Source organism: Apium graveolens, chromosome 10 (assembly GCF_009905375.1).
Source record: "Apium graveolens cultivar Ventura chromosome 10, ASM990537v1, whole genome shotgun sequence".
NCBI classification, from domain to species: domain Eukaryota; kingdom Viridiplantae; phylum Streptophyta; class Magnoliopsida; order Apiales; family Apiaceae; genus Apium; species Apium graveolens.
The window spans coordinates 220,695,275-220,767,363 of NC_133656.1; the positions used below are offsets into that span (position 1 = coordinate 220,695,275).

General features: G+C 33.3%; 3 protein-coding genes and 1 pseudogene across 4 annotated transcripts; all 4 read right to left on the reverse strand.

Moving 5' to 3' along the window:
• Window positions 1–9,435: 9,435 nt before the first annotated feature.
• On the reverse strand, window positions 9,436–15,428 carry LOC141689453 (nudix hydrolase 16, mitochondrial-like). Its single transcript, XM_074493741.1, has 4 exons — window positions 14,899–15,428; window positions 13,656–13,770; window positions 11,591–11,674; window positions 9,436–10,197 (listed from the first exon to the last, which is right to left on the reverse strand). Exons 1-4 carry the CDS (start codon window positions 14,967–14,969, stop codon window positions 9,943–9,945), a joined length of 525 nt encoding a protein of 174 aa, XP_074349842.1. The 5' UTR covers window positions 14,970–15,428; the 3' UTR covers window positions 9,436–9,942.
• Window positions 15,429–16,154: 726 nt separating this feature from the next.
• LOC141693304 (amino acid transporter AVT1A) lies at window positions 16,155–20,660 on the reverse strand. 2 transcript variants are annotated; one of them, XM_074498363.1, is made up of 12 exons: window positions 20,343–20,654; window positions 19,336–19,619; window positions 18,825–19,039; window positions 18,480–18,503; window positions 18,213–18,393; window positions 17,891–18,110; window positions 17,659–17,794; window positions 17,515–17,534; window positions 17,274–17,419; window positions 16,779–16,822; window positions 16,592–16,654; window positions 16,155–16,488 (listed from the first exon to the last, which is right to left on the reverse strand). In XM_074498363.1, the coding sequence occupies exons 1-12, from the start codon at window positions 20,540–20,542 to the stop codon at window positions 16,396–16,398; spliced, it is 1,626 nt and encodes a 541-aa protein (XP_074354464.1). In that variant the 5' UTR covers window positions 20,543–20,654; the 3' UTR covers window positions 16,155–16,395. The 2 variants fall into 2 exon arrangements, 1 of the variants encoding a protein (XP_074354464.1); XR_012563068.1 differs by lacking the exon at window positions 16,155–16,488 and having other exon boundaries at window positions 17,274–17,411; window positions 20,343–20,660.
• Window positions 20,661–40,837: 20,177 nt separating this feature from the next.
• LOC141691864 (protein FAR1-RELATED SEQUENCE 3-like) lies at window positions 40,838–41,647 on the reverse strand. Its single transcript, XM_074496616.1, has one exon. It carries the CDS (start codon window positions 41,645–41,647, stop codon window positions 40,838–40,840), a length of 810 nt encoding a protein of 269 aa, XP_074352717.1.
• A 7,402-nt stretch (window positions 41,648–49,049) lies between these two features.
• LOC141693372 (amino acid transporter AVT1A-like) lies at window positions 49,050–53,565 on the reverse strand (annotated as a pseudogene).
• Window positions 53,566–72,089: the final 18,524 nt, after the last annotated feature.

A 72,089-nucleotide genomic window follows, 5' to 3' on the forward strand; every position in this document is an offset into this window, starting at 1 on the left:
GAACATTTTATAGTTCAAGAAAAAGTTTACTAGAATTACATTCAACCCCCCTTCTGTAATTCTTGCTACATTGTTAGGGACTAACAATTGGTATCAGAGCAAGCTCTTGAAGCACAAAGAGTTTAAAGATCACAACAAACAGCAAGATGAACAAGAAGGATGTTGGAGTGAAGATTCCTTTTTTGGACAAAGATAATTACCATCACTGGAAGGTAAAGATGCATCTTCATTTACTTTCTCAAGATGAGGCCTATGTGGATTGCATAGAGAGAGGTCCTCATGTACCAAAGAGAGCTGTAACTGGAAATGAGCCATCAGTTCCCAATCCAAGGCATGAATGGTCATATCCTGATATTGAACAAGTCAGGAAAGACAAGAAGGCCATGAATATTCTGTTCAATGGAGTTGATGGTGACATATTTAATAACATCATTAACTGCAAGACAGCCAAGGAAGTTTGGGATACCATTCAAATAATATGTGATGGCACTGAACAAGTTAGAGAAAACAAGATGTAGTTACTAATTCAGCAATATGAGCATTTCCACTGTGAAGAAGGTGAAACTCTCACTGATATCTTTAGTAGATTTCAAAAGATACTAAATGCTGTGAAGCTGCATGGAAGAGTCTACCAAACCAAAGATTCTAACCTCAAATATCTGAGATCCCTTCCAAAAGAATGGAAACCAATGACAGTCTCCTTGAGAAATTCACAAGAATACAAGAAATTTACACTAGAGAGACTGTATGGCATTCTAAAGACTTATGAGCTTGAAATAGAGCAAGATGAAAGAATGGAGAAAGGGAGGAAGAAAGGAGGGTCCATTACACTGGTTGCTGAGTTAGAGAAAGAGAAGGAGATGAAGATAGAAGCTGTTGAGTCTACTTCAAAGGTCTGTGAAAACAAGGGCAAGGGGCTGGTAGCAGAAAATGAAGATTCTTTGAGCCAAGATGATATGGATGATATTGATGAACATCTTGCATTTCTTTCCAGAAGATTTGCCAAGCTCAAGTTCAAGAAGAACTTTGGAGCAGCTAAGCCAAATAGAAACATGGTGGATAAATCAAAATTCAAGTATTGAATCTTGGCAGGGCACTTTGCCAGTGAGTGTAGAAAGTCATATTCCAGCAAGAAGAAGTTTGAGCCTGTGGATTATAAACAGAAGTATTTTGATTTGCTCAAACAAAAGGAAAGGGATTTTATTACACAAAAAAATGATTGGGCAGTAGATGGTCTGGATGAGGATGAAGATGTCAGCTATGTCAATCTAGCCCTAATGGCCAAGTCTGATGAAACAGAGACAAGTTCTGCAAGTAATCAGGTAATCACCACTAACCTTGCATATTTATCCAAAGCTGGGTGTAATGATGCAATAAATGACATGTCTACAGAATTATATCATTTACGTGTTACACTTAACTCCCTCACTAAGGAAAATGATAAAATCAAAGAAAATAATTTATTTTTAAGTGAGAGGAATAATGTGCTAGAGTCTCAGTTTATTGAATTTGAAAAATTGAGAATAGAATGTAAGATTGCTAAGGATGAATTAACCGAGTCCTTGAAGAAAGAAGAGATTTTGAAGAAGCAGCTTGAACGAGAACATGAGGTGATTAAGGCATGGAAATCATCTAGAGATCACTAGTACTGAAGACACTTTAGGAGTCGCACCTATAGTGTCGGTTAAATAGAGAACTGACACTCTTTACTGCATAATGCGTCGGTTAAATAGAGAACCGACACATTTTTCTATTTTTCAAAGCTAAGGGCGTCGATCGTTTCAATTAACCGGCGCTGTAGAGTTAGAATAGCTTCGGTCAAGTTGAATGTCGTCGCTAGTTTGGTCTTCTGTGTCGGTTGGTCAAACGACCGACGCTGTTGGTGTTGCTATTGTGTCAGTTTTTTTTTAGCCGACGCTATTAAGATAATATACAGTGTCGGTTTTCTTTTTGACCAACATAAGAAGAAATAATTTAAAAAAATATTAAAAACAAATTAATGCGGGTTAACATACGCAGGTGACTAAAATTTTCATCTCCTGCTACTATTCTACTTTAAACCTTTCATCTCATGTTAGTCGAGCCTCCCTCTCAGGCTGTGCTTTTCTTCTAGAGCGTTCTTGCCAGCTGGAAAGCATTCTGAGAACTACTAGCGATAATATACGCCCAGTGTCGTCGGGCAATTATGTCCTATTACGCTCTCATTATAACTGCAATTTCAATCTCAACTGCGATTTCATCTCAACTGCGATTTCATCTCTACTGGTTGTACTGCGTGAATTGAATCTATTGCGTGAATCTATTGTGACTCTGCGATGGCTTTGAAAAAGAGGGCCATCGATTTCTAGGGTTCGATTGTTGGCTCTGAGAAAGGGGAATCGATTGGGTTTATTCGATTGTGGGGTTTTGGCTGCTGCTGCTTAAACAATCGAAGAAGGTGCTGCTTCAAATAGGGGAATCGAAGATGGTGCTGCTTCAAAGAGGGGAATCGATTGGGTTTTGACTGTTAGTTTTGTACTTTTTGATCTGGGTTTTTAATTTTGAAGCTTGCCTTTTTATGATTGTTATTCTTGTTTACAAATGGGTGATTTCTGTTAAGTTCTGCATATTAGTTTTCTTGATTGTTGTGTAATTAAAGTCAAGATTTTGATTGTTTTGTTTGTTGCTTAGAACCCTAGATCACTTTACTGTTAAAAATAGTGTTTTTATGCTTATACTATTTGATTCTTGAAATTATGATCTTCTTTTGTAATTGATGTTGGATGTTTGAGATTTTGAATGGATTTATGTTTGTTTGTTTTTTTCTGAAAAAGCCGCGAAAATTGAGAACATGTCTGTGTTGTCTTGTTTGTATGAGTTTCTCTGAAGAATTCTCGGATATTAGACCGCAGTTTGTGATCTTTAATGCTTTATTGATTGATATGTTTATGTTGGTTTGAACTTGGAAGCAGGAGTTTTGTATGTCATCCAAGCATGAAATTTGATTATTGCATTATTTGCAATTTTTGCACTTTTTTATTGTTGTATTGTTCGTTGCTTGTTTTAAATGAGAAATGGCCAAAATTGTAAGTTTTCTTGTAAGTATTTGCAAAGATTGTTAGCTGAAAACGGTAATTTGTTTGTTTCGGGAGTATTTATGTTTGGCTTCTAATCATGGAACTGCATTATTCCCAATTTGTAATCTTTAATGAATTGCCTAGCTTGCCAAAGACAAAATGAAATATGAGCACTAGACTAATCCCTGCTTCTGAAGTTTATTAATTATAATTTACATATTTCCAATAATCCTAGTTGACATTATAATTGATATTTGTTTCCATACTGTTTTCTTGTTAACAATATGATCTTCTGACATATTTGTGTGGAAAATCTACTGTTCGTTAATTTAAATGGATGTATTCGTATTTATTGTGAAGTTTGAGACTTCTTCCTTTTTTTTCCTTCTAATTGGGGTTCTGTGCTGTTATGATTGGGTTATTGTTATCTGTTATTTGTTTCTAATTGAGGTTTGAGACTTCTTCCTTTTTTTCCCACAGTTCTGTTACTAAGTGTCTTGAATGCAAATTTGCATACTTCAGGCAGCTTTCTATTCGCTGGAGGGGGACCAAGTCCACGATCACTGAAATGCTCTGCTTCCGGCCCGTGTGATCCCTGCAAAGCATACATAAGCAAAACACAAGTACGTAACTTAACTGTTAATTAGTTCATAAATTGTTAATCCGCAGTTAACTAAATTATGAAATGTGATTACCTGTATTTGTCTATAATGCTACTAGAACTTACTGATAACAAAGCTGTGGAATTTTAATTGCTTATCCGGTATCCACGGTTTTATGTGATATGTTCTCGTTTAATAGTATCATCATAACAGTATCAGCCTTTGACAACTTATCACGACAAACCCCTTAAAAGTATCTAGTTCTCTGTTCAGACAACATTTTGAGAGGGTGGGAAAATTCCAGTAGATTCCTCCTGAGATACACGTAAGCACTAAAGCAATCAAAACAACGGCATGTGATTGATCCTTTTAAAGAGTCAAATACAAATGCATCAGAACTTCAATTTTGCAACAAAACGGTACTAAATTGTCATTGGTAATAGCAAAACTTAATCAACTAAAACATCAAATGATATGCAGTCAGCAAATCAAGGCTCCCCTTACACTGAATATGTCCCAACTGAATTCCTAGATTAAGAGCTTCTCAATGGCATCCTGCGGACACAAGGATAAAAATTAAACCTAATATGATTAAAAAATTCACGTTAATGCCTCTGCAAAGTGCAAACTACGAATATATAAATGAATAAACCTTAAGTTGTTGTATTTGAGATTTTAGCTGGCTTCCCACGTTGCTCGTCACGGAACATGAAATTACAGGTCTCGTGACTCCACAAGCTCGCCCAAGTGCTTGCTTTGACGGGACAAATACATAGGGCACATTATGCAATAATGTTATGATAGCATCAATACGCTGCTGTAATTATACCACAGTAAAGAAGTTGTTATTAATCACATTGTACCAAGCAATCTACAAAAAATCCTAATCATGATTCTATAATAACTAAAATTATAGTGCCTAATTATAAGGATTTACATATAATGCAGCTCTGTCTTCTGTTGGCTTACACTGGTTAAATAATGAGAACTAATAACAAGCATCAGTAAAGAGGATGGTAAGGTCGGATAGCAGATTTATAGAAAGATTCATTAAAGTTCCAAGAAATATGGAGAAGTAGGAGGTATTCTGCCCAAATTTTTGACGTTACACTAAATTTTATACTACTGACATACCAAGCAGAATAAATAATAACCTTTGTCCTATTAAGATAACCTTCTGTAGAAGAGGTATTAATAATATTATCAAGAGTTACAAAATCATTTTGAGTTACCCATGTAAATTAGGTTACTTTTATCACTAAGTTCAAAATTAATTTAATATAATCTGACCTTCTTCCATACATTTTTGATAGAAAAAGAACATGGATCGTCTCACGTGGATGTATAAAATACCACAGGTCTCGCATGCCTATGTTAATGGTGTTAATGAGTTCATTGCATGTGCGGTAGAAAATCTAAAGAAGAAACAGATCGAACATGGAAAAGAAGACAGGATCACATGTCCATGTCGTGATTGTTATAATCTGAAAAAGTATCCTAATATTGACACTGTTCATGAGCATTTATTTCGCCGTGGTTTCACGGAACATTGTCATGCTTTCTCAAAAAAATGCCAACATGAATTGGAAAGTGATAAGGAAACTAAAACATCGTAAATATTGATTTACAATTTTTAAAATCAAGTACTAATATTTGAAGTATGTTAAATTTTTGGTAGGGTCTTGGTTCTAGAAGCTATGGTAGAAAGGAAATTAGCGAGATACGAGAGATTTGGGCTCAATTTTTTACTCTTGAATGTCTATAATCAGGTAATTTTTTTCAGTACATGTCATTAAATCATGTTCACAATAAATATTGCCATTATTTCATGTTTTGTCGAATAATTTATTCCATATATAATTTTATGTACGAATATAAACTTCTTTTTTCAGGGCATGGTACTTGGAGATACAAGAAGAGAGTGCAGAACAATTACAAGGAGTCTAGATATCATCAAGAATCGAGTTAGTGTGAGGGATTTGTCATGAAACATTAGTTTTGGATGAATTTTTGTAATTATTGGGTTGTAAACTAAAATTATGAACAATTCCAAATTTATTTTAATATAATTTGTGAACCTTTTTTAATTTTTGGGTGTACCTCTGTTTTTAATATGTGTAGTAAACAGGTTAAAAATGATCAGGAAAAAAAAATTGATCAGGCAAAAAAAATGCAATTATAGACCTAAGGCGTCGGCATTTTAGGACCCAACACATTTGCTCTACAACTTTTAGCGTCGGCATTTTAGTGAGACCGACACAGTTGATAAGCACAATAGCGTCGGCTTTTTAAGAAGACCGACGTAATTGATAAGCACAATAGCGTCGGCATTTTAAGAAGACCGACACAACAGGTCTAAGATTTAGCGTCAGTTGTTTAATTGACCGACACTGTTTGTAAACCTATAGCGTCGGTTGTTTAATTGACCGACGCTGTTTGTAAACCTATAGCGTCGGTTTTCTTGCCTTCTGCGTGTGTCATCTAACCGACGCTAAACAGTTTTTTGCGTCGACCATTTAACCGACGTTGTAGGCATGTACCTACAGCGTCCCCTGCATTTACTACGCTAAAAAACCGACGCCTTAGGCCTTTTTTGACCGACGCCTTAGGTCTTTTCTGTACTAGTGGATGTCCATGCTCAAATCACCAAAGTTCAAGGTATTAAGTCCTTCTGTGATGCTGCCTGGAAAAAGAGTAAAGAGAAGCCCAATTTGGTTGAAGGATTGCTAACAGATGTAGACTCGACGGATGATGAGAGTCATCTGTCGGATAATCAAAAAGCTTATCCGTCGAGTGACATAAATCCTCATCTGTCGGCTGTGAGCAAACCTGTGAGTAAATTTAAACTTGCCAAGTTAAATGAAAAATATGGATCAGTTTCCAAAAATTTTATTTCAGGAGAATCTATAGTTTGAGTTAGAACATTTGTTAGAACAAATCAAAACACTTATATATATATATAGTTTGAGTTAGAACATTTAATAGTTCAAGAAAAAGTTTACTAGAATTACATTCAACCCCCCTTCTGTAATTCTTGCTGCATTGTTAGGGACTAACATCCACAATTACTAGGCAATATCTTTTCTTTGAGATGGACAACACATTGACTGGTCCAAATAAATCCATGTGCATTAATTGTAAAGGTTCTTCAATTATTGACTCAAGCTTCTTCTTGAAAACAAATTGTGGCCCTACTATCTCTTGGAAGTTTACAAAACAGACTATGTCAGCAACTTTATCAAATCACGCAAAATTACTTGCAATTCATGAAACAAGTAGGGAATGCATTTAGATAAGAAAAATGGCGATATTGATGTACAACAAGTGTGCTCATGTGATAATCTTGCTGATTTACTTACAAAGTCAATACCCATATTAACATTTGAAAAGTTACGGAATAATATTGGCATGCAGAGATTGAGAAACTTGCTACAACAAGATGTCCAAGTGTGAGATCTTACATTCATGGGGAGACTGTACTCTTTTTCTTTCAAGATTTTTATCCCGGTGGTTTTTTCCTTGCAAGGTTTTAACGAGGCAGTTAATCTCTGTAGTAAACTCGCATTTGACAATCAAGGGGGAGTGTTATAATAATGATTGTCAAAACTTAATCAAGAAGACTCATAAAACTTATTGAGGAAGTCTCTCAAAACTTATCGAGTTAAATTTGCGCATCTTGTTAGAGAAGAAACTTAGTAAGGAAGAATTGTAAATTTTATTAAGGAAGACTTACGAAACTTACTAGTGAAAAACTACGTTACTTATCAAAAAATACTTAGATAGGTTCCTTAGTAAAATTTGTCAACCAACTTTTATAAATAAGACATTCAGTCATTGAAATCAGATATACTAAAATATATTGAAATATAATTATCTCTTTAACTTTTATTTTCTCTATATGTGTAATTATTAAGTTATTCATAATTAAGTAATTCAAGATTTACAACTCGTTATTTACAACAAAAATAAAATAATTTTAAAGTAGAATAATGGTTAGAGATAACCTAACAACTAACTTATAACTAACTTTTGTATTTCATATAAGGAGTGACTAACTTTGTACTCATGCAATGCACGGTGAGCATTTATATTATTTTTAAATTTTTTAATTATAATTATCTATACATAAATTAATTGTAAAAATTGTAAAATAATATCTATATATAGTTTTTAATATTAATTTTTTAAATATTTTCATAAAATTTTAAATTTTCTAAATTTAAAATCTTCAAATTTCCTATATTTTATTTTAGTCGCACTAACGGTATAATATTACATGTAAAAGAATATATTTGAATCCTATTTACAAATTTTGCTAAATAATTTCCGAAATAATAACATTTTTCAACTTCTTTTTTATGCAATTATAAAGAATAATTGATAATTATACTTTAAAAGGGCGATCAAAATATAACACAGCAAATCTTTTATAACAATTGTAAAATAATTTATTTGAATCCAGTTTAATTTCGCAAAGTGATTTTTTTAATTATATCAAATAAAAATAAAAAATATTATTAATTTAAAAATTACTTTGCAAAATAAAATGGGATTCAAGAATAATAAAAATTATTTATACCTTTTAAAAAAACTTTATTACTATTACTTGTTCCTAAATTTTTTAGCTGTCCTAACTAGATAGAATATATGCATCCTTCTGGGGATTATGTGTCTGCTGCATATCATGCTTCCCATGAGTGTATTTTTTTGAAAGTATTAATAACTTCCCCATGATCAAGCCCCCAAAATTCCCTTATTTGATATAATTAAAAAATATAATAATTGTTCATATATTTTAAAAAGATTTTATTAATATTATTTATTTTAAATTATTTGGTTGTCCTAAATAGATAGAATATAATATAAGCATTTTATATTTTTACTACTTTTTTCTTTCTCCAGATTTTATCATAGGTTAATGTGTCTGTTGTCTTGATCTGCACATCAAAATCTCTCGGGAATTTCTTAATTAATGACTTACTCTCGGAACAACCAAATTATACCATCAAAACCCTCTTACTCTATAATTATATACAGGCCTATAACCGGTGCGATGCACGAATTGATTATAATATTTGTAATTTTATTATTTTGTTATTTTGTAAAAGAAAATTATAAAAATAATGGTTATATATTATTGAAATTAATAAAATTAAAATATTTACGTATTATTTTATATGTATTATATATTATTGAAAGATTCAAAATTTCAATAGTTAAAATTTTAAAAAGTCTTTTCTTTTTCTGCAATCTATATGGCGGGTGTAGGGCCTATACGAAAGTGGGAGTCTTGAATATAAGTGTATATGGATGATTTGCTATTATTTTTTAATTTTTTCTTGATTTAATAAATATTTTAATATATTATAATTTGAATTAATAAAATTAATTTTGGAAGTGTTTGATTTCTTATTAAGAAAGAAGTTGAGTGCTCTTCGATATGAAGCTTGATTATAATTAATAGAGTTTGTAGTTATATGAGATACATGATTTATTTATTTTAATTAAAAAATATTTGTTTAAACTTTTTTTGAAAGGTGTTAACATACTTTTTTAGAGGAAGACGTTTAACACCAAATAAAATCATGTTTAGCTTATAATAATATATTATAGATAAGATATAATTTAAAATACTGTTGTTAGAGTTACACAAAGATGGGCGACTGTGCTTGGTAATAACATGCAGAGTACAGTGACATGAAAGAAACGTGCAATAAACTACAATTAGCAAAAAACAAAAAGGTTAATATACAACAATAATAAATGGATATCTAAAATTAACTCACGGCAGCTCTTATATCCAATAATTTAAGTTTACAGACACAACTACAGGCTCTTCATTGTCGAGTTGTACATTTCCCTTACAAAACTCAAGTTCAAACCTGCTGGCATGATGGCCTACATTGAAAGAACTACAACTACTTCTGAAGGCATCATGACACCGGTGTTAGCTTTAGCTGAGAACACAAATGAAGTCCATTTGTATTCGACCATCTTGACATCCCCTCACCATTTGAGAACCTAATAAGTTAGTTGATCGAGTTGATGACAGTCGGTTATAAATTAACTGTGTTCTTACCCTCTATATACCAAAAAGAAAGGATCACAATGAACAGTCCACATAAAATGTTAACTTATATTTAAACAACACCACTAGTTTTATCTTAAACAATGCTCCGCAACATCGATGATAAGATATATAGAAATAAACACAGTTAACCATTTTAAAAGGAGAAAACAACCTTCAAGCCTTATCAAATATAGTGGCAGAGTGAAGATTGTTCCTACATCGTGCTCATCATACCATCAGCAAGCCACCCTGAAAAACCTTCATTTAACGCTTTCTTCATCCAAGAATGCCGACAACATTCATCAGCTTCGGAAACTGTTAGCCAACTTCTCTGGTGAAGATTTTGCTCCGGCCAACAATCAAGCTCCTCCTTCACAAACAACGCATACATGGTGGCTTTACACAAGCCTGCGGAACTAGATTCGTCTTGAAGTGTTTTGCTTGTGAAGTAGTAGTCCCCCAATAAATGCTGGAAAACAACACAACGCAAAACAAAAAAAAACCTTAAAAAGATTCATAAAAACTACACAACGCACGTTTTTGACAACATTGCTACAATCTACCAGACTTCAACTAGCCAAAAAACATGTCAGGCATAATCTAGCAGATACCCCTCACCTCTTGGTAACGCAAAATAAATATCGCTACAAAATAAATATCGCTACAAAACTCCACTCAGCCTTATGAAAGGATCACATATGAGAAATATACTAAATATCTCTTTAAAACAGAAATAAAAACCTTGAGCTAGAACCCACAACAGTGGCCAGTGGGAATATAAGCAGTATTCAATTTTCCTGATAATTTATGGTACATATTAAGCAGCACAAATCTTAAATTCATTTGAAGATGGATCCACACCTACATTCTTATCCCATATCCCTGTCAGTTATCTCTAAATTCATTTTACACTGAAAGTGACATGCTTAAATTGGTATAATAGATTTTGATGAAGCATAAACTTAATACGTTACACTAATCTAATGTAATGATTTTCAGCTGATTGATACCCTTTTTACTAAAAAGGACCTGAACCTTGCAAGAGATTTAGTGTGCGAGATTAGGCAATGTAACAAATTTACCCCTCCTGCACAAGAAACAAGAAGGTACAATAACTATTGCGTGTTTATATTTGAAATGATGAAAAACAAGGTCACAAGGCCTGTATGATTTTTCATTCCACAACTTCCAAGTGAGAATGATTCAAGGCCTCCAACTTCCGGCCTCCTCTGAGTTTTATACAACTGTTAGTTATGATTTCGGACATGTTAAAGTTGCTATTAAACCCGATTGTAAAATTGAACGTGTGTCTCCCACTCTTGTGAAATCATTAAACTTGCAACTTGTAACCATGAAAGAACATTATCACGGTTCATCAATCTTGAATACGTTTTTGAACATTTTTCGCTTGCAAGGCAGTTTTCAAAGAGTTTATATTATGAATAAGTGCAGAAAATTCATTTTGGTGCCATGTTGTCTCTACATGATTGTTAATTTTTACAGAAATTGCGGTCCAGATTTCTCCAAAATGGGGAGAATGATGGGAAATGAAAATAAAGGAACTTCTATTTTTATTAGTAGATAGTTTAATTACTTTTTAGCAGAGTACATTTTACATCCTAAATGAAAGAAATGTGATTGTCATATAAGCACGGGTAAATAAAAAAATCTGGGCTAGAGAACATGAAGACCGAACATTGGAACCACAGTGCCATGCTTAGGCCATGTTGTCCCCTTGGCTATGCCATGACAAGAATGAGGACTAGCATAGTAAATAAACTTCAAATAAAATAAATTCTGTACCAAAACTTTATAGCTGATAACATCCGACATTTATCAGAGATTTGACAATATACACATACCATTAGATCTCCTCGAACTCCAGCCTCTTCTAAAGCTTCGCGTGCCGCTGCTTCTTCAACTGTTTCATCAGTTTCCCACCCACCCTATAAGGAAAATGGGAAAAAATGTAGTTGACCACATGGAGATATTTATAAATATACAACGAATTCCAAAACCAAATCTGCATATAATTGAATGCATATCTAGGGAACATTTTTAAAACTGACACATACTAATAGGCTCAATTAAGCATCCTACTTCTTAAGATAGAAGAATATAGACAAATAGGGGAAGGGAGAGTGGAATACCAACATGGAATTATATGTTACATGGGAAGAAATAAAGAGGAGGGAGAGCAATGCATGTCTGTGACCACTAAATATGACAATAACAATCGACCAATATTTTTTGTCAGGAACAGTCAACCAATATTAATCATTATATATACATACATATCATTTCAGTTACTTGCCAGTTTCAAAATGAATAACGAATTGTGAAAGCAACAAACCATTAGATCTAAAAAACAATTCCACTTATATTTGATAAGAACTGTACAAAGAACTGTACAAGTTTTTGAAAGAAGAACTTTACAATTAAATAGTATACAACAATATAAATCTAAAAATAATTTTAGATAGCTCATAATAATAATATTATTACAGATGATTAAAGACAAATGGATGAACACTCCAGTTAGCTGGCTTTCTTATTTTCTAAATATTAGCTTCTGTGCATCATTGCTAAATGCTGTTGTTGAAATGTACTGTGAAATTCACAAGTTGAAATATCCTTCTAATTATGATCTCATACAACAGTCAATGACATACAACAAATTTCAGCGATAGGACTTCATTGACTTTTTGAGTAGAAGACTAAAACACCCTTTGACTTGACATGATTTATGCTTACACTTCTCATACGCAGCTTAAGCAAAATATTTTGGGCCTTGTAAACTGGTACATGCGTATAAGAAACCATTTAACACAAGGAAGAGAAAACAAAGACAAGAGAGGCACGGGAATAATACCGACTTCTTAAACTGACTGTATATTTAATGTTTGTGCAATACATATAAATGGGGTCTTTCCCTACAAATTGTACATTGTACAGACATAATTGTAACTTTTATACAACCAATAATTATATGTCTTGTGATTCTCTTACTAAATTAATGGGGCCCATCACGTGTCAAATTAATGGATAAGTTGATAACTTTCAGATGTTACTCCCTTTTAGGAGTAAAGAAAAAGAATAACAATTGTAAAAAAAATTCCATGATAAATATGTTCCGCTGTGATTGGTCAATCTTCCCCAATTAACTGTCCACAGATCTCTATCTCAAATTTCCATAAATCTTAAAAAATAATGTACTTTCTTGTATGCAGGATGACAGCTAGTTTAAATCAATAAAAAAGGTTTAACCATCTCATATAGCACAAGGTAAAATAAAGGATTTTAAGAGGGGAAGAATGGTGCTTGATAAAGGATTCTAAAGGGAAAAGAGCGGTGCTCGAAGGCTAGTAACAGGCAGATGCTATATTTATTCAGCTACAATTTAAAATGCTAAAAAAATATTGTTAACTTTTCTGTATGCAAATAGACAGCTAGTTTAAATCAATACAACATGTTTAACCATCTCATATTGCACAAGGTGAATTAAAGACTTCGAAGGGGGGGAAGAATGGTGCTTGATAAAGGATACTACGGGGAAAAATAATGGTGCTTGAAGGCTAGCAACAAACAGATGCTAAGTTAGTAAGTTTATTCAGCTACAATTTGAAATCTTAAAAAATAATGGTAACTTTTTTGTATGCAGAATGACAGCTAGTTTAAATCAATACAACAGGTTTAACTATCTCATATAGCACAAGGTGAAATAAAGGATTTTAAGGGACAAAAATTGCACTTGAAGGCTACAGTAGCAACAAACAGATGCCATGTTTATTCAGCTACAACTTATGATATCAAAGGCACACATCTTAGATGGAGGGTTAATAAACTACATCGAACTGAAGATATACAGATGGATATGCTGCACAACAGAAAACAGTCCATTATAAAATTAATATCTTAAAATTGTACCTTTGGAAACAGAAGACCAGGCCCGCTATTTGAGGTAACCATTAATACCTCAACAATCTTCTCTGACAATTTGCCACTGCTTTCTTCGGAATATCGATACTTAAAGGGTATGCACCTGAGTGAATGACAAATTTGAAAAAGATGAAGCACAACTGATACGAAGTTTCTCAATTATTAGACAGGAAGGTATATACAAGAACACTCTTAACTTTTTATAACAAGAGCTCCAAAATTTCGATAGAAGTCCACAAATAAACAATCTTGTATGTATATTCCAAATTTGTAAAATAACTGTTCATACATAGTATTATGTTTAATCACTCATATATGGAATACTTGTAAAGGTGTCATTTTTTTTATCAGATTATATATTTTTGGTAAACTAATTCAAGTTGGGGGGCTTCAGATAATCCCACCTTTAAGTCCTCTTAATATATCTTTTCTAGTAAATGCTATTAGCTAATTTAATGCTCTTTTTTATGTTCATTTTATACCTCTGTGTCATTAACATAGCCTGTAGCTGTAAGCCAAAACTTTGAAACAAACTAAACAAGATCGTGCTTAATAAGAAGCTCACAGACTGCATTACTGCAAAATGGTTCCAGTAATTCCATTAGTCCAGGCATTTGACATTCATGATTAGGCATACACGTAATTCTTTCTACTTTTTTTAATTTGAGTACCAAAGAAGCTCTGTATTGATGGATTAAAGTCTTTGCTAAATAATATATACATGGAAAAAACTCAGATACTACATACAATTTAAAAGGATTTGTAAATATGACAAACATATAATCATGCTAAACCCTCTCCCTAACATCATAATATTTAGAAGGAGCTGGTAACGTAATATGATATCATAGCTCTTATAATCAAGTGGTCTTTAGACTCCCATAAACATCAATGTATTCAAAGTCCTAACTCGGACACTATTGGTTAATATTGTAGTTTTGCTTCTTCACTAATTGAGCTTTGGGGCGTATTGACATGTTAACATGATATACACATTTAAGCATTCTACTGAAACCTTATTAGTGTTTTCGTAAAATGCAATTGTGCACATTAATTATTATCACATGCGTGTTCTCGAGCTAAAAAATTTCTCGACTAACCCCAATATAAATACCAGGATACACACTAATTCTTAAAAAAACATCAAGCACAATCTCGCAAGAATAAACAAACATAAATAATAATAATGTGGAAGCAAATTGATGAGAGGGGTTGAGAAAGAAGAAAGTACCCAGCAAGAAGACGATAACCATCCTGATAACGCTGTTGTTGACGACCAGTACGGGCCACCAATACAGACATCCTCGTCCTCGAATATATATAATATAAGCTGGCTTCAACCTTAAATCCACATTGTAATAATCTTAAATCATAATAATATAAAATCTATTTGACATCCAGCCGACTCCAGCCCATTTTGTTTCTCTTAAGACGACAGACAATGCGTGTTATTTGCGTGCCATCATTCTTGGTTTCCTTGTTTATTTCAAAGAGAAAGAGAAAAAAAGAAAGATTTTAAAGAGAGGGAGGGAGGGAGACTTTGGTGGGGGCTGGGAAGGAATCTGAGATTTTAGTTTTTAGGTGATGTAGATTTCATATGCTGATGTAGATTTCAAATGATTTTTCTTTACTAGCTACAATAGAACTAGAACCAGGGAGTATCTACTAGGCATCAGGCAGGTCCAGGCAGGGTTGTGCTTGTAACATGTAACCGGACTACCCTCACCTCAAACGCGTTTCCCAGAGTTTGGCTCCCTCCAAATGTCTCTAACCCAGAGTTTAATGTCTCAAACCCAGATTAAATTTGTATCAAATTCCATTTTTTTCTATTTATGATTTATTAATTAATTAATTACTTTTAACTTTTATGGTTAATTTTGCAAATAAATTAGGCACAATATTTTAAAAAACATACGAGCACAGTTTATTAGACTCCACCAAAGTTTGAGCTCATTTTATATCTTTTTTAATTAATAATTTGAAATCGCATTTGCATTGGATAATATAAAAAGCTAAACTTGAAAAAGAAAATTTACTATACCATAACAAAAAGAAACTATTAATGAAATTTGCACTCTATGTTATGACAGTACTATTTCTGTCTGTATTGTTTTACTTACCGTGAGTCAAGACACTTTGATTATAAATAAAAATAAAAATTCAGCCTTTCATTATTTTAAAAAACTGAAAAAATACATAGTAAACTAGATTAAACATACTTTATAATGATATAATTTTATAAATATTTTCGATAATGTACTTCGTGAAATTTTCGGTAAAAGTTGGTTCAATTTGATCACAAAAAATCTAACTAAAACGATAAAATGGAACTAATATTAAATAAAACACATAATTAGGTTAGAATACTTTATAAACAAATATGATTTAAACATAAACTTAAGTTATGGCGCAAAAAAACATAAACTTGATGCTAGTTTAGCGTTGAAATATAATCTTCTTGCAAAAGATCTTCGTAACAGTGTAAAATGAAGCCCAAAATCTTCCCAAATCCCATTAATTAATAAAATAATCACAGCATTCTATTGGAAGAGTAACTTTATTCTATTGGCCTCAAATGTCATCACAGTCGCCTGATGAAAGAATGATGCATACTTCTGAACACAATGAAGCACATATAAAAAAACAACCAACTGAAACCATGATAAGGATTTACGGCAGATTATATTGCGCCTAATTCATCAGAACAGGCAAGCAGTGTCCCAGCTCTCTAATACTTCTTCACAATCTCCAACAATGAAGAGCCAGTTCCGATGATAGCAGTGACAGCACCCACCACAACAATTGTACTACTCAACACTATCTGGAAGAATACAAACATATGTAAAAGTTAAAACAATAAAAATGCATAGCTATTAAACCTCGTTTTCAAGTTAATGTTGCAAAATATAATTCTGTCATTTTACCTGCATAGTTGTTGCTTTCTTCCCCAAAATTCTCAAGAAACACAATGCTGGCATTATGATTGCCTAGATTACATGTTAACAAAACATATTACAAGCGATGTAGCAATGACGGCACAGATTATAAAGTAAATGCCAGTTTTAAAATAAAAAATATCATGTCAAGCTGAGGGAGGAAGGATGAGCTTACCACAAGAACACTTAAAAGAGAACCAATCAAAGCCATCACAAGACCTGAAACCCCAATAACAAAAGATAGATTGCATCACAAATACAATATTTTCTAGGTAAGTTGCATTTGCAGTTGGTATGCACTCATTACACATGTTCTCCGATTAGAAAATCCAGTGGCAAAGCATTACGCCAATGCATGCCACCATCACCAAAGGAGATGGTATATATAATCAGGACTAATAGGGACCAAATATTTTGATACAAATTCGGAAAGTCATTCTAGTTCTTATTAAGTATATTTAAGTTACATTGCACCTCACAATATGATGAGTATTGTCTGCAATTGCAACAGGGACTTTCTAAAAGAAAGAGGGCTTTCACTTTGTATCAGGTTATATATTCTACTTTTGCACAAGCAATTGAAAGGAATTAAATGGTTCAATTGCAAAGATCTAAACAATTAAAATAAATTAGGTAAAGAAGAAGAATAAAGGTAGTCCGGGACATTTACCAAAGAATGGAAAAAGAAATGCAACGCATACAGAGGAGGCAACAAGTGCTGTCCTAAGAAGAATGAAACACCAAATACTATCGGCAACACCAACAGGCAGCAGCTCTTCTATACTTCGGGCCAGTGGATTCATTAAAAGTGCATACTTGAACAGTGTTAAGGAAGATAATCGGATAAATGACCAATAATTAAAAAAGATATAGCATTTTATTAAATCGTGAATTGACATGAGAAAGGATATTTCGTTAGTGGATTAATAACCTGCACACAAATAGATTATATATTAAAATGGGAGCACAAAGGAACACATCTGCAGTGATGGGCAATACTACTGTAATTTCAGTTTTAACAAAAATAAGAGGGTTAAGAAGAAATTTGAGCTTACTGTTGTCCATAGTGCAACTTTTGAAGCAAAGAAATGGTCTGGCATATTTAAAGTTATTTGAGACAATGTGCCTTGACCAAACATAAGATATCCCATGACTGCAACACTCCCATACAGAAGGGCGCACAATAGAAAACTGTAAAAAAAAAGGGCACCGCCTTTAAGTAAAAAAAATTAATGCATGAATATGATTGCATATGGTAATGGTGCTACAAAATTAAGTTACCACTACCTTATTATGAGAGCCTTGGTAAATTTTGTTTTATCGGCCATTGATTGGTAAATATTGGGAAACACGGCATGTCCAGAATAGCAAAAACCATATACACCAATTGCAAAAGGCATCCCACTAAAGTTAACCACTTGTCCAGTTTCATGAAACCCAATGCCGTTTACTGTACCTAGAAAAACCACACAAATAACAATCACGACTGTTGCCAAGACTCCTCCAGCTGCAAAAATTGATGGGCAACATGCTAGTCAGATTGATGATAATGAAAACCTGAATACTTGATAGCACATTGCACACTTTTAACTTAGAATTAGAATAGCACCTGAAAGGAATGATATTACTCTAAGATCTCTTAACCAAACAGTTGGCAGAACAGCAACAGCAGTGAGTATCCCGAAGAAATGCATAGAATCCAGATTAATAAGACCCCAATTTAAGGATGTTCCAGGGAATAACCTAGTCAGATTATCCCCTTCCAAAGTAATGAATTCCACACAATAAGACTGCAGGTGGTAGAATTAATGCAAGGAAAATGGTGAGAATCAAGTATGAAGATTAAAGCCTCTATAACAAGGATATTGATACTTACATAAAGTTCGGTGTATAAAACAATCTGCATAAAAATCCAAAGAAAAAAATTGTAAGAAACTATATATAGAAACCGATCAGACTAACAGAACAGTGCAGGTAAGAAACAAGCTAGGAAAATGATTACTAGGTCGTCATCTGCACCTTATATTCTGTACAGATGGAAAGGACAAACATCCTACAATTGATTTCAGATGAGATTCAAATTTTACAATTAAAACAGATAATTAGATTAAAGAAACGGAGAAGGTATGTCTTCGAACTGACTAATTGTCCACAAATGACAAGCAATTTGTTTTTCTGTTGACTAGGCTTTTAAAGATGATACTCATTTAATGTAACTCACTGATATGAAAAGCCGACCATATTTTCCAAAAGCAGCTTCTCCAATGTCAGGGTAGGATAAAATTCCTTTTTGGCTTTCAAAGCAGTGTCTCATGAGAGAAGCTGTATAGCAGCATATAACAGCAAAAAGGACTAGCACTCCCAAGCTTGCCCAGCCACCCTCTTTAACTGTGTAAGGGGTAGAAAGAATCCCAACTCCAGCAAGCACATTTACTCCTGCCAAACTACAGCATCAAGTACTTGAATTTATAACAGATAACCGCAAAGCGCAAATTTCAATTTTCCGAGTAAATTTTCTATTTAACACATATGAAATTTTGTTTCTAAAATTATGGAAGAATAACTGGTCTTCATTATTTCCTAATCTTTAATCCACTAGATCTAGATCCTTTACATATTTTAAAGTTTAGAGGTACTAATTTGAGTTGCGTCATCGTGCAATTTAAAGTATCAGATTGAAAACCAAAAAGTATCAAAAATACTTGCAGGAAAATATTTGATTGTTTCTGTACCATTAAAAATAGTCTGAGTGAGGCTACATCCATGACCAATAGGAAGTTCACCAGCAAAATCCTCATTTACTGAAGCCTTCTCGGACCACCATGAAGATCTTGATACCCTGTCCAGCTCTTCATTCTTGTAATTTTTCTCATATTCACCCAACAAAGAGGTCTTGGTAACATCATCTAAACTGGTTCTAGCACTGACATCATAAAATGAATGTCTGAAGGTAGATGAACGTCGAACGAGCCCAAAATTCGGTGATGCAGCAATTGTGTATGAATCTGTTGCTTCCCTGTTAAGAAGATAACGGTGTAAACCTACTAGATTTCATCCTTAACCACTTCTATATACCAAATAATAGCAATTTCAGGCACTTAAATGCGCAAATATTTTCAATTCAATTTCAAGTTGCATTGTCATCACATACTCAAGAAAATATATATCACATGCGTGTCATAAGTAAAATCCAGATAATTAGAAAATACTAGCAATTATAGATGATCAAATATCAATGTAAGGGAAATAGAGCTTGTTTTATTACAAATCCCCCTGAAGGAGATGGACTTATTAGATGATATATTATTAACCCTCTCACTCACTTAAAAGGCTATTGTATTAGATTGAAAAGTGGATCACTAATGAGCCTACTTTTGGGGCAATATCCTAACTTGGTGTCAATTATAATTATAAGAAAAGTGAGCTCAAGGGTTTTATACAGCTCCGATACATATTAAGTTAGTTCCGATACCAAGTTAAGTAACCAATTCTACTGAATAAAGGGATTTTAATCTGGTCATATAACTTTGGCTATTAGCACAGCTATGCAGCATATTAGACTTCCAAACCAAATAGTTTCTCATAGAATCATATACAGAATATTCAGATTCCAGATAAAAAACTGAAATTTAAAACTGAGAGGCCAATTTTACTCGAGTCTTTTATTTTCAAGATTATGATATTTCTTGATTTTCATACCAACAAATCAAATATAAACAAATCAAATCAAATAAAATACCTATAACTGCGAGGCCATTGCTGAGAAGAGAAAGTAGAAGTTGGTGATTTTCTTGAGCCATGGCCATCTTCATTTTCATGCCCATCATCATCATCACTGCCATTAGTACTGCTAATATTGCATTCTATATCATTAACTTGATCATCTTCTTCTTCATTCTCCAGAAAATACTCTGTCTCTCCTCTGTCTTTTTCTGCCATGTTCAGCTTTACTTCAAACACACTTTAGTTTAAACTGGAGTGTGTGTGAAAACCGAAGAGTCTGTATAGTTGAGAGTTCACTAGTTTAAGTAACAGGGGTTGGAGTCAGATTCACTGCATATTTATTTGTATTTATATTATTTTTGGAAATGAAAGACGGTGCAGAGATAAGCAGGACTCCTCCAACCCTGAAAACGTTTTTCATATTTGTGTTATACAAGTTTGTTAGTTCACACTTTTAATTGTTAATATCTTTAATTTTGTATTAGTGTTAAATAAGTTTGTTAGTTCACACTTTTAATTGTTAATATCTTTAATTTTGTATTAGCGTTAAATATAAAAATTTCATTGTATTAAAGTATTCATAAATACGAATTCAACAAAATCACTTATAACTATGTTTGATATTATAGATTAGACATAATTATTAGTCAATTACTTATCATGAACCGTACAAAATTTTAAAAGGGGAATAATATTTTGGGACGGAGGGAGTAGTAGTAAAGTTATTTGGTTATTTCAAGAATGTGAAGCAGCTGGCAAAAGTTGATAGAGGTTAGGAAATGACTCCCTAAATCTGACATTATTTTTTCAGGGTCATGTTTCCCGACAATAATGACACACAAGTAAGTGTTAACTAACACACTGTTTCCTGTTTCCTGTTTCCTGACAGTTGGATTTTCCTCTGACCGTTGGATGAACAATCCAACGGCCGGAATTTAAAAAAAAATTACCCGGTTCATGTTTTTTTTCCACAGAACGCTGCCTTTCCGCGTATATTTTCCGCGGACATGGTAATGACAAAAATGCCCTTAAATTGTTTTCACACTTATTTTACGCGGAAGGCCTGAAGAGACGATTAAACACGAATTTGAACCCGATAGCAGTTACTCTTGTATTTCAACCACAATTACACATGATTCTCAAGTGTAGAGGGGCGATTGGAGACGGATTCGAGAGGAGAAAGTATAAACACGATTCAACACCCATAAAAGGTCTGATTTTTTTATCTATTTCTATGTAGTTTTGACTGATTATTAGGGTTCAATCGGGTTCTATCGGGTTTTTAGGGTTAGGTTTGTTCTTCAACACGATTCGGTGATGATGATCGTTTTTTTGTCGTTGATAATTCGTGTGCTTGTGCTTGAATTTTTATTATATATGTTTTTAATCATGTATTTTTCCGCGGATTTGAATGATATATGTTAGTAATCCGTGTTTGAATTATTGTGTTCAATTTTAAATACTTGTTTGTGTTTTATTATATAGATTTGTTGTGTTTTATGTGTTGACATTGATCTGGATCTGTTAGTCTTGGCAGTATGTATCAGTTGATGTTGATGCTCAAGTTAATTAAATTAAATTGAATTAGACTTGAATTTTGATGTATGTTGCGAATTGTAAATCTAGATTAGAGTAAGCATTGTTTGATATTATTGTGTAATTCGACTTGATGCAGCAATTAAGCATTGAAATCTCAATGATTAGACATTGATTTGATCCGTTGAATATTTATTGTCTTGTGAGTGAAACTACTTGAATTATTAGATTTTGTTAGATTGAATTGAACTGACTTGAATTATCAATTGATGTGTTATTAGAATTGAATTTAGGGAAGTTGGGAGTTTTTTGAATGGATGTGTTAGTGGATTATCAACAGTAAACTAAGATTATTATTATTTTTTAATTCTTGTGAAAGCGGGTTCCATTATATGATTGTTAGTGATTGTGTTATTCTTTCGGGAGATGAATGTTATATGATTGAGAATTGTTGTGTATTGTCGTTGGGATAGCTTATAACATACAAATTTGTGGATTATATGGTTTACGTTTAGCTTATTGAATTGTTTTAATGTTTATTGTTCCAAGATGGATAATATATTGTCGGGTCCCGTTAGTCATGCCATTATCTTTGATAACGAGTATCATGTGAGTTCCGATGTTTAGGAGGGACATGAGCGGGGTCCTTTGGAGTGTTATTGTGGGAACAGGAACATGCGTATGTGGGTTTTGTTTGATGCACAGAAGGACTTGTTGCATAGTATTGGTTTTGGGGTGTTTGCGAATTCGGGTGTGGTTTTGCAGAATGATGCGAGGCTTGTCACGACACTTGTGGAGATGTGGCATCCCGAGACCAACACCTTCTTCATGAGACAACGGGAAATGACAGTGACCTTGGAGGATGTTGGCTATATCTTGGGTTTACCGGTTGCTGGACATCCGTTAGTTGGCGACGGTCTGGATAGTGGCTTGGGGTATTTTGCGAGACATTGGTTTGAGTCGTTGAATGAAGAGGAGGTGAAGGTGGCATGGGCCAGAGCCGGAATAAAATACACATGGTTGTATCAGATATGGGAGGGCTGATCTGGGTCTTGATCCGAGGAGGATTGTTATCCACACACAGGCATACTTGCACATGGTTGTTGGTTCGGTTCTGTTTCCTACCAGTAGTAGGAATGTGGTGCACCCGAAGTACATTGGACACCTCCGCTTTCTTAGGGTGTGCATAGATGGTCCTGGGGTTCTGCGATTCTTTCATATCTATATAGGGGGCTCGAGCATGCTACACAGAAAGGGGCGAAGAGGATTACTTATTGTACGTGGTTGTTGCAGTTGTGGGCATATGAGCGGTTCTTGATTGGGAGACCTATTCCTGTTTCTATCAGGGATTCATATCCAGTTGCTGAGTTGTGGGCTAGGCCAGTTGATGAGGTGGTTGATGAGGAGGAGGAGGAGGCCGAGGAGGAGGCGGAGGATGAGCCCAATGGGAAGAAGGGGAAGGAGGTGAATGAGGTGAAATGGAAGGAGGTGAAAGGGAAGCAGGGGAAGGAGGTTAGGGGGAAGAAGGTGGCGGAGGTGAAGGAGGTTAGGGTTAAGGGTAGGGGAAAGGGAGGGAAGGGTAAGGTGCATGATGATGTTATTCATGATGATCCTATGGATGAGGATGGTCCTGGGACTAGGGATTGTTGTTAATAGGAAACGGGCTATAGGTAGGCGTGATAGTAGATCGGCGCCTCATCATAGTTTGCCACATTATAGAGGCGAGTTTGATGGAGTTGTAGCTGATATTATGGCGTGGACGCCATATGCCCACTTTCACGAGGTGGAGGAGGATTCAGATGGGATCATGACATATCAGCTAAGGACTGGGAGGCTCATTTCTTTGGTCTTGCCAGGGTTCCGGTCATATGCTATGATATTATTAAGTATCAGCATTATGATAGGGTGATGAGATAGTTCGGGTTCAGACAGGGTATCCCACGATCACCTGTTAACATGACCGAGTATAGGAAGCCTATGATTCCGTTTAATCCCTATGACTGGAGGGGTATATGGTTTGCTGAGATTGGTGAGTGGACCTGTTTTAGTCAACACGCGGAGGTTGTAGTGGATCGTCAGCCAGACTCAGTGGATAACACATGCTACATGCAGTGGTACTCAGGCATTGCACGGATGCGTGTTGGGAAGCCACAGCCATTGTTAGAGCCACAGTACAGCACCTGGGAGTTGTTTAATAACTCACGGGCATTTGACCTTGTAAGTTTGTTTTAATTGTTTCCCCCATATTTTTTAGAGTTATTTCCTCCTTTGCATTATAGTAGCATCTGATTATATGTCCCAAATGTATTTTGCAGATACAAAAGAGGTTGGCTTGTCTGCAAGCTATGGATAGCAGCATTCCCCCTGAGTATGAGCAGGAGTTTGGGATGATTGCCCCTATGTTTGTTGAGCCGTACTGTCGATTCATGCAGGATGATAGAGGTCCGGCATATAAGGCTCCGGTGTTCCGGCATGTTCATCTATCTCCCGAGGTAATGAGGCATACAGTTGGAGGGATTCGAGAGCCCGATGTCATTGACATGACACATCCGTCTCAGCAGGTCCCATAGGCCCCTACACAAGCATATATATTTGTATCAGGGTCGTCTTCAAGGGATGAGAAGATGGGTATCCGCCGCCCTGTGGAAGAGAAATGGGAGATAAATAAGAGACTGAAGTGGGAGAGGATTGAGGCTATTAGGAGGGATTGGGGATGGGGAGGTTTTCCTGGGATTGGTCCTGTTAAACATGATCGTATGTGGACCTTGGACACAGATGTTATGAAGAGTTTGCAACCCAAAGGATGGCTAGATGATTGGATCATATATGCTTACGTGGTATAATCTTTGACCTTCTTTCATTTATGTTGTTCCTTTTATTTCATTTTAAATTTTTATATTTTACAATTATTGTGTGATAACCTGTTTCTTGCAGTGGTTGTTGCGTGATCGTGAGAAAGCCATAGCTGCCGCGGGGGTGTATCCGAGGATGCCTTCATACTACTTCATGGATCCTCTTATTATGGAGTTAGCGAATAAAGTGGACTACTCACTTCCCTTTTCTGCGAAGACCATGCATTTTTTTCTTACTTTGGCGAGTTGTGGGGTAGGTCCACCAATTAACCAGGTGGACTACATATTTGTTCCCGCGAGCGTGAATCGAATCATTGGATTGTCATGGTATTTTCTGTGAAGGAATGAGGCGTGATGGTACTTGATCCTATGAACTACAATGCTTAATATCCCGAAGAAGAAGTGTTACGCCCTCCAAACCCGGGTCAGAAGTTTGGGGCTCACAATACACACACACAGTATACAAACCTGTATATAAAGTATTATATGCATTGACCCTTCTTTACACAACCACGAATCGCAACAGGTTAAAGTATGATAACAAGCCACAACCTTAACTTTAATTACCTCGTACAGTTTCTAATGATATCAGTTGTTACAATCTTGCATAACTCATCTACAATAAAAAGCTCATGTTAGCTCGATCCAACTTAACCGGAAACTCTAGCTAGCACACTGGACAGGGAATCCTTGTTACCAACAATTTCCTTTTTAACTGTTGAAAACATAAAAAGATTTGCAAGAGTGAGCTAACTAGCTCAGCAAGTAATAATAGCAACAACGGAGGTTAAACAATAATCAATTGAAGTGATTCAGATGAATCAAGTTTCTGAATAAGCAATGATTAGAATTGGATATTCACTTTTCATTTTAAAAATCAAGGTTAGGCTGCTGATCAGTCACGCACTAACCCCGAGTAAGGCTCCCAACTTTGCTCTATATATTGGATCCAAGGCACGCATTGGCCTATTATGACCACGAATTTGGTCCGACCACGAATCTGGTCCACATTTATAAAACCGTTCAATTTTAAAACAATTCAATATGATAACCAATATAAATCAATAAGCTGAATCATAAACAACATTTATCTTGAAGCGTAGGGTGATTCATAACACCATGAAGGCGTGACAGGGAATTCAAAAAGATTGGCTTTCAATCGAGCAAAGAATCAGATAGTAGAAGACCAAGGGTTCAAGGGTTCTAATAATTGGTCTTCTGTTAAACAAGGAACAAGGGTTGGTATGTTAAGAGATTCAATATCAGAATCAGTATGTGGTAGATATGTGTTTGTGGAGTAGTATCGTAAGTGTATGGCTCGTTCTGGGAATTCAACAATCAATGGTTTATGAAGAATAAGGCTTATGGCTCAAGATCAATAAGAATCAGGGTTCAAGGTTAAATAGTTTAAAGCACTTACAATATAAAACATGAGTTATTTTGAATAATAATGACATGTTATGAAACAGTTCAAAAATATTTGCAATATATCGTGAAGAAGGTTCAGAAGTACTTGCCTTATCACCGACGATTTCCACTTTACTTGTACTCATCTAATAGTTTAACTCATCAACCACTTTCCTTCTCTTTCTATGCCTTACTTCTATTTATCAATCACTTGCCTTTCCTTTTTACGCTTCGATTCTATTTATGGATCACTTGTTTCCATTTCTATGCCTTGCTGACTCTTCTAGGCATCACAAGTATCTATCAATTATTCATACTCATATTATTCTAATCGTCATATAGACGTCATAAGCTTTTATCTACCCTTCGTTTCACCCAAATCCGATTTACGGATTGAAAGTTATGACTAAAACAGTCAAACCACAGCCACATAGGCATATAACGCATCAATCAGTGAGCACGTAGCACATAATGTAACGCCCCCAAATCCGGGGTCAGGGGATTTGGTCGTCACGATGAAACCTCAATCCAAAATAACCTGTTAAATCAAATAATAAATGCCAGCGGAAGATATTTATCATAAATGACCCCAAACTAATCCAAGATCTTTTAAGGTTACAGTTCTAGAAACAAGATATCCAAATTCCACAAATAAATTTTTCTCACTTTCTTTTAAAACTCTTTTCAATAAATTCCAACTCACAATTAAACCCACTAGTATAACTTCGTGAAGTATACTAGGCCCAAATAAAATATACAACTATAATATAATCTAATATAAATAACTTTACCCAATAAAACTTACACTAGTCCGCAAACCCTGGACCAACCACCTTCCAAGAGCTTCTTCTTTGCTTCCTCGAATTTCGCAGCTAAGTAGCGCAAGCTAATCCTCACTGGAGGTTAAATTTAAAAACAGGCAAGTATGAGCGGAAGAAATGCTCAGCAAGATCATTATAGCATATATAGGGTCTTTTGATATAAAACCGATATCTGCATTAGAGCAGAACATTTAAAATCATAATTGCTGAATTATAAACTCTTTTTGATATTTTCAAGCGAAAGGCTTCAGCAATACTTTGAATCTTGACGAGAATAAAACTCGTAAAACAGTGTTTACGGAAATATCGTAAACCACAATAACATGAAACAATGATTATGGATTGAATCATAAATTTTATTCAAAACCGAACTCTTCAAATTAATACTTATTTTGCTGTCATATCAAATTAGATATCAATATGAACTTTGATGCTCACAACATTCCATACTGAAGTCAACATCATTCATCTATACTAATACCACCTTTGATATTTAACAACAACGTGAGTATCGGCATAAATTAGAATCTAAATTAAAACTGCATTTTACCATTATTCCAAAACAGAAATAGTTGATAAATCCTTCCTTATAAGATTATCAAAAGTAATGTAATAATATCGATTGGAACCAAATTATGCACTATGCTGTTCCTGATGATCAGTCATGAAACAACACCGGTATCCCGCAGCCATACCGTTAATATAGGTACTACCCGTATCCCGAAGACATACGGTACCTATAGGGCGCCAGAAAAGGCATAACTAGCCTTGTAAGATATTACACTTCTTTATTGCACTTCCGTATAATAGCTCACGCTGGACCGGTGCCTCGGCCTCTTACGCTACCAGTAACCAACATATCTCAAAACCTTTTATTGAAAAGGGGTCATAATACTCGACACCCGAAATAATTTTATTCCCCCATTAACTTGGGAGGAATATTCACAACCAAATCACTTTTCTCAAAATCCAAAACATTTATAAATCCAGAAATTGGATACGTAAAATCACTTGACTATTTTGAATATAGAATAGCAGATGAGTATTTGCATAAACAGAATTATTTAATTCAGCGATATGTAAAATATTTATCTATTCCGAACAGAGAATAGGGAAAACAATACTTGCATAATATAATTCGAAATAAACGTCACTTGAATGATAAGTGAAGTCAGGGGTAAGGGGTACTTGCCTTTGGGTTTTTTTTAGCAGTTAGTCACACTCGCAAAACCGCATCTATTTTGACATTCTGTCTCAAAATATCACCGTCTTTATTTTCAACATTTTACTGATATGTTGCTCCTGCGATTGCTAGAAGCCAGATACCCGATACCATTCCATCTCATTCTTTATCCAACGTCTTGTCCCGCTCAACTCAAGAGATCCGCATCTATAATTAAAAGATATAGCTTTAATTGTCTAAACGATAATCACTCGACGAACTGCGCGTCAAAAGCCTATCGTCTACCCATACGATAGCCCACACATAAATCTAACAGACAAACACAGGACTCTTGATCCACATATATGCACATAATTCACATAGCACGTAAACACATAACTCACATATCACATAATTCATATCACATATAATTCAGTTCGTCAAAAGGTTCAACTCGATATGTTTAAAACTGAAATCAGGTCAAAAATATGATTTATCGATGAATTAACGACTCATAATCATTCGTAAAATAAACGACCTTTCGAAACAAAGGATCTGGGTCTCGAAAGTATTTTTAATGAAAGCAGAATATTTTTCTGAGTCTGGAGGCGTTCGTTTCGTATTAAACGGACGAACGGTTGATTTATTATGAATTTTTGAACATTTTTCGGAATAAAAACAATCTCCGAATCATTTAATAATTAAATAATAGGGCTTGAACACTCGAAAATAATTTTATAAGAATTATCGAGCCTGGAAAATAATTTAAAATAATATTTTAAAACTCGAAACTATTTTTCAGAATTTTTAAATCAATTTTAAATAATTAAATCTAATTATTAGATCAATTAAAATTAATTAATAACTAATTAAATTAATTAATCAATTAATATTTAAATTAATTGACCAATTAAATAATTAATTACCAACTAAAATTAATTAATTAAATAATTAAGATTTATTTTTGAATTAAAATAAATTTTCAGAATTAAAATAATGATTTTCAAAATAAAAAAATGAATTTTGTAAATAAGAAAAAGAATTTTGAATTAAAAATAAAAAGAAAATATCAGAAACAGGTTTCTGAAATTCGAGTTGGGAAAAAGAGGATCAAAATCGGGTCTTAGCCGGGTTGAAACTCGGGTTAGGGAAGAAGGAACCGGGTCAGCCATGAATCTGAAGAACTCGCCGGCCGTTGCCATTAAAGCCGGCAAGACCAAGCTTTTCCGGCCAAACGCCGATCTCGACGAATCCTTAACCAAATCAGACGAATTAACTCGCAAAACACAGCTCAGGAACTATACAACAAGTTCATATAATCATAAACATCAATCAACCTCCATGTAAACTGAAAAATCGAAATTTAAAACAAATAAAACAATATAAACAAAAACTCGATTTAACCGATTTAGAAATAGAACGAACAGAATAATAGTATAAATCGATTGCACATAACATGGAGAAGCTAATTATCACATCAAAATCATTCAAATATTATTCAATCAAAAACCCCCAAATCGGGGTATAAACCCTAAAATACGACTTTACAAATTATTAATCGTTTGAAAGATTTGATGGCGTAAACAGAAAGAGCATGAAAATCTGAACATTTTGGTTACTCATACTTTGAATTCTGAAGTCTGCATCACTCTCGAATTTAGGTTTGATTCTCAGAAATTTTCAAGAACACCAAGAACACATATTCAAATAACTTTCAGAAAATCAAACTTCAATTTCTACATGATATTGAACTCTATTTTTGAAGTATAATATACCAAATCGACCAGAAAAATATGCTCTACAACATGGAAGCATCAAATCACATCAACAACATCAAGAACAAATTTTCATAATTTAATTATCAAATAATTCGAATATAAATAATTAAATAAGAAAATTACCATGATTTCTGGGCAAAAACTGATGATTGATTCAGAAAGAAGATTTCGAGAGCTTCGTTTTGATATGTTGCACGCCCGAATCGGAGTTCGATAACGCCTTCGTTCTTGTGTTTGATTCTCGGGAACGTATCGGTTTCTCGGATTTTTCTCTGTATTTACGGTATTTTAACTGGTTGCAAATGAATAAACGGAATAAATGAAATAAGAAATAGGCTATTTATATTTATGAAATATTGGATCGTTCTGGATCGTTTTGGATCGTTAAATTAGTTACTTAGCCGCTAAGTAACTATAAAAACGATACAATTCAATACCAGAATTGGATAATTATTAAAATCGGGCTTTTTATAAAACACTATATACGAAAATAACGTAAAAATATCCCGTCTCTCGAGAATACGGGTTTTATTGATTACCGAAATAACTATCGTATCGAAAATCTTGCGCCGGGCCGCGCACAGGTCAAATCGTAATCCAGATTGAAAAAGTCAAAACACGGAAAATGTCCGGAATTACCAGATTAGGTTAGGAAGGAGTTTTCGGAAGAGTTTCGGGTTATAAAAATGCAAAAACGGTTGAGGTTAGACGATTCCCGGCTTTATAAAATAATTTTGGTAATTATTCAGAAAATAATTAATAATTCATAAATCAATATAAAATCATATAACAGTCCAAAAATTACCAGAAAAATATCACAATTATCTATATTTTATTCCGAACATATAAAAATTCAAATATTCAAATAATGTCACATATAAACACCCAAACATCAATTCCAATTATCAGATAATTCACCAAAATTCACATAAAATCACATAAACAAGTCTAGATAATTATAATAATAAGATTTGAAAATATGGGATATTACAATCTACCCCCCTTATAAGGATTCCGTCCTCGGAATCAGCAGAAGAGAGCACTAGGGATCTTCTAGCCAACTTTTCATTTCCAAATAACCTCAATTTTCCATAATCTCAAATAAATCTTGTATTCCTTGTATAATAAAACTTTTATAGGAGCTTCACCGTGCACCACTGTTCCATTCACCTTTTTTTTTTGACCAATTATTCAATAGAATCACTTTTTACTGATCGCGAGAAAGAAGAATAGAAAGAAAGATAGAGAGAAGAAAATAAAGATAGATAAAGAGAGAAATAAAGAAACAGATTGACTTCGGTATATGCCACTCATATTTTAATCGCATTGCAGTCCACTGTCGTCCTTCGTAATTTCATCACATCGCCTTACTTTGACTTGAACAGGATACTCAACTTAACTTGATTGGCATACCTTCGAATGTTTGGGATGACAAAATCATGGAATTTCAAAAAGAAAAGAATTTGATACCATAACGGAACCAAAATCTGAATTTGAGAAAAAGTATTGTTGAAATAAAAGAATAACTGAGAGATCAATATGATCAAACGAACTTGGTATTGCGTGTCCAAATTAAGACACTACTAAAGGTTGTTAACCTTCATGTATTCACAATACACACAAGTGATGGCGTCCCATCCAACTCCTATCACACAGACAGGTATACCTTGTTTCCCCTATAATTAGGGTTGTTCATCTCAGTCAGAATAAAAATATCAATGAATTCAAAATCAAATGAATAAAACTGAAAAGATTTCAAAACTGATATTTCTGAAGGAAATGAAATCCAGAGAACAAAATTCTGGCACCAAAATGAGCAAGTGGTGTCACATCACCAAGAAACTATCCACCAAATAAGAAAAGTGGAAGTTAAATATTCATAACTTAGCAGAGCTATCAAAGCATGAAAAATAGGCTTCATGACAACCTCTGGCACATTTAAAACATAGTTATGATTGAAAATGAGTGGTAGGGAATATATCCTCTAACAGATATCCCTTTTTGAGAGAAACCAAAAGAAATTATAGAAATAGAAGGTATTGCCAAAGTCTTAATATTTATCTTGAATTTGAACTCTTCTGTTGACTCGTCATCCGATTCTAGATACTTCTTCATATTCTAAGGATATCGATAATATCCATCATCGTCGAATCGTAGTCTCGGAAGATTCCACAATAGAAATTTGCAGCTTCCCGGAGTTCCATACAGTTCAGCACAATCATCTCAAACAAATACGCCTTATCTTAACTTATTCGTTGGTACTATATTCAATAGTCCAACAGGAACTCGATATGAGCTCAAACGTCCTCACATAGCTATACACACTCCTACACACTCTCGTTTCTAGTTTACTATAACCTCAGCTCTGATACCAACCTGTAACGCCCCCAAATCCGGGGTCAGGGGATTTGGTCGTCACGATGAAACCTCAATCCAAAATAACCTGTTAAATCAAATAATAAATGCCAGCGGAAGATATTTATCATAAATGACCCTAAACTAATCCAAGATCTTTTAAGGTTACAGTTCTAGAAACAAGATATCCAAATTCCATAAATAATTTTTCTCACTTTCTTTTAAAACTCTTTTCAATAAATTCCAACTCACAATTAAACCCACTAGTATAACTTCGAAATGAAGTATACTAGGCCCAAATAAAATATACAACTATAATATAATCTAATATAAATAACTTTACACAATAAAACTTACACTAGTCCGCAAACCCTGGACCAACCACCTTCCAAGAGCTTCTTCTTTGCTTCCTCGAATTTCGCAGCTAAGTAGCGCAAGCTAATCCTCACTGGAGGTTAAATTTAAAAACAGGCAAGTATGAGCGGAAGAAATGCTCAGCAAGATCATTATAGCATATATAGGGTCTTTTGATATAAAACCGATATCTGCATTAGAGCAGAACATTTAAAATCATAATTGCTGAATTATAAACTCTTTTTGATATTTTCAAGCGAAAGGCTTCAGCAATACTTTGAATCTTGACGAGAATAAAACTCGTAAAACAGTGTTTACGGAAATATCGTAAACCACAATAACATGAAACAATGATTATGGATTGAATCATAAATTTTATTCAAAACCGAACTCTTCAAATTAATACTTATTTTGCTGTCATATCAAATTAGATATCAATATGAACTTTGATGCTCACAACATTCCATACTGAAGTCAACATCATTCATCTATACTAATACCACCTTTGATATTTAACAACAACGTGAGTATCGGCATAAATTAGAATCTAAATTAAAACTGCATTTTACCATTATTCCAAAACAGAAATAGTTGATAAATCCTTCCTTATAAGATTATCAAAAGTAATGTAATAATATCGATTGGAACCAAATTATGCACTATGCTGTTCCTGATGATCAGTCATGAAACAACACCGGTATCCCGCAGCCATACCGTTAATATAGGTACTACCCGTATCCCGAAGACATACGGTACCTATAGGGCGCCAGAAAAGGCATAACTAGCCTTGTAAGATATTACACTTCTTTATTGCACTTCCGTATAATAGCTCACGCTGGACCGGTGCCTCGGCCTCTTACGCTACCAGTAACCAACATATCTCAAAACCTTTTATTGAAAAGGGGTCATAATACTCGACACCCGAAATAATTTTATTCCCCCATTAACTTGGGAGGAATATTCACAACCAAATCACTTTTCTCAAAATCCAAAATATTTATAAATCCAGAAATTGGATAAGTAAAATCACTTGACTATTTTGAATATAGAATAGCAGATGAGTATTTGCATAAACAGAATTATTTAATTCAGCGATATGTAAAATATTTATCTATTCCGAACAGAGAATAGGGAAAACAATACTTGCATAATATAATTCGAAATAAACGTCACTTGAATGATAAGTGAAGTCAGGGGTAAGGGGTACTTGCCTTTGGGTTTTTTTTAGCAGTTAGTCACACTCGCAAAACCGCATCTATTCTGACATTCTGTCTCAAAATATCACCGTCTTTATTTTCAACATTTTACTGATATGCTGCTCCTGCGATTGCTAGAAGCCAGATACCCGATACCATTCCATCTCATTCTTTATCCAACGTCTTGTCCCGCTCAACTCAAGAGATCCGCATCTATAATTAAAAGATATAGCTTTAATTGTCTAAACGATAATCACTCGACGAACTGCGCGTCAAAAGCCTATCGTCTACCCATACGATAGCCCACACATAAATCTAACAGACAAACACAGGACTCTTGATCCACATATATGCACATAATTCACATAGCACGTAAACACATAACTCACGTATCACATAATTCATATCACATATAATTCAGTTCGTCAAAAGGTTCAACTCGATATGTTTAAAACTGAAATCAGGTCAAAAATATGATTTATCGATGAATTAACGACTCAGAATCATTCGTAAAATAAGCGACCTTTCGAAACAAAGGATCTGGGTCTCGAAAGTATTTTTAATGAAAGCAGAATATTTTTCTGAGTCTGGAGGCGTTCGTTTCGTATTAAACGGACGAACGGTTGATTTATTATGAATTTTTGAACATTTTTCGGAATAAAAACAATCTCCGAATCATTTAATAATTAAATAATAGGGCTTGAACACTCGAAAATAATTTTATAAGAATTATCGAGCCTGGAAAATAATTTAAAATAATATTTTAAAACTCGAAACTATTTTTCAGAATTTTTAAATCAATTTTAAATAATTAAATCTAATTATTAGATCAATTAAAATTAATTAATAACTAATTAAATTAATTAATCAATTAATATTTAAATTAATTGACCAATTAAATAATTAATTACCAACTAAAATTAATTAATTAAATAATTAAGATTTATTTTTGAATTAAAATAAATTTTCAGAATTAAAATAATGATTTTCAAAATAAAAAATGAATTTTGTAAATAAGAAAAAGAATTTTGAATTAAAAATAAAAAGAAAATATCAGAAACAGGTTTCTGAAATTCGAGTTGGGAAAAAGAGGATCAAAATCGGGTCTTAGCCGGGTTGAAACTCGGGTTAGGGAAGAAGGAACCGGGTCAGCCATGAATCTGAAGAACTCGCCGGCCGTTGCCATTAAAGCCGGCAAGACCAAGCTTTTCCGGCCAAACGCCGATCTCGACGAATCCTTAACCAAATCAGACGAATTAACTCGCAAAACACAGCTCAGGAACTATACAACAAGTTCATATAATCATAAATATCAATCAACCTCCATGTAAACTGAAAAATCGAAATTTAAAACAAATAAAACAATATAAACAAAAACTCGATTTAACCGATTTAGAAATAGAACGAACAGAATAATAGTATAAATCGATTGCACATAACATGGAGAAGCTAATTATCACATCAAAATCATTCAAATATTATTCAATCAAAAACCCCCAAATCGGGGTATAAACCCTAAAATACGACTTTACAAATTATTAATCGTTTGAAAGATTTGATGGCGTAAACAGAAAGAGCATGAAAATCTGAACATTTTGGTTACTCATACTTTGAATTCTGAAGTCTGCATCACTCTCAAATTTAGGTTTGATTCTCAGAAATTTTCAAGAACACCAAGAACACATATTCAAATAACTTTCAGAAAATCAAACTTCAATTTCTACATGATATTGAACTCTATTTTTGAAGTATAATATACCAAATCGACCAGAAAAATATGCTCTACAACATGGAAGCATCAAATCACATCAACAACATCAAGAACAAATTTTCATAATTTAATTATCAAATAATTCGAATATAAATAATTAAATAAGAAAATTACCATGATTTCTGGGCAAAAACTGATGATTGATTCAGAAAGAAGATTTCGAGAGCTTCGTTTTGATATGTTGCACGCCCGAATCGGAGTTCGATAACGCCTTCGTTCTTGTGTTTGATTCTCAGGAACGTATCGATTTCTCGGGTTTTTCTCTGTATTTACAGTATTTTAACTGGTTGCAAATGAATAAACGGAATAAATGAAATAAGAAATAGGCTATTTATATTTATGAAATATTGGATCGTTCTGGATCGTTTTGGATCGTTAAATTAGTTACTTAGCCGCTAAGTAACTATAAAAACGATACAATTCAATACCAGAATTGGATAATTATTAAAACCGGGCTTTTTATAAAACACTATATACGAAAATAACGTAAAAATATCCCGTCTCTCGAGAATACGGGTTTTATTGATTACCGAAATAACTATCGTATCGAAAATCTTGCGCCGGGCCGCGCACAGGTCAAATCGTAATCCAGATTGAAAAAGTCAAAACACGGAAAATGTCCGGAATTACCAGATTAGGTTAGGAAGGAGTTTTCGGAAGAGTTTCGGGTTATAAAAATGCAAAAACGGTTGAGGTTGGACGATTCCCGGCTTTATAAAATAATTTTGGTAATTATTCAGAAAATAATTAATAATTCATAAATCAATATAAAATCATATAACAGTCCAAAAATTACCAGAAAAATATCACAATTATCTATATTTTATTCCGAACATATAAAAATTCAAATATTCAAATAATGTCACATATAAACACCCAAACATCAATTCCAATTATCAGATAATTCAGCAAAATTCACATAAAATCACATAAACAAGTCTAGATAATTATAATAATAAGATTTGAAAATATGGGATATTACACATAACACGTAAGGTATTCGATCAGAATAATTTTTCAAAGAAGATTCAGGGTCAAAATGATTTTCCATATATTTATTACAAATTTTTGAATATTTTTCAGGAATTAAAATTGGACTTCGAATCATTTTATAATTAAATAATAGGGTTCGAACACCCGAATATGACTTTAAAATAATTTTATAATAATTATCGATCCTTAAAAATAATTTAGAATAATATTTTAAAACTCGAAACTATTTTTCGGAATTTTTAAATCAATTTTAAATTATTAAATCCAATTAAATTATTAATTAAAATCAATTAATAAATAATTAAACTAATTAATCAATTAATATTTAAATTAATTGACTGATTAATTAGTTAATTATTAACTAAAATTAATTAAATAAATAATTTAGATTTATTTTTGAATTAAAAATAATTTTTGGAAATTAAAATAACCATTTTTGGATATTTTTTTAGAATTTAAAAACAATTTTCTGAAAATAATAAAAAAAATACAATTTTTGTAATTATATAAACAACAATCTGATTTTTGGAATTTTTATAAATAGAAATCTGAATTTTATGAATTTTTAAAACCAGAATATCACGTTTGCAAATCAGGGAAAACTTCGGGGTACCAAAGTGTAATTTCCCCGTCGTCTTCCCCGATTTGAACTCCGGTGGCCGGCCGCCATTAACGGCGGCCACCAAGCTTTCCGGCGAACCACGACATTGCCCAGAACGAGCCCAAATTATCAGCGTTTATGCTGCTTGATGCCAGGAATACGATCGTAAGATCAGACTTGATAAACAACGAATCTTTTGGCCGGAAAACCAGCCGACAGTTTACGCCGCCGCCGCTTAACTTTTTCAGGCGACCCGAAATCGAAGGTTAACACATTAACTGTTTACATAAATCGATTGTACAGGAAACGATCTAAAAACTGGTGCCTTCCATTTCAGTCCAGATTCAATGATATTAAAAGCCCCAAATTCGATTTAGAACATTCAAAATATTTAAACCCTAATTTCATAATCCGAAAATCAAACTCAAATTTAACCATGTTATTGAACTCAGTTTTTGACATATAATATACCAAATTGACCAGAAAATTATTATCTACATGATTATGTCATCAATTCACACAAACAACATCAGGAACAAAATTTCATAATTTAATCTTTAATTAATTCGAAATAAAACAACTAAATAAGAAAAATACCTTGATTCTTGCATAAAAACGGATGATTAAATCAGAAAGTAATTTTCGAGAGCTTCGATTTGATATATTGTATGGCCGAATCAGAGTTCGATAACGCCTTCGTTCGTACGTTTGATTCTCAAGAACACGACATAAATTCAGCATTTTCTCTGTATTTTACGGGGTTTTACTGACTGATTGTGATTATACGAATAAAATAAAATGATGAATGGGCTATATATATTTTTGGAATATTGTTCGTGTCGGATCATTTTGGATCGTTAAATTAGTTGATTAGCCGCTAAGTAACTGCAAAAGCGATCCGATTTGATACCCGTATTGGATAATTATCCAAACCGGGCTTCTTATAAAACACTATATACGAGAATAACGTAATAATATTCCGTCTTTCGAGAATACGAGTTTTGTTAATTCACCGAAATGATTATCGTATCGAAAATCTTGCGCCGGGCCGCGCACGGGTCAAACCGTAATCCGGATCCGAAAGGTCAAAATACGAAAAATGTCCGGAATTACCAGATTAAGCTAGAAAGGAGTTTTCGGAAGAGTTTCGGGTTGTAAAAATGTAAAAATGGTTGAAGTCGGACGATTCCTGGCTTTTAAAATAATTTTGTAATTATTCAGAAAATAACTAATAAATTCATAAATTAATATAAAATCATATAACAACCCAAAAATTACCAGAAAAATACCGTAATTATCTATATTTTATTCTGGTCATAATAAAATTACCATACTTATACTTTATCACATATAAGCATTCACATATCCACACCAATCATCAGATAATTCATCAAAAATCACATAATAATCATATAAAAATTATTTATTGATAAAAATAATTACACGCGATATCCCGGATGTTACAAGAAGAGTGCGTGGTAATAGTTCCTCGACGACACCTTATATTGTATTTTTGAAATCTTTCCTTATTTCTTTCGTGAACTGATGTTTTTTGTTCTGTGTTTGGTTGGAGTTATTAGAGGTATGCTTCGTTATGTAGGCAAGAATAGAAATGTCCCAGAGGAAGAGCCTTTAGTTCATATTTGGGATCCAATGCCTAAACAAGATAACTACGCAAATTGCGGTGTATACGTGTGCAAATATATGGACTACACCTTGCAGGGATATGACCTCGCTAAAGTGCGTTGGGATGCCTCGGACGTGGAGATCTTTCGTTATAGGATTGCTAAGGAGCTTCAAAGAGGGATGGCTAAACCCATACCAACACATCGCATGAGGCAAAGGATAGAGAGGGTAGCCGGAAAGAGTAGCAGTTGGGTCATTCAGTCTAGTTTTGTAGTTTAGTTGAACTTGTGTAGTTTAGTTGAACTTGTTTCATTTCATTTGAACATCATCACGTATCTTTTATTCGGTTTAATTACAAATGACACTTGTTTCATTTATATCGGTCATTTATCGACCGTGTCCATTTCCCGTCCCCTTTTTAGCTTTTTTATTTTTGTTTTTATTGATTTGTGTATATAATGGGCCCCTTCAACTTGTGTGCAATTTTTAAGGGTTTGGAGAACCTTCAATTTTTTAGGTTTTGAAAATTTTTGGCGATTTGGGCCATATTTGGAGGGGTGCCTAATTTTGATGATTTTTTTTGGAATTTGACAGGCTTGTTGTTGTTATACTGATGATATAACACTGGATTGTTGTTGGTATCCTTTAAAATAGGTGGGAATGTGCCATTACAAATGGCACATTTCAAAAAAACTTTATGTCTTTTCCGCGGATAATAAACGCGGAAGGGTTAATGCCTTCAGCGGTTATTTTCCGCGGAAAGGACATAAAGTTTTTGAAAAATTTAACACCTTTTTTCTTTGAAATCTGTAAAATATTGATGTATTTCAACAATATGAACTGCATTATGGAATAAAATATTGATTACAATATTGTTACTTATGACATTAAAATTTTAAGCATGAATTTACTATAATGACGAGCTTATGGTCATTTTGCCAACTTTGCATGTAAATTCCCACGCATGCAAGCATAAAAAATTACAAAATAAAAGTGCATTTTACTTCATATCACATAAATAAAGTCGTAGTTCGACATAATAAGTTTTCAAGTAATGGATCAATGATAAAATAGAAATTACATAATTGTCGTAATTCAAATCCAAATAAGTGCATAACTTGTCTAGTTTGACAAAATTACATCAAAATACAACAAAATACATAAACAAAGGGAATTCTCATACAAGCTACCCTAACTAACTAAATATCTCTAAAAAGTTAGAAGAGACACCCGATAGTCGGTGCGTTGAGACCCGGGGGGCGTCGGCCCTCACAATGCATGTAACCCAATAGAGCACAACAACACAACCTTCACGTAGAACACCTTCAGTGACTTCGACATGGGTCTCGTGATCATTCCATATGGTGACGGGAATGGTGCTCGACCCGTCGTAGAGAGTGAATTTGCACCATGTTGCACGCCTCCAAGCCCAAACGGTGGTATCGTCACCACGTAGGTGGGACACCCAGCCCTTGATGTGATCAATGCGTACTTGGTCCCGGGCGGCATCCTCACGAGGCCTCAACTTACGTATGTCCGCGATCCTATCACATTTCACAATTTTACCGTCATCCCATTCAGATAGTCTCCATGGGCCATCGGGTGACTCCTTACCCAAGTTCAAAAAGGGGAGAAAGTAAGGCGGCACATTGCTCCACACTCTTACAAACTTGCAAGGAAGGGTTAACCAATGGAATGCTTCGGCCCAAACCCTTGAATGGTATGCCTCTTCTTCGGGAGGGTGCAACTCCGGGTCTTCTTCCTCCACTTGGGGAGGTCCTTCGTTAAATCGTGCTAGTTCCTCGCCCCATGCACGAGCGATTACATCCAACTCGCTAAATGTTGGTGACATACAATCCTCGAATTCGGAGTCCGAGTCCGAGAATGTGTTGCTAACGTGAGACACCGGCTCGTCATCCGAAGTATTGGTCATTTCACCTACATATAACAAGAAGAAATGCATGTTAGCAAATTGAGGTAGAACTACTAAAATCAATATAAGTGTAAAGCACGATAAAATAATATATATATATATAAGAGTGTTATATAAAAATTTGAATTACAATTTTCCACTTTGACTCTTTTTTAACTCTTCCATTTTCACTAAACATTTTCTAGCATCATGTCCCTCAATGTTGCAATGTCCGCATTTCCTTTTTTTCCCTGCAAGTTCCTCAACGGGACTTTTAATTCGGTGCTCTTTTTTGCGCCCTTTAGTTTTCGAGACAACGGGGTCAAGAATAGTTTCATGCAACTTCTCTCCACTTTCTTGAGTAATTTTGGTATCAAAATCACTTTCAACACCTTCCACCCCATGAACGAGCATTTTCTCAATAATTGCGGTTTCTCGATTAATAACTCTCACGGCATACTCATACCGTTTCTTCGATGCCATGCAACTATGACTAAACCCCACAGTGAGCAAAGTCATGTGATTAAATCTTTTTGTTGGAGTCAAATCATGGGATGAGGCATCATCTCCGGGCATGTGATATGGCAACACACCATCAACTCTATTGGCATCCCTCGTCCACCTCCGTTTCACAAAATGTTCCGGTAATTCGGTCACACACCTCTTTATCAACACGGCTATAATATGATGACACGGCATGCCCGAATGCTCTAACATTCTACATATGCAAGAACCTCGAAATGACAACTTGTTGAAGGTAACAAGATAAGTGGTTCTCTTAGACTCAACCATTAATGGTCGATAACATTTGTAGTACGTATCCTCCACATCTTTTAAGGAACGATCTCTATCCTTTTCCACAAAGTACTTTGCGGCCTCAACCAATTGGTCTTGAAATTTTTTGAACATATCTTTGGTATAAATGGAAGCGACATGGTGCTCCAATGCCGTATTCATTCGCATGCAATGAATTTTGTGATGTGTATTATAATACTCTTACTTCTCACGCATAAATTATCTTTCTAAAGTTTTTTGTGCACCCTCAACAAATTCTTTCAACCCCGTGCAAGACCCTACATACGCATCAAAAAAGGCATTCATTCCTTCGCTTCTTGATGTTGTTTTTTGACCCGCGGAAAAAATGTTACGTGTATTAGTATCGATCCACTTATGCTTCAAATTATACAAGCTTTGCAACCATGTATTATCCTCTAACTTGTATTTCAAGATCAATGATTTCCACCTATCCTCAAAAATTTCTTCGGTCAACGAGTGATATATGCAATTGTTGAAGTCACCTTTAAATTCTTCCTTTGCATAGTAGGTTGAGAGCTTCTCCGGAAATTTGTTACTAATGTGCCACGAACACAACAAATGTGTCGTGTTTGGTAGTTGAGAGATTGAATTGCCCCCGCCATCGCTTGATCTTGATCGGTGATAATAGCCAAATGTGCTTTTCCTTCAACGGCCTCTAACCAAGTACCTAAAACCAACTCAAATGTAGTCTTCAATTCATCACGCATTAATGCAAATCCAAAGAGAACTGATTGATATTGATGATTCACCCCAGTGAACGGCACAAACGGCATAACATAACTATTCATTCGATATGTTGTATCGAATTCAACCACATCGCCAAAATTTTTGTTGGCCAACAATAACTGGGGGTCAACCATTAAAAGGCACTTCAATCTTCCTTATTCATCAATTAGAGTCTGAATAAAAAAAATTCCTCCATTTTCCTCTTCTAACCGATGTAACAAATTCAATCCCACTTGAGCATCATTCACCCCCAAATTATCTTTTCTAAAATCACGCACGACATTTCTCAAGTGTTGGGCATGAAACCCAACTTGCTCCTCTCATCCGTGCATTTTTCCAAATATATTCATTTATTGTCTAGGCGCAATACCCTGAAACATGGAAACTCTTAATTAAATTCTTTTGAGTGGCGGTTATATGTCACTCTCTTTTAATCAAACTCATCTTCGAATGCGACACAACTTCGTGATTGTGATTTAACTCCCACGATGTTATCCCCCAATACCTTGTATTTCGCCTATTAATCACATAAATCCTAAATTTACATCCACTTCTAGGAAGTTTATCTCTACGCCTTTTTTTCTTCTCACTACCTACACTTCCTATCAAAACTTCTTTATCCTCTACAGGTTCTTTATCGCGATTTTCTCCCGCTAAATTACAAACATAAGTACGAGCATATATTATTTTGTCCACACGCCTTTGCATATTTTGGATCTTAATTGCAAACCCATTTTTCAAAGCGTAGGCCCTAATTACATCTTCGGCGGCTACCAAATTAGGGAAATTTTGACTCAAGAAAGGAATTACAATATCTTCTTCCCCAACAACACTCTTATCCCTAGTCTCACTACTATCATGCATAAATTCACTATTTTCATGCAAATCTTCATTTTCAAATCTATGTTCACTAAAAAAAACATCTTCATCACAATCATCAACAAGGTTAACATAATCTACATTATCATTACGTAAGCAACTACCACTAACATCAACAACCTCAATATTTACAACATTATCACTTTTTTCAAAGCTATTCTACCTTCAAACCTAGCAAACATCGTATCCATTATTACAACAAGAAAAAAACAAGAAATTGAGCTTACCAAATGTATTTACTGAGTAAGGATGAACAAAACCAATAATTCCCCCAAATTTGCTTTCCAATTTGACAAAAGTTGCACAAAAAGGAAAGTGTGATCGTTTTAGGGTTACAAACTACAAGTACAGTGCTTCCACGATTATTAATCGCGGAAAGGTTGGACGTTCCGTGGAAAATATACGCGGAAAGGCAGCGTTCCGCGGGAAAAAAGTGCGGACCGGGTAATTTTTTTTTTAAATCCTGGCCGTTGGATCAACAATCCAACGACCAGGAAACAGTGTGTTGGTTAACAGTTTCCTGACACATGATTGTCAGGGAACAATGACCCTTTATTTAAGCAAATAAGGATTTTATTATAAAGAAGAAGTAGAATCACGAGCTAATTATTACTCCATCATCCAGCGGCCCGCATCTAATATTTTACTTCACTAAATCTATTTATATATTAAATACTCCCTCTGTCCCGATTTATCTGTCCTGTTTGATTTTTGATGGTCAAATTGACTCAACGTTGACCATAAATAAAAATTATTTCTTTTATTATTTTGAAAAACTGAATACATATTAAAGTAGATTAAATATACTTTCTAATAATATAATTTTTATAAATATTTTCAAAAATGTATTATGTGAAATTTCCCGTCAAAGTTGAGTCAATTTGACCGTAAAAAGTCAAACATGACAGATAAATTGGGACGGATGGAGTATTAATTATCTCCTTTTACTTATTACTATTTTTAGTACTAATTAATATTTCTTTAACCTCTGTCCAAGTATATCTTTACTGGAGTTGTTAATTCGTTCGTTTCGTGTACTTTCGTATTTCGTGTCATGAATGCCTAAGCCAAACTCAAACTCTTAAAAATTCGTTTCATTATGTTTTGTGTTCGTATACCTTCATTTCGTGTATGTTTCGTGTAATTTAAAATTAATAATAAAAATAAAGATAAATAAAATATATATTTAAATATTAAATTTTTATTAGTCGAGTCTTAAGTCAATAAGTTACATGGACTCAAGTGCAGTGAAATGTTATGAAATTTAAATTTGAATATACTTTGTATCTATTTTCTGTAAATATTATATGTAAAATATTATTGTAAGATATATGTATTTATATAATTTTGATAAATTTATTTAAATATTTATTTATTTCGTGTACTTTCGTTTCGTGTCATGTACCCGAGTGTAAACCCAAAATCGATACTAAATTTATCCGTGTAATTTCGTGTTCGTGTACCAACAATGTCAAACCAACCCCGTTATTTTCGTGTCGTGTACGAAATTTCCGGTTCTAATCTTTACTACTCCCTCCGTCCCGACCAATTCTTTACGTTTGGTTTAGGCACAGAGGTTAAGAAATATGTATAAAGTAATGAAAAAGAGAAAGAAAATGGGTGAATTGGTGGGACAAATTGATTTTTAATGTATAAAAGATAGATAGTTGAGTAAAATTAGTCGAAAAAAGGAGTAAAAGTGAGAAAGTGGTGGGACCCATTAACTATTTTTGGTAGGTTTTGAAACATAAAGAATTGGATGAGATATCTCAAAAAGGAAACTGTAAAAAAATGGTTGGGAGAGTAACTTATTTTGTTTTGTTTGATTCTACTTGGACTGTATCACTCATTTGGAAATATCAACTAATTAAACCTGCAATTATCTTTGTTTTAAATTTTTAAGTTGGGCTAACTTTAGAAATAAGTATGAGCAATTCCAATAAACTTTTATTTATATTTTTAATTAGAATTTAATAAATAATGGTGAAATAAAACAACCTCCATTGATATTCTAAATCACTAAAAGCATCAGTTTAATATTTATTTTCAGAGTGATGTGATGATCGTTATTCTACAGTAAAATATAAATATTACTTATTTATTTCTAAACTACTATTAGGATCTTCCACCAATCAAAACAACCTTTTTGGATCCAAGACTTCAATGAATAAAAACACTTAAGGTTATAAATTTGTGGAACATTGTCATATATAGAATTATAAAAATCATGAAAAAAGTTTCCATGCCCAACATGCATTCTTTTTAGTTAAACTTTTTAACAAATACCTTTGTATTTGTCTAAATATTTGGAATTTATTGAAAGGTGCTGTGAAATATTACATTATGTTCTAAGTAACTTGAAATAATAATAACAAAATATAATTTTATCTTTATTCACTGAACTATGTAATCTTACAAGTTGAGCAAAATTTATATAGTAACAATTTTATATTATTATCAATTATTTTAATTAAAGTTATCAAAAATGCTCAGAGCCAAATAATTGATATGTATCAAGTAATTTTTTTTTGTGTTTTATATAAATTTTGAGTTATCGAGTTAAATGATTTTTTATATTATATATAATTGTGAGTTAAAGTAATGTTGAATCAGGCATAACACTAGAGTCACAAAAGTGTCACATAATGGAAATATTGGATGTTAAAATAATTTCCAAATTTCATGTGATATTTTCAGGAAATAATATAACTTTTTTTAGGATATCTTAGTTATTTTATAAGTTAAAAATTATAAATTCAAAATTTTCAATTCACAGACCCTTAATAAGAGATTCCAAACAACCTCATACATTCAATTAAAATATGCTGTTTGAACCTGCCAAAAAAGTTATCGTTTCAAATTTTAGTAGTTTCGCTTTTTATAAATGCCATAGAAAAAGAGTTGAGCAAAAAATTGTTTGAATTATTTACTTTTCAATTATATTAAAATGTGAAACAATAGTAAATTAAATATTAATCTACTGCGGAGCTAGTACCTCGTGTATGTACACATCATGTATTCGTGTAAATCGAAAAAAACGACTAACATTCTCTGTCCACACGTATCTATTCTATTTGAGGAATATATGTAAGGATAATGTTTCAAATTTCATTATCTTATGGCCACGTTTGTGATTCTAATTTATTTATCTACCCCTCACTCATTAAGAAAGACAATTCCAGATCTTCCATCTTCATGTTCTAAACTCATGTGACTGGACTTTTCTTTTTAAAGAAAATGTCCACCTGCAGCTTCAACAACTAAAGATAGTGAAAAAGTGCTAAGAATTTTGTATTTTTCATGTTAGCTTGGATACCGACTCCATCTCAAATACCAGAAATTTGGAAGAATTCATACGGAATGAAGGCGGCCCGTGAAAATATATCAATTTCTTACTCGTTAAACAGAATGTGCTCCCAGCTGCTACATATTTTAAATAGAAAAACTCAATACCAAAAAGATCAGTTTAGTTATTTGGAAATTAGTTTTAAAATTTAATATACGACTCTATTGATATGAAAAAGTATTATTTTATCGGATATGCAACTGTTAAAAATTACTCCTATATCAGAATAAGAGTCACTTTGACTTTTAGAACGTATTTTAATGTGTAAATAAAAGGTACTTTCGTATGATTTTTTTTCAAAATTTTCTAATATTTAATATTTTACTTTTATTCAGAAAAAAATTGAGAAAAAGTATACATAATTACTTTTTTTAACACCTTAAAATGTATATTATAAATTAAAACGACTCTTATTTTGGGACAAAAAATATAAGAGAAATTCTCGATGGTACCCTCGTAGAATTGATTTTTCCAAATGGTACACAAAATATTTTTGACTTCCAGATGGTACCATTCTAAAATTATGTCATTCTATACGGTACCTCTACCGTTAACCTCCGTTAGTCAAACGTTATATTTTGGATATTAGTTGGAAAAAAGACAATTATAGAATGGTGCCATTATTAATTTCTTTTAAATATTATTATGATTTTTTTAATCCTATTATTCTCTAAATTTAAACATACAAATTCGGCTAAATATCAGTTGTTAAAGTCGGGGTTAGGTTAAAATGTGGGATACATGTTCGAATAATTTGGGGACAATCAAATTGAGTGGATTCAGATATGATATTTTTTCTTTTTCTGATAAGATATTTTCTCTTATTCGGTAACCAAATTATAGTTCAGTTCAGTTATTGAAGTATCGAATACACAGCCCTAGTACATATTCGTGTTCTTTAATCTTTATTCGTTAATCACTAATCATTTATATTATATTAATGACCCAATAATTGGAAGTCATCCTTAACTTATAGTTTCCACTTTAAATTGGTTTATAATGGATTATCACCCTTTATATATATACGCGTACACACATTATATATTAATAAAAGCATGATATTTTCAGAATAATAATATTAAAAAAAATCTGGAACATATTTACGAGAAATTATCAATTGTGCCCTTCTAGTATTGACTTTTTCGAATAATACCAAAACTATAACATTTGACTAATAGAAGTTAACAATACGGGTACAAAATAGAATGACATAACAATAGAATGGTACTATCCAGAATCTAAAACTATTTTGTGTACCATTAAAAAAAGCCAATTCTAAGAGGGTACTATTAAGAATTTCCCAAAAAATAATAATAACGCATTCCAACGTTATTTGGGGTGGTGGTTTTATTTATCACTTTGGGTGTAAATTACGGTCCAAATTGTCATTTTTGAAAAATTAAGACCCTATTTGTCATCTCATAACGGACAATCGTGTAACGTTTTTGTTTTTTTTTTTTCAAAACCTAAAATGTGACTTCGTTGCACATTATCATTGATTTTTTTATTTTTAAAAAGTGGCAAAACGTTACTTAAAGTTGTGTTTTGGTTCCGAACATTACATCATGTAGCGTTTTGACCCCAAAACAGCATTTTATTTAACGTTTTACACATATAATTTTTGTAATAAAAATTATTTTTAACCTAAAATAAAAATTATTAATTTCTAAAATACTAAAAAAAAATATTTAAATTGTTTCTAAAACCCAAAATGGGATTGATAAACCCTAAAATGTTAAAAATTATTAAATTTAAGTTACACTTTTAAATTTAAAATTATTTAATTTAAAATTTACATTATTCGTTCCTAGTGTTTAACCCTAAACCATAAATCAGGTATAATATTTATTAATTTTTTTTAATATTTCTAAAACCCAAAAAGGGATTGCTGAACCCTAAATGTTAAAAATTGTTAAATTTCAGTATAATCTTAAATTTAAAAAATATTAAATAAGAAGAAATATCGAAAACCTAACATTAAGTGATGTTTCCGGACCCCTAAATAATATAACAAAAACAGCTCAAATAAAAAAAAACAAAAAAAAAACATACAAATTTAGATGATCTAACGTTTTACCATTAAAATGTAAAAAAAAAGTAGCAAAACGGTACTTCGTGTACTGTTTTGCCCTTTTTTCAAAACGTTACCCGATACCCCGTTATAAAATTACATTTTGGGCCATAATTCTGAAAAGCTACAATGTGGATATTTTTTACTAAAATAATGATATTTTGGTCCATTTCTCCATTATTTGGAATATTTTTTTGAGAAATTTGTAGGACAATACGAAGTTGATATAAGGTTTAGGCCAGTTTAAGGTCTACAGGGCCCTTTTTTCTTGAAACTATTGGGCCAATTTGCATGCAATAGGAAATCTCCGAATACCACAAGTTGTGATGCCGTTTTTCTAGTTGCGTGAGTACAGCCCAACAAATATTGAGGAGTGAAAATGCTTTAATCCCCCCAGACCAGCGTCCCCGCGTCGTCATATTATAACAATTTAAGTTTCCATTTACGTCACTATTTTTCCATTTTTGAAAGTATTATAATCTGATATACGTCAAAAATCGCTAGATTTAGCAAAACCCCGTCAAATCTAACTGTATAAATCTAATAACTTCATAGTCCATACAATGATATGCTACTATTTTTTTGCTAGCACTTGATTGTGAGAGTGTTTAACTAGGAACAAGAAAATGTACCCCAGGTTAAAAATAATAATCCAAACTTCACATTTGCTTAGAAACTTCCTGTCTCAAGCACCAATTCATCAGAGTATGCAAGCATTGTCCTAATGCCCTTAACACCGCTTCTTCTTTTCCCTTGCAATCTCTGACAACGAAGAACAAGTTCCGAGGACTGCACTAACAATACCCACCGCGACAATTATTGTACTCAAGACTTTCTGGAAGAGTGAAAAATGTTCAATATGAATAGATTAGACGTTGTTCAAAAGTTCTTGTTGCAGGAGAACTTATGCTAAACTAGTAGTACTATATAAAGAGATACTAATAGTTCTACCTGCATCCTTGTTGCTTTCTTCCCTGAAATGCTAAGGAAGCACAAACATGGCATAATCATTGCCTAGAGTACATGCTTAAATTAAATGTCATTTGATACATAAAAGCCAAAGAAGTGAATAAGAATGCGTTGTTATTGGCAGTAGGTCTTACCACAAGAACACTTAGAAGAGACCCTGATTAAAGCCATCACTAGACCTGCAATGTCGAGGTAGATTGGTTATAAACACAAAATTCCTGGTTAAGTTTACTTGTCTATTACTTATGGTCTTACTGAATGATTAATGCTCACCAACTGTAAACCAAGTGGCAGAAGCAGGACACTAATTCAATTTGCGTCGATACAGTGCAAACTGCAAATTATCTTTTTGTTTGTTGTAAAAGATAAACTAATGCATTGCACATGTTTAATCTAAATGGTTTTGTACTTGAGCTAACCTTCTAAAGGCAGTGTCAACTTTTAACAATGCAAAGTATATCTGATCACAAGTGCAATCACAGAAGGTTTCTGTTTCTTGTTAAGCTACCATTCAACGAATATGAATAAGTACATATGTTCATAAGCATACCAAAGAATGGAAGAAGAAATGCAACACAGACAGAAGAGGCAACAAGTGCCGTCCTGAGAAGAATTGAACACCATATAGCATCAGCAACTCCAACAGGCAGCAGCTCCTCTATACTCCGGGCCAGTGGGTTTATTAACAGCACAAACTTGAGCAACGTTGAGGAATATAATTTCCGACAAATAATAAAGCTCATAATCTAATGCAAAATTATGAATACAAATTCCAACTAAATGGTGATGTATTTTTTTTCACAAAAAGGATATTTCGTCAATGGATTAATTACCTGTAAAAATGTACTCTATAACTTCAAAAGAAGCACAAAGGAAACACATGGTGTAAAACCACTGTAAATTTGCCTGCAAAATCAAAGGAAAATAAGGAGTGGAGCTTACTGTTGTCCATAGTGCAACTTTTGAAGCAACTAAATGGCCTGGTAGATTTAAAGTTATCTGAGACAATGTGCCTTGACCAAACATGAGAAACCCCATGAGTGCGACACCACCATACGCAGCAACGCACAATATAAAACTGCAGCAGGAAAGTGAGTAGCATTTCATAAAAAAATTGTTCCAATCCATTAATTGGTGAGAAATAAAGGCACTCTACCTTATAATTATTGCCTTGCTAAACTTTGTTTTATCAGCCATTGATCGGTAAATATTAGGAAACACAGAATGTCCGGTATAGCAAAATCCACATATACCAATTGCCAGAGGAACCCCGCTCAAGTTTACCACTTGGCCTGTTTGATGAAATCCAATACCGTTTACTGTACCAATGAAGAGCACACTAATAATAATCACAATTGTCGCTAGAACTCCTCCAGCTGCAGAAATTTGTAGACAGGTCCTTTGGGTTAACGGAATTTAAGAAAATATATCTGAATGTTATTGTTCACAATGAATTTAGAGGAAAAAAGGCACCTGAAAGGTATGAGATTATTCTAAGGTCTCTCAACCAAACAGTTGGTAAAACAACAATGGCAGCAAGAATGCCAAGGAAATGCATTGAGTCCAGATTAAGACCAGCCCAATTTAAGGACGCTCCGGGAAATAACATTGAAAGATTATCCCCTTCTAAAATGACGATTTCTACACAGCAGGACTGCAAGCATGAGATTATTAGGAGATTCAATTACAAATTATGATTCTAAAACTAGAACAAGTATGTACTTACATATAGTTCTGTGTACAAAACGATCTGCATGAAAAATCCAAAGCATAAAATCATGAGATATTATATACGAGAAATTGATCAAACAAATAGAACAACAGATCAGAAACAAGCTTGATATATGGTCACTATTTTAAATGCATTATGGTAGAAAGCACAAATATCATAAAATTTATCATAGACACAAAAGAAAGAGGGGGAAGATATGGTATAGATAATGACTAATTGTCTTAAGTACATCGGAAATATTCTTCATGGATAGCCTTTAGTTAGTGTTCCAAAGAACATACACGATATAGAGTAACTTACAGATATAAAAAGCCGTCCATATTTTCCAAATGCAGCTTCTCCTATGTCAGGATATGTTGAAATTCCTTTTTTGCTTTCAAAGCAATGTCTCATGAGAGAAGCTGTATAGCAGCATATAACTGCAAAAAGAACTAGTACTCCCAGGCTTGCCCATCCGGCTTGTTTCACTGTATAAGGTGTGGAAAGAAGCCCAACCCCAGCCAACACATTCACTCCTGTCCGAGTAAAGAACAAACACTTGATTTAATCTGAAGATAGAGATACAACAGTTTGCAAATTTAAGTCATTTGCATAGTTTTTCGATTTTAAACATATAAAATTATATGTATGTCATCACACCTTCTGCTCTAGTTTCTTTAAATACTCTAGAAGTCTCTGATATGAATTAACTTCTGCAGTATTTAAGTATCAGAGGACGTAAAAAAACATGCTTACAGCAATTGCAGAATTGCAGGTTAAGACTGTGATCAATACCATTAAAAATAGTTTGTGTAAAGCTACATCCTTGATTGACAGGAGTTTGTTCGGAGGAACCCTCATGCAATGAAGCTTTCTCTAATGAAGAAGATCTTGATATCCTATCCGAGTCTTGTTTCTTGTAAGTATCCACATTTTCACCCAGCAACGGGGCCTTAAAATCATTATCAAAACTAGTTGTAGCACTGATATTGTGAGTTGATTGTCCAAAGAAAGATGAACGTTTAATAAGCCCAAAATTTGGCGAAACAGCAATTGTGTATGAATCTGTTGCCTCCCTGTTAACAAGAAAATGGTGTAACAATATATATATCCACAAATGGCACGGATATAGTACTAGGGGGAACACATATTCTGAAAACTATAGTGATTGCTGCTAGTATACATAATAAGTGCAAGTTGTGAAATTCTTCATTCTATTTTAAAGTTGATTTTTATTACTGAATCATATAGAGACTTTATAGGGATACAGCCCCCTTGATTTGTAATAAGAGTTGTGTTGCATATATGTATACAATCACGGCAATTGAGCTAGATTTCATATGATACACATGTTGCCTCCACCCTCCTATGCACTAACAAGCTCTAATAAAAGATACATACATGGCATCTCTTTGCATTAGTCTATTGCATCTAGTATTATAGACCAGCTAAAAAAAGTACTATAGTACATGTCATCCATACTGTTAAATTTTAACAGAAAACTAAAGCCTACCAACAAATTTTCCTACTATGTGGATATAAGAAACATAACTCATTGATGAAAATGGCAAAGCTAAAATTGGAAATGAGAATAAGTTTAGGCGTATTCGAAAGTTATTGGTTTGAAAAATTTTTAGCTTATTGAACAAAATCAGAGATTTGACCAAATAAAACCTCTAATATTAGTGTTTGTTAATTAACAGAAATCGCGATTTGAACCAAATAAACTAATTTTGAAAAAGTTATTTACAATATTATTTTCTACTAGGTGATTGTCCATGTGTCTAGACTGTCTAGTGAAGATTCAAACAGCTAATTGAAATATTTATTTATCAAACAGTTTCATTCAAAATAGCTAAATTCAATCCGCTATGTTTTAAAACATGCTAATTCAATCCGAAAGAAGAAATTTGAGAATGTTGGTGTTCATGTGATGATGGTTGCCATGTTAAGTTACAGCTCGTTTAGTTGTAGTGTTCAAAATAAACCTGCTGCTTAAATTTAATAAACTATATAGATTAAAAAAAAAACCATAACCAAACACATCTTGATTTTTGCATGGGGGCAGCTATGTCGAACATTTAGTCGTTCCTAATGAATTAGAAATGATGACATATATAATACCTGAAACTGCGAGGCCATTGCTGCGAGAACATAAAAGACGTCGAGGATGATGCTGATTTTGTAGCAACTTGGTTAATTTCGTCGTCGTCATCACTATCAATAATAATATTACCACTAACCATAACATTGTTACATTCTATATCATCATCCTCCAGGAAATGTGGTTCTCCGCCATAATTTAGCTTATTTTTAATTTCTTTGATTCCTCGTACAACGGATCAGAGAGTGCTGGGTTGGGTCATGGGTGTAGTATAAATACAGGTGGAGTCGGGGTATTAATTCGCTATCACTTCAACCGATGTTTTATCTTGCCAAAAGTATATGTATGGGATGGGAAATTGGGATTACTTCAATTATGCTTTGATAAACAATTTTTTATTCCGTAAATAAGATGATATTTAGTTGAAATGCTAGATATCTTTCATATAAAAAATAATCAATTTACAGATTTGCATGTTATTGTACAACTAAAGGTGAATGTAATTATTAAAAAAAGTGAAAGTGAAATCGATCCCCAAAATAAAACTATTTTCTAGTCCAATTATCTTTTAGAAAAAATCAATTCGAAAATAAAACTAGCAAGCGGCCTAATTTTTCTCCTTTTTACTTTTAGAAAAAACTGCGAAAAAATAACTCTAGCTTACTTTTATAATGACTAGTTTTCTATAAGTCGCGTTTCGCAGCGCCTTCTAAAATAATATTCGAGTTTTTTTTATTTTGTGTATTTCTTATTTGATATTTGTCATTATGAAATTATAAAAATAAAAAATAAACGTAATAAATCAAAAACTTTAAAAATTCCTTCTCTTGTTAAACATATGTACTCCAATAAGTCGCTGCCTCATTATTCATAAATATAATATCATAAAATTACATATTTATTAGTCAATAATCAATGTAATATATTTTTTAATTTAAATATATAAATTTGAGAGAATTACCAAAAATATATATGAGACGTTTTCTCCTTTACTATAACACATGTAACACGTAATATAACTATATAACGATTTTAAAAAATATTGAGAAAACATATTTATAGATAATTGTCTTTGTAATATTTTATAGGATAAAAAATAAAAGAATAAATTCAGGAAAATATAATATAATAAGTCGATTTTAAGAAAAAAAGGAGAAATGATATTAAAAAAGAAATTTAGAAAAATATGAAGATGCTAAGTTGATATAAATAGAAAGTAGAAGTTTTAGAAGAATATTATGATGACAAATTTGATTTTAAAAATCATAATGGAAGATGTTGTATAAACTTTAGGAGAATATTACGAATGATGATAAATATCTATAGATATCCGTCTTTATAATATTTCATAGGGTAAAAAAATAGAAAATAGTAAGTTGATTTTAGGAAAAAGAGAAGAAATTGTAGCAAAAACGAAATTTAATGGTAAGTTGATTTAAATAGAACATAGAAGTTTTAGGAGAATATAATGGTAAGTTGATTTCAAAAAATTTAATGAAATATTTTATATAAATTTTAGGAGAATATTACGAACGATGATAATATATTTAGAACAATATAAGCTAATTGTAATTTTTGATAAGTAAAATAAAACTTGCAAGCAACCTAATTTTTCTACTTTTTAATTTTAGAAAAATCTGCAAAAAAATAACTCTAGCATACTTTTATAATGAACTAGTTTTCTAAGACACGTTTCGCAGCGGCCTTCTAAAATAATATTCTAGTTTTTGTTGCAAGTCCAACTAGTGTCCATTTGTTAGTTAAGAACTATTATCAATATCCATTTCTTTTTTAGTATTTTTTTATTTAATAAACATCAGCGTCTACTAGAGATTTTATATATTAGCAAAAATTTGAAATTTATTAGAATTTTATAATGAGTAGTCCCAAATACACTTCACAAATTTTCACTAAATGATATGACATAATATATTACAAATTTTGATTTGGGGGATCTTAAGTACATTTCCCAAATTTTCGTTAACTGATGCAGCATAACATATGACAAAATTTGATTTGGGAGCGCATATATGTAAGATCACATATTATTATTAAGAAAGGTAACATTTATATATTGACATCACAGTATAGACAAATATTTGAAATTTTTTTTTGGGATATGTAAAATATCTCTTTCATCATTTACACTACATCATAGATTGCCTATAATAACTTTAAAAAAGTGTTGCTATATGGCACAAATCCATTGTAATAAGGTCTATGACAACATATTTTGAAAAATTAGGCGTAACGTTTGGTCTCGTTGCCATAAGCGGTTGCCATAAGGGCTTATGGTAACGAATTTGAGACTATATGAGTGAAGAAGTTGCAAATTCAATTTATAGCAACATTTTTACATGTTTAGCAACGAATATAATATTATTGCAATATATGAGGCTTCATAGTGCAACATTTTTTTTATAATAATTGTTGATGTACATGGACTTATGCAACATATTTAGAGTTAATTGTAAAAAAATTATTAACAAATTTGAAATATATGACAACCATTTTACCCTATACTGCAACATAATATTTTTAAAAAATGGGCACGACCTTTAGATTTCATTAATAGCCACCAAATTTAATTGGTATATCATAACACAATCCAACAAGCAGTATAGCCTTATTCCAACATCAACACATAAACCAAGTCTAAGAAGAATACAAAAGTCTTAGCAAAAATAATAAAATTAAAGTTTGCACGCGATCACGATCTTAAGTTAATTATACATTGACCAAAGTATGAAATAGCTAATCATCTTCAAACAAGTCTTCTTGATCTGCTTCTTCCTTGAACTATTTATGTATAAAATGGATCTTCTGGTATTCTTGATGAGTGCTTCTAGTATTCTTGATGAGTGCTCTTTGTCTGTTCCATAACCACGAATATCATCAGCGCGCAACTTTAAGCAAATAACACGAAGTGACAGTATGGTATTTTGGAACACCAACAACTTTGCACCAAGTTGACTCTGAAGCAAAAAGCTTATATACAAGTATGTGAGATAATATGTACCCAAGAGAAAACAATGCGATAAAAAGTTTTTTAAAATTGTTATTAATATAATATTGATTTTATAAATATAAATTCTTTTATAGATTGCATAGAAGTTTAATAGATGCTAACAATCAGCTTTAAGATGCAAACAAGACTTGGACTTATCCAAACAAGACTTTAAGACGCTACTTTAAGTAATGAACCAAATTTGTGTCATGGAGCTTCCCGACAACCAATTCAAACAAGATTTGAAAGTTTCTGCCACCTGCAAATGAATCTACACAAACTAGTCAGTACTCCTCCTCAAAACTCGCAAGTTCAATCAAACCAACATTTTCATAAATTTCAGTTTCATTTTTACAATTTTATTATAGTGAACTAATAAGTAAATTGATGTTTGTTGGAAAATTAAGATATGGTATTGAGGTTAATCACTCTTAAGTTCGGATTATATACATCAGATTTTGTCGAGAATATGTCATCAATCACATACTCAGGTAGTATTTAACCATTGTCAAACATAAGAAAAGAGTACTTTAGCTTTAGGTAAGTAAACAAAAACTTTGTTGCAGTGTTGTAGAAATCATATTGTGTCCCAACAACCCTTATTGTATTTGCTTCAGTTTGGCTTCCTCAAAAGCAACTTGCCATGCTAAAGTCTGAATTTTTTTGATTCATGTCATGATCAAGTAACACATTGCTAGCTTTATGCATCTATGTGAATGATTCTTAGCTTAGAGTCTCGATATAGATACAAAAGTCCCCTGGCAATTCCATTTAAAATATTGCAGAATTTTGGCCAATCCACTAACTTGCTATTTTCTTTATCTACACATTTTCAATAGTATCTATTCAAATTTCGTTATAACTAAATGATGTACAAGATGAAAAAAATAGTATAATAATAAGATTGTAACTCAGGGGTATAATTGTTTATAAAAAAGAATAACTTCTAAAAGAGGGATATACCAAAAATATAAAAATCGAGGCAAAAACTTCTGGAAAAACTCTGACCTTAACACTCACATGTATACACTAATTCTTAGATTTAAGTAATTTCAAAGCAATTACCTTCTCAATGTGTTTAAAAAAAAGCATTCAAAAGAAAATATAAATAGTGTCTTACGCTGAATCAAGTTTTTATAATTCTGATTTCGAATTCGAAATAAACCGAAATACACTGACTATTTATCACCCTTATTTATCTAAATATGCAGTACACATATATATTATTTGTATAAGTATATCTATTTTAACATTAAAAAAATTATTATATGTACTATTTTTTTTATTAAAAAACATATATTAAAAATATACAAGACATACTTCTCAAAGTAAAAATTGTTTAATAAATAAGGTAATAATCCGTCTATATACAATGCTTAACTTTATATCTCAAATTCAATTCTCTAAAACTAACTCTACAAATATTTAAGTAATTATGTTTAAAGTTAAACAAATTATCGTTATTTACAACATTCACATATTATGTGTATGATAAAAAAATCTAACAACGAGGTGTAATGGTAAGAATATGTATACGTCAATGTAAATGCTCATGTTCAATTCCCCCAAACAACATTTTTTATATAAATATTAAGAACATGAGTAAGTTAGTTATTTCACTGAGAATAAAAAATCTCACTAATTTTATACCCTTGTTATCCTATTATATATAGAAGAGATAACATTACTCATATATTAATACAAAATTGAATTTATAGTTGGATTAATGTGAAAGTAGAATAATATTTTGATATCAAGAATGGAGTTCTGAATAACGACTATATGGAGCCAATAATATATTTTATGTGGTCATGGTAAAGGGAAAGGTGATCTTCTTTCTTAAGTTATTATCGTTCATTTTTATGTTGTGTGGTATAGTGAAATGTCATCATCTTTCTTAAGTTATTGCTATTCATTTTTATGCTGTGAGATAGTCTGTGACTGTGAATGAATAATATATAATTTTGTTTCCGGATCTCCAGAACCACATGTTGCTACCAGCTCAAACAGCCTGATAGATAGTTTTTGAAAATTTATTTAAGACATTTGGCTAATAGCAAAAGAGAAAAGAAAAAAAAAAGATGGATCTTTATGAAAAATGATAGTTTTGGTACTTCAGACTTTGTTTAATTTAGAGTATTGGTCTCTTGGACTAGTTAGTCCAATACTAGTCACTGGTTTTACTCTCGTTTTAGGGGTTTTAAACCTTGTTTGAAGATCCGGCAGACTACAGTTTGCTTTGCTATTTACTCTATTGACTACATGTGCAGCAGACTCCAAAAATGTCCGCCATAACTTATATATCTGATGCTAATATTTGGAGTTTGAAGGCAGAATTAGCTTAGCGTACGTAAAACAATATTTAGTAATAACTGTCAAAAATAGCTTTCAGCCTGCATTATTAATCATTATGACAACATTTTGGGCTTTTAGACTTTAATTTAACTTGAAACTTTAAAGATATTTCATAGTAATTTTTTATTAGTTAAAAATGGATTTCTATGACTCTAAAGTGGTATTTTACTGTAGATAATTAGAAAAATAGACCATTACAGATACTTGAATAATATAATTGTAATGATCAGTGCACTAACGAGCAAACCAATCCAAAGGTAAAATATGACCGACTTTTCAAATCGGTCAGAATAACAGAGTAAATACTGACCATAGTCAAACATTAGTCGGTATTCAATTTTTAACGACTGATTATTGCAAACGCAGTCAATCTTGTTTCACTAACTGTTAGGTAATGAATACAACACATGGGGGGGGGTGAATGTGTTTTGGATATTTTTAAGGCTTTTTGAATGTTAATTACTTAGTTAACAAAGCAGATTAGAAATGAAGTAATATTATGTTAGGTGAAATAAAATAGTGCACACAATATTTTAAAACTCACTTAGTTTTGTATTAAAATCAAGCTAGTGTTTTGCTACAAATCCTGGGTTTTTTGTAAGTAAAGAACTCAGCTTCTTCCTTGACAGAGTTACAAGAAAAACTAGATCTATTTGATACTATTTAAAAGCAAAGGACCAGTGTTTACTTTATAGATTAGTAAACATAGGTTTACACAACATGCAATAAGATGTACTAAACCCTACTTTAAGTTATCTCTATAGCTTTCCATTTCTCGCTTAGTGAATCCTTGCATATCCCGTAGATCTGTGACTTTCCTTTATCAGTTAATCTTGGCCTTTGATCTTGTACTCTTCAAGCTGCTTTTGTAGACTTTTTAATCTAACTGATTAGATCGTTTATTGATTGATAATCTTGAATATTTAACTTGTATGCATTCTGTACTGTGAGGTTTATATCGATCGAGATCTCCAGTTTGGTGTATAGAGAGCTGACATCTCGATAAGTATAATGGCTTATCGAGACCTCTTAGTTCTCTACAAGTGTTTTTTCTTGTCGAGGTCTCTGAGTTCTCTATAAGTGAACTTGGCTTGTCGAGGTCTCCAAATTTCTGCATGTAGAAATGACTTGTCGATATCTCTGAGATCTCTATAAGTATTTTGACTTTTCGATATCTCTGAGATCTCTAATGAGAAAATTGACTTGTCGATATCTCCAATCTTCATATCTTCAGTTTGACTTGTCGATATCTCCGAGTTCTCTAATGCATAAATGACTTGTTGATATCTCATAGATCTCTATATATATTTTGACTTGTAGATATCTCTGAGATCTCTAATGATAATTTGACTTGTCGATATCTTAAATCTTCATGTCTTCATTTGGCTTGTCAATATCTCTGAGACTTCTCTGTAAGCTGTTTTGGACTTCTCGATAAGTCATTCTGGAGTTCTCGAATGACTTATCTATATGCCTTGATCTGTGACTTGTAGATATCTTGACTTAGAACATTTTTTCTAAAACAGATTTATTCAACTCCAAGCTTCTTCATAATTTCTCTGAGGCATGATCTTCTTCCAGAGTTTATTCTTAGGCTTGAGACTGTATACAGAAAAATACTCAAGTCTAATATTTGACATGTTTACAGATTAAGTAATATAATATATAATACAAATTTAGATTATCATACAACTAATTCTTAGGGCTGTCAATTTGACTTAGTCTTGTTATGATATAGGCATGCCTTGCACAACAATCTCCCCCAATTTGTGAGAAGACTGCTTATCACAAATTTATGCCTGCTAACAAGACTAACCCCAAGGTACAAATGAACAATAAAAGATTACATAAAATTGACAAAAGTACAAGTTTTATACATTAAGTGATTATATGAGTTTGATAAGTACATTAATTACACAAATTTCTCATAGTTTATTTCTTGTCTAATGAGGTCCTTTAAATCTACAAGTACTTGCAATTCCTTTATAATTTGTGTCACTCTTAGAGCTTCCACAAGATTGAGCCAATCATCTAATGAATAACTATTCAAGTAACCAACTCTGATTCTTGAAAATCTGCCAACTTTAATGTTCAGAAAATGCCCATCCTTAGAAATTCTGCTCATCCCCTTTGCCTTGAGTTCCTTAGACCTTTGCTCAAATATTTCTATTTCTTCAGCATATTTTCTTTCCCTTTCCTCTCTTTCAACCTTTTCTTTCACCCTTCTTTCTTCCCTTACTATCAACCATACACCCAATACAGATCTCCATGTCATTGTACTTGTATCCTTATCCTTCAGTAAGCTAATCACCCTCCTAATATTTGTGGTTGAAAATGTGTCCATTAAATTTCTGCCAAGTAAAGTGTAGGAACCATCCTGATAATAGATTCCAACTTCCCTCAATGATACAACCCAAATTTTGACTATTTCTTCAGATAATTGTTGAAAGTAGTCATCAACTGTGATGCACCAGTTTAGAGGTAGAAAATCATTTTAATTAAAACAGTTCCAGATAGCCCTCTCTGTAACTTGCAGTTTCTTTGGCTTTCTTCTAACAGATTTGTAATGAGTTTTGATTGGTGGTTTGAAAGAAGGTAGGTTTGAGATTTTATTTAGAGAAGTTTGGCTGAAAGTGATTGGTATTTTTAGTACGGTGTTTGCAGTGTGTTTGTACAAAAACTTAGGCTTAGAGGTTGGAGGTTGGAGGTGGTAAAGTGTTTGAGTTTGTTGGTTTAGGGGTTTGAGTTTGTTGGATTTGGATTGGTATGGTGTTTTTCTTGGTTCCTGAACCATCCTCCCTTCTTCTCTCATCACCCTTCTTCTCATCATTTCCCTTCTTCTTAGCATCTCTTTTCTTGTTATCTTCTTTGCTGCCAGTTGCCTTAGAGGATTGACTTGGATTTGAGCCAGAAGGTTTTTGATCATCTTTCTTCTGCTCATCATCATCCAAGTCACCATTTGTATTAATTTGAGTTTTAGGAAAATTGACTTCAACATTTTTTAAAAATCTCCCCAACAACTTAATCATTTCTTCATCTTCAATAGTCTTGTATTGCTTTGTCTTCAAGTCTGTCTCCAGGGTCATAATCATCTTTTGGTTTGTCATGACACATTGCTTTGGAATTTAGAAATGTTTGCAATGTTTGGTGGTTGGACATATGTATGCCCCTCCCTTGTTTGGTTGTAGATATGCTTCTGGAAAAGCAGCTACTTGAGCCTTCTTCAATTCATTTAGCAAGAGAGTGTCTTCTTGAAACACCCTGTTAACTTTATTGATCAGAATGTCCAATTCAGATGCCCTTCTAGTTATGAGATAGTTAAGGGACACCTGTATACATCTGTCTACCCCAGAGTCATTAATGTTGACAACTATTCTTCTTTCTTGAAATCCATCTACAGTTACATTGATCACCGTCAGAAAGTTTACTGTTTTGTCCAAGACCTTTTTGCATGTGAAAAAGTTGTTGTTGAGAGAAGCCCTGTGAGCCTTTAGCAATTCATCAAATTCTCTGCTTAGACTAGGTCCCTCAGCTACTTTTTTAAGTCTCTTCATTCCAATATCAACTTCTTTGGCTTTGCCATTTTGAACAGCTTGAACAGATGTTTGGGCAGATGATGATCTTAATAACCTAGCCTCAATCTCCTCCTTAGTCTTGTTAGCATGCAAGATGTGAGGTGTAGGGATTTCAAGCCTAACAGCTTCTGGAAGTGCAGGCAAAGGAATATTGAGTGCTCCCATGATGGCTCCCAAACACACAGAATTCTCCATTTGTAGATGCTTATGGGAGTCCACCAAGGTTTGAATATCAGCATGTTGACTTTGAACCATAGCTGTGAGTTTTGATACTTGAGTTGTCAAGGACTTATGCTGACCGCAATGTAGAGACTTGAGATTGGAGAGCTTGGATTTGCAAGTTAGTTGATGTTGATGAAGATTGTTGAGAGCTTGAAGATAGAGAAAAGCCAAATGTGACTTGCACAACTTCCTTGATTCCTTCCATCAAAAGAGCAGATGGCTCATATCTAGCCTGATGGAGTTGATCCAACTTGACCCTAATGTCATTGGTATTGGTGATTTATTGCTGAACAACTTCATGAAGAGCTATAAGTGACTCCCTTAGATTCTTGATGCTCTTGTCTACATATGATAAATCAAACTTGACCATTTGATCAGTAAATCTAGAGAATTTTTGTTTGATTTCAACCTGAGAAGGAATGATGTAATAACCCCAATTTTCGGAATTTTTGAAACCCTTATGAATATTGTTTTGCTGATTATGCTGAATAAGAAAACTTTTCATGCCACACTATGTAGGGGTTCTTTTATTGATCTTCTGAGATCTTATTAGTACTTTATATGGGATATAAGTGTATGTAAAGATCGTCAGAATCCAAATTCGAACACTTTGATTTTTACCGAAAATCCACCAGATACCGAAAGAATTGAGTATAAGGTAACAGGATAAAAGGGATTTAAATTCAAGGATTTTAAGAGAGGATCATAAAAGGAATATAATGTATTGCGAAAGGTTAAGGGAACCCAAGTAATAAGATCCCAGGTATGATCCCTCAAATGATAAACGAAAACGAAAGTTAAGCGAACCGTATAACAGATCAGCGGTCATTAGCCAAGTAATTAGAAGCTAATCAAAGAGGTTAGTGGGGATGATGTCATCAAACCAATAAGAAGATGACAAAGGTGGGAGGGTGACATCACATGGTGACATAAGCATGACCAAGCAAAGTGTGTTGTTGGTTGATTTAGAACCACACAAAAGTTACCATGGTAAAAAGGTAATAAAACAAAACAAAACAAATCAAAAAAACAACCAACCAAGCAAAAACATTTCATTTTCACCAAAAACAAAAATGTAACACCCCCAAATCCGGGGTCGGGGATCCGGGTTGTCACGAGTTCCATTTCCCTTAATAACACCCACTCTTAATAAATAATCGACTACTCTGTACTGTGACCCCACAATAAACACACACACCACAAGTTATAGTCTCAGAGATGAATATCCAAAAATAATCACAAGTCGTTTTATTCCACAATTATATGCCAATACACCTTAAACAGGTTTCTGAATAAATTTACATTTCTTTGCCATTATTACAATTCATAAATATACATAATCTGATACATCAAAAGTTGAAAGCCTAGCCTATTGGTAGTTCCTACCTCAGCTACAGCGACATCAACGCCTAGGAAGCTGCGGAACGTTTCCTATCCGCTCGCGAATTGGGAGCTTGGTCCTGTTCATCTTGTCTATCTGATGTTGTGTGATGAAAGAAGAAAGCAAGGGTGAGCAGCAAGCCCACCAAAATAATATGTATAATGATTAACAATATATGAGCCTTCTCATAGTACTCATGAAGGTCTTGGTCAAAAGAAATGAACCAAGATGATATCTTAATGCGATGAAGTCGCAAAATATTCAGTATATATATACATATATACTTTTCAAAATATTGGAAGTCCTCTTCCATGCATAATACACACAGAGTTCCAGTGTATAACTGTATAAAAATATCGTTGCAAGGTGATCTCATATATCTAACCTTGTCTCAACATTTTTCTGAAAATCTTTGTCATGCATAAGATAATCATTTACTAGATATAAGTTTAAAAGATGAAGTTACAAGATACTCCAATATACTTATATCTTTTCCAATTACTACTTGAACTACCACCATTCAAGTTATAATTAGTTTCCAAAGTTCATCACATAGATGAGACTACAAGACCAGATTTGAATAGATTAAATCTTTAAAATATCATCAAAATAAAATGAAGTTACGAGATACTTCATTTGATGCAAACATCATTTTGAAAACTTGACCCTGCCAACACTCAACAATCGCCCAACCGTAGCCTTTCTATCGAAGTGCTCTGGGTAGTGTTGCAGAAATATCCAATTGGATGATGAACTCATTACGGGAGTTTGCCGCGCCAGGAAGACCACTTACGATGATCAGTCGTAGTAGTGCAACCCCACCATTTTCTACATGTAGAGGAGAACCTGTCGGATTTACTTGTCAACCGAACACTGAACTCCTAAGGAATGGACCGCCTTAGCGGAACTTCCAGGCCATTTGGGCCAATATAATAAGGCTGGTCCGGCGCCACTCGACCACTTACGCCACTCCTAGTTCAGATGAAATCCATGACTCTGAAACGTAAAGCTCGTTCCCCCTTTCCCCAAGTAGAAACTTGTTGATACGGCTCCACCAAGAAGTCGTATCTAGTTGGAAAGGAAAACTCACCGATATTTCCCAGGCGATGCCTGTTAATGGATTAACTTGTTCCAAGAATTTTACTTCCCGAGTGTTGGGTAAGTAATCAATTCATTTATCAAAACAGCAACCTTATTGCGAATATAAAACACACCACAGAGCCGGATCCCTCAGGTTTTGAGCGAGTATTTAAATCCCCTTCGAAAGGAGGATCTTAAATATAAAAATGAGTTTTGGGATCCGCTCTAACTTTTAAAAATCATTTTGAAGACTCGCAAAACATTTTTAAGAATGTTTGGAGTGATGCTGATTTAACAAGGTAAATCAGTCCCAATATATTAGAAAATATCTGAATATTATTATTTAAATAATATTCCCATAAAGAATAATCTTTATAAAAATAATTGAAGTAGAAGTTTTAAAACTTATACTTGAAATGAATATTAAATAACCAAAGATATACCTATACGAAAGTACTATCTTTATTTGAATAATCAAAAGTGAGTTTGATTATCGACACCTTATTCTTTAATAAAATAAAGAATATATCTCAGCAAATAATCGGAGTCATAGATCCTCAAATGAATATTCAAATAATATTCAATAAATAAAATAAGCTGAGTCATAAGCCCTCGAATGAATATTCGAAATAATATTCAATAAATAAATAAGCTGAGTCATAAGCCCTCGAATGAATATTATAAATAATATTCATTAAATAAAATAAAGGAGTCATACATCCTCAAATGAATATCCAAGTAATATTCAATAAATAATATAAAGGAGTCATAAGTCCTCGAATGAATATTCAAGATAATATTCATTAATAAAATCAAGTTATCGAATAAACCTTATTCGATTAATAGTTTTGAAAACTATAAACATATATATATATATAAATATATATATATATATATAATCTACTCGGGATCCTCGACTCCCGGTTTTAGAAAATGTTTTCACCTTTGGGTCCCTATACTAAGGGTATATGCAAATTACTGGTATTCTCTAGCATAGGTATTATCAACTGAACCAACAGATATATTTGGCAAGAATACGAAACAGGCATGCATATATATACCATATCAGCATACTTCAATATATCGCAACATTTGCTAATTAACCAACATGCATCTATCGCAAGATAATGCATATAAATATATACATCACAACAACAGTATAACAGATAGAAAACTTGCCTGAGCGACTTGGGGTGAAAAAAAAGCTCGGAACGAGTCTGGTAACCTATAAACAACAAGTAAGTTGGAATTAAACCAAAGTCACTTGTAAATCTATACTTTAACTAACTTAGAGTCTAACGCTTGTTTTGCGCTTACTGATTTGCTTAAGTCACTCGGGTACCCTCGGCTCCACCATTTTCAATAATTTAACCTTTATGAGTTTTAAGGCGATTCCTAAGCGAGTGTCTTACCAACTGCCTAACACACTTACCATAAATATTTCATACATTAATTAACCCTTTTTGGTCTTTAACCTATGTTTCAAAGTAAAGAGAGGGGAAAAGTTTCGTTCGCGAAATGCCGTTACTTGAAACGGTCGTTTCTCCTAAACCGTACATCGGAATCAAACGAACTACATATCAAAACGAAGCTCGTAACATGAACTATCTAAACATGGCAATGGTCAAAATCTAGCAGGGTGTTCTCGGGTCCAAATGTTATGAACAAAAGCAGTCTAAAGTAAATCGGACATTACGACGGCTATGTTTACGCGATTACCAATGTTTAAACTACTCCAATTAACCACCAACCAACTCATAACCATCAATACAACAAAACTTTACCTAAACCATACCACATCAGTCCATAATCTCCAAGGTTTTCAACTCAAACAACCACAATCAAGACCTATGAACTATAATCAAGCTTCAATTACCAAAACACTTCCAAATCAAACCAAACTACTAATAATCATAATCCATGCTTCTCATTTCACAAAACCAACCATTAAGCTTACTAACAAATAAAGTAAAGGATAGGGTTTGAAGTTTATACCTTCCTTGGGAGGTGTTAAGTTGCTAGGAAGCCTTAGGGAGCCTCCTACAAGCTTGATCTTTCCAAAGAAATCAAGAACACAAAGTTAGGCTTTGAAGTTTCTAAAAGTCCGATTTAAAGAACTGTAAAAATGAGGGTCTTACCATGATTATTTGGACGAGACTTGTGAACAAGAGTTGTAGGCCATCTCAATGCCTTTCCAATGAGCTATAGAACACAATATTTGAGTGAGAAATGAAGGAGATACAGCAGTTTTAGTGTGCTGGTTCTGTTTTGGCCGAGAGCATGAAGAACAATGCCTTGGTTTCTTTTTGATTTTGATGAAAAATGATTTGCTTGGCTTGGTTGGTTTGATTTTTGTGTTTGTTTTAGTAAATTACCTAGTTGCCCTTGATTTTGTGTGGTTAAAAAGCCACCACATCTCCTTCCTTCCCATGTCATGCTTGTGTCATCCTCATGATGTCATCCTCCCCTCCTTGTCCTCTTCTCATTGGTTGGGTGACATCATCCTCTCTAATCCCTTTGATTAACTTCCTAATTGTTTGCCTAATGACCGCTGATCTGTTATACAGTTCGCTTAACTTTCGTTTTCGTTTATCGTTTGAGGGATCATACCCGGAATCTTATTACTTAGGTTCCCTTAACCTTTCTCAATACATTATATTCCTTTTTATGATCCTCTATTATAATCCTTTAATTTAAATCCTTTTATCCTGTTACCTTATACTCAATTCTTTCCGTATCTATTGGATTTCCGGAAAAAATCAAAGTGTTCGGATTTGGATTCTGACGATCTTTACATACACTTATATCCCATATAAAGTAATAATAAAATCTCAGAATATCCATATCAGAACCCCTACATAGTGTGGCATGAAAAGTTTTCTCATTCAGCTAAAACACTATTCACAAGGGTTACAAAAAGTTCAAAATTTTGGGAGTTATTACAAAAAAGCTATCTCACCTTCTTCATCAAAGCTCTCGGCTTTTTCTTCTTCTTCAAAGCAAGAAATTCAAAATCCTAGTTCCAAGCTTTGTTAATTAGCAAGATAATTATCTAAGACTCCTTATGCATAGATATAGCTATCCTATAAGTTTGAGCTCCTAAATCATTCACAATCTCTTCCTAAAAATCATGGAAGAAGATGGTGAATAGTGTTTTTCAAGAACTAAATTTTTTGTTCTTGAGTTTTTGTTTAGATTAAGCTTGGATAAGGACTTTTAAGGGTGATTCCAAGCTAGTTACTTGATTCTCCACTCTCCAAGGAAGGTATAACCCCTCCAAACCCTAACTTTACTTGAGTATTAGGTTTAGTTATGTTGTTATAGTTCATGAGAGGCTTGTTTGTTGTGAATGTAGAGGATAGTTGGTGTTGTAATGTTTTGGAGTTGTAATTCTTGGAGTATTGATTAATGAACTTAAGTATAGTCTAAATTCATGTTTGAGAATAGTATAAATTGATAATGTTGAGTTGTTGGGGCTGTTATGGTGAAGTATGGATGGAGTTTTGATTGGGTTGTGATTGTGGGTTGATTGTGGGTTGGTTTGGAGTAGAATAAAATTGGTAATCGCGTAAATATAGCCGTCGTAATGTCCGATTTACTTTAGACTGTTTTTGCTCTTAACATTAGGACCCGTGAACTCACTGCTAGGTTTTGACCATTGCTGTTTATATAGTTCATATTACGAGCTTCATTTTGATATGTGGTTCGCTTGAATCCGATGTACGGTTTAGGAGAAACGACCGTTTTAAATAACGGCGTTTCGTGAACGAACCATTACCCCTCGCCTTACTTTGAAACCTTGGTTAAGGACTTTAAATGACTAATTGGAATATGAAACAATTATGTTAAGTGGATTAGGAAGTTGGTAAGGTACTCGCGAAAGAATCGCCTTAAAACTATTAATGGTTAATTTATTAAAAATGGTGGAGCCGAGGGTACTCGAACGACTTAGGTGATTCGTTAAGCGTAGGAGTGACCATAAGCGAACGTTATGGTTCAATTGATTAAAGTCTAGTTTCTTAAGCGACCGGGGTTTAATTCCAACTTATGTTGTTGTTCATAGGTTATCAGACCCACTCTAAGTTTAAGTCTATCCGGGAGCACTCATGCAAGTTTTCTACCTGTTATACTGTTGTGGTGATGTATATATGTATATGCATTATCTTGTGATAGATGCATGTTGGTTAATTAACAAATTTTGCGATATATTGAAGCATGCTGATATGGTATATATATGCATGTCTGTTTCCTAATCTGGTTATCTATCTGTTAATTTCAATGCTTATAGTTGCATAATACCTATGCTAGAGATAAACAGTAGTTGCGTATACCCTTAGTATAGGGGACCCAAAGGTGAACATTTTTTTCTAAACCGGGAGTCGATGTTCCCGAGTATAATATATATATATATATATATTTATATATATATATATATTGATATAGTTTTCAAAACTATTAATCGAATAAGGTTTATTCGATAACTTTATTTTATTTTATTAATGAATATTATTTTGAATATTCATTCGAGGGCTTATGACTCCCTTTATTTTATTAATGAATATTATTTTGAATATTCATTCGAGGGCTTATGACTCCCTTTATTTTATTAATGAATATTATTTTAAATATTCATTCGAGGGCTTATGACTCCCTTTATTTTATTAATGAATATTATTTTGAATATTCATTCGAGGGCTTATGACTCCCTTTATTTTATTAATGAATATTATTTTCAATATTCATTCGAGGGCTTATGACTCTCTTTATTTTATTAATGAATATTATTTTGAATATTCATTCGAGGGCTTATGACTCCCTTTATTTTATTAATGAATATTATTTTGAATATTCATTCGAGGGCTTATGACTCCGTTTATTATATTAATGAATATTATTTTGAATATTCATTCGAGGGCTTATGAATCCGCTTATTTTATTAAATAATATTCTTTATTTTGTTAAAGAATAACGTTTCGATAATCGAACTTACTTTTGATTATTCAAATAAAGATAGTACTTTCGTATAAGTATATCTTTGGTTATTTAATATTCATTTCAAGTATGAGTTTTAACACTTCTACTTCGATTATTTTTATAGAGATTATCCTTTTTGGGAATATTATTTAAATAATAATATTCAGATATTTTCTAATATATTGAGACTGATTTATTTTAATAAATCAGCAGTACTCCAAACATTCTTAAAAATGTTTCGAGTCTTCGAAATGATTTTAAAAGTTAGAGAGGATCCCAAAAGTCATTTTTATATTTAAGATCTTCCTTTCGAAGGAGATTTAAATATTCGCTCAAAACCTGAGGGATCCGGCTTTGTGGTGTATTTTATATTCGCAACGAGGTTGTTGTTTTGATAAATGAATTGATTACTAACCCAAAGTTCGGGAAGTAAGTCCATCTATTGAGTCGGCATAAGCAACATGGGCTCAGTGGGCGTCCATGAAAGTGTAAGTGGCTCAGTGGGAGTCCATCAATGCGAAAGTGGCTGAGTGGCAGTCCAGCATAAGGCCCTAATGTGGCTAGGGTGATGACCAGTGGGGGATTCATCCATCTACTAGTAGAAAATGTTACTTATTGGTATCTTTGACTGATCAGCAAGATATCAGGTTTATGCCAAGGTTTTCTCCTTTCCAAATTCATTGGATATTGCAACTCTGTTTATAATTTTCATAACAGAGGTTTTCAAGGAGTGTATGAAATGTATATATATATATAAGTGTATATATATATCGGGACTTAATGAAGTACCTCGTAACTTCATTATTTATAATGATATTCAGAGATTGAATCTATTCAAATCTTGTCTTGTAGTCTCATCAGTGTGATGAACTTTTGAAACTGGTTATAACTTGAATGGTGGTAGTTCAAGTAGTATTTGGAAAAGATATAAGTATATTGGAGTATCTTGTAACTTCATCTTTTAAACTTATATCTGGTTAATGATTATCTTATGCATGACAAAGATTTTCACAAAAATGTTGAGACAAGGTTAGATATATGAGATCACCTTGCAACAATATTTTTATACAGTTATAAACTGGAACTCTGTGTATATTAGGCATGGAAGAGGACTTCCAAGATTTTGAAAAGTATATAAGTATATATACTAAATATTTTGCGACTTCGTCGCATGAAGATATCAAACTTGGTTCATTTCTTCTTGACCAAGACTTTCATGAGTACTATGAGAATGCTCATATATTGTTAATTATTATACATATTATTTCGGTGGGCTTATTGCTCACCCTTGCTTTCTTCTTCATCACACAACAACAGATAGAAAAGATGAACATGACCAAGCTCCCGATTCGCAAGCGATTAGGAAACGTTCCGCAGTTTCCTGTAGGCGTTGATGCCGTTATAGCCGAGGTAGGATCTACCAATAGGCTAGGCTTTCAACTTTTGATGTACCAGACTTATGTATATTTATGAATTGTAATAATGTCAAGGAAATGGAAATTTATTCAGAAACCCTATTAAGGTGTAATGGCATATAATTGTGGAATAAAGTGACTTGTATTATTTTTTTTGGTATTCATCTCTGAGACTATAACTTGTGGTGTGTGTGTATATTGTGGGGTCACAGTATGTAGTAGTTGGTTGTTTATTAAGATTAAGTGTTATTAAGGGAAATGGAACTCGTGACAACCCAGATCCCCGACCCCGGATTTGGGGGTGTTACAGAAATGGTATCAGAGCTAAGCGTTATAAACCTTAGAGATGATGCGGCGTTATGATAATAAGTTCACTAAGATAATAAGAACTCTTGCCAAGTTCATAGTCGGACTACTTAAAGTAGCGCTGACAGTTAAAACCCTTACGGGAACCCTTATAAATACCGTGATAGTAACATAGTTCGTTCTCGTATAGGGAAGCGGGGCACCGAACCCTGAGGTTCAAGAGCACCAGCATGAGGATGTTTTATTACATGTTGGAGATAAAATTATGAATCCGATAGAGTACCCTAACGAGGGACCGGATGAGATTCATCTTGAGAATGTTGCGGTTGAGGATGTTATCCCAGAAGGGATTGTTGATGAGGAGGATCTCGTGGAGGATCCTGATGAGAATAAAGAGGGGACCGCTGAGGAATTGATGACCGTAGTCAGGGCGACTACCAGAGCAAGAATGGCCGCGAGGGT

Excerpts from the sequence above, each read along its gene's own strand:
- LOC141689453 (XM_074493741.1), bottom strand. The coding sequence starts at position 14,969 with ATGTCTGTATTGGTGGCCCGTACTGGTCGTCAACAACAGCGTTATCAG. Across the intron at positions 13,771-14,898 it reads GGTTATCGTCTTCTTGCTGG|GTGCATACCCTTTAAGTATC; the intron begins GTACTTTCTTCT and ends TCATTCACTCAG. Across the intron at positions 10,198-11,590 it reads GAGTTCGAGGAGATCTAATG|CATTTATTGGGGGACTACTA; the intron begins GTATGTGTATAT and ends GTTGTTTTCCAG.
- LOC141691864 (XM_074496616.1), bottom strand. The coding sequence starts at position 41,647 with ATGAATACGGCATTGGAGCACCATGTCGCTTCCATTTATACCAAAGAT.
- LOC141693304 (XM_074498363.1), bottom strand. The coding sequence starts at position 20,542 with ATGGCAGAAAAAGACAGAGGAGAGACAGAGTATTTTCTGGAGAATGAA. Across the intron at positions 19,620-20,342 it reads CAATGGCCTCGCAGTTATAG|GGAAGCAACAGATTCATACA; the intron begins GTATTTTATTTG and ends TCTTCTTAACAG. Across the intron at positions 17,795-17,890 it reads ACCAAGGCTCTCATAATAAG|TTTTCTATTGTGCGCCCTTC; the intron begins GTAGTGGTAACT and ends TTTTTTTTACAG.